Here is a 72,089-nt window from a genome sequence, read left to right on the forward strand (position 1 = left end):
CCCAGAGATATTAGAAGAAACAAATGAGATAATAAGGCACAGCTTGCAGAGTGGGAAGCCAGAATGCTTCGGCCTGTCCTTGTTCTCTGGCCCTCGGTATAAGTCATACTAATGCCATCAAGCCTCAGTTTCTCCACTGGAAGGAAACTGGAAATGATTTCTCTCCTTATGGCTACGGTGAAGCACCATGAAGGGAAAAGGTCATTCTTGGAGGTGGTTCAGGCTTGCACAAACACGTGGACAGTTGGCTGAGTAGATGAGTAGGTACCAGCCAGGAAATGGGCTCTACACCACCCAGACTTAATCCTTGCTGATAAATATGTAACCAGATCTAAGGAAATAAAAATCCGCATTCCAGATCTCCATAGGTCTGGGTGGTACTACGGTCAGTCATCAAAGCAAGCACAAAACATTCAAAACAGCTAAGAGCTGGAGTTGGAGTAGGGGAGTAAGGAAAGCTGAGAAGCGCAAAGAATACTCTGATTTACTTCCTCTTACCACCGAGACTATATTGACTACCCCAGTCCATCCTTTCCTATTTGTAGACAAAGACTCAAGCAAGCGGAAAAGCCTAGACCATTGATTTTTAATGCCTATTTCAGTCCTGGCTATAATGTCTCTTCGCGTGTCTTTTTAGAAAGTATCTCAGCATGCGTCAGGGTCCAGAAGGGGAAGCAGGTGAAGAGTTCCTAGAGAGGACAGGAGAACTCGTACGTCAGAACAAGAGGCAGGGATGATGTGGAGCACACACACACACACACACACACACACACACACACTTCACGCCCTTTCCTGCCTCACATCTGGGTTCCATGTCACTCCCGCATCCACGGCGGATGATTGCGCGGAAAGGAAGATGAACACCAGGAAAAGGCTTGCATAAGAGGACGTGGGAATTTTCATCCTTCATACACCCTTGCCGCACTGCCCCAAGTTAACCTTGAGACAAGACAGCAGGCTTAGTGGAGCATTATTTCAAAGTTTCATAATCTCTCCTTTGACAGCAGCTGGTGGCACAAAGTGGAGTCGTCTACTGGATCTGATTATGTAACAGATGGTTCTGTTTTCAAATTTTCTTCAGCTGCTCAGATGTTTCTGCACTAGGTCCACACTGCCCATCTGATGCTGCCCCCCCGGGGGCTGAGCTTTAATCTGGAATCTAGTTTGTAAGGTCACCCCCCCTCACCCTTAAGCTTCCAATAGAAGGAGAAATCTCCAAACACTACCAGGCATCCACAGGGCCGGGAACAATGACTGCACATCAATGCAGGAGGATTGCTCTCTAGGGCAGGTCTTGCCTCAATCAAATCTCCTGCCAAAGGTGGGGATTCAATATGCTCTACTTGGAGAAGCCTCAAAACTCAGCTTCAGTAACCTTGGTGTTGAACAGTGTGTTCCTTTCCTCGGGCGACCCATGTTAACACATCAAAATTCTCAGTAGCAAATTAAAACTTCTTTGGTAGAGAATAAAGACCCTAAGTAACTGTGTTACTGGACCATTATGTGTCTCTAATTGTGTCCACCTCACTCCTCAGTGGGGGTTTCTGTTCATTATGTCCGGGTCCCTTTCCCACTGCTGTGCTCGGATGGTTTCCCGATTCTCTTCCACGCCAGCTGCCTACAGCTGTCTCCCTCCCACTCCACCCTGGACTTTCTGGTGTTTCATCTTCCTGCCAGCATTATGAAATTTAATTTATAACAACAAAAAAAATGTTCTCCGGGCCTTCTTTTCTTTTCCAATTTCTGGTTTCTTTCACCGTTCAGAACGTGCCCCCCCCACCCCCACCCCCCTGGTTTCCCAAACACCTGTTCTCCAGGACTCCTTTTGTCAAAACTGCCTTTTCTTTGCCCGAGTGTGCAATCCCCGTGGACGCAAGAAAAGGGAAGAAAGGCCTGGAAAGGCTGCACTGTGTTCTGGAAGGAGGGAGCCCTCGGGGAGGGATGTGCTGTGTAGGGGATCCAGTGCTGGACCACTGCATGGTGCACCAGGCATCTTTCTCCCAGAAAATAGTGGGGCGGAGGACTTCTGAAGCTGTAAGATAGTGAAGCTGCACCCCTAAAGTTCTGCATGGCTGTGGCCTCCCCGGTAAGGAGCAGACATCCAGGAGACAATGATTTTATATCTCTAGGATCTCTTGTGTCATCTGATGAAGCCAGGTCATAGGACTGACCACAGAAATCATTTCTAGCACTGTGGAAGGGCTACTGCATGGAAGAGACCCCCTCACTGTACATCTTTCTGTATCTTACAGAAGTGTTGAGCAAGGCTAGTTATGGAGTCAGAGCAAAACGGAAACACAGGGTAGGAGCTCTCGTTCAAAGATGACAAAGAAGCGACAAGACATGGCTGCAGAATGAGAAGCCAAGCATACAGCTGATCTTATCTGGGGTCTTGGTCACTCCCCAGCGAGGCTGAGACAATACTACAGGGGTCATGGAGCTAAGAGCAGGACACTGGACAAAGTCATGTCTACTTGGCAAGATCCTATTTTCTCTTTTGAATGAATTATAGATATGTCTTCATATAGGAGACTAAATACTAAACAAACACTAAATACTTAACCTTCTTTGTTTTAGTTTTAGTCCTTAGTACTCATAGATTTTTAAGTTTACCCCCCTGATAGCAGGCCTGAAGCTTACGTCTGTCGTCACAGAATGTGGGCAGTGGTAGACATTCTGATTTTTCTAATCCCCTATATTTACTTCCATGTGAGGATGGAGAGAGCTTCATTCAGTAGAATTTTTTAGTAGAATTTTTCTTAGACATCTATTTTGTACCTGTATGAACGAAATTCTCAGTGAACTCCTGGGGAACACAGGAACTGCTAATGGGACATGTATGCAGCAGGATAATTTATGAACAGTAGAAGTTTAATTGGCTTGTGAGTTTGGAAGCTAGGAAGTTCAGGAACACAGCGCCACCAAGATCTGACAAAACTTGACAGAACTCATTCTGTTTATCAAAAACCCGCCTGCCATAACTAGCTCACTATACCGTGATGATGATCCATTCATCATAGTCTAATTGCTGCCCAGAGGCACCGCCACTCTATACAGAACTATCAATAAATTCCAAGGCAAGTCTTGGTGGGGACATTCAAACCATAGCCTTGCCTTCCCTGGAGATTGGAATTGGGAAGTCACAAACTAAGTCAAGACCCTGAGATGATGCCATCTCTTACTGGGATGGATACGGGATGCTGCCTGCCACGTTCTCTCTCAGCCTCCTTCCCCCGGACACCACCCTGTTTCAAGGTGGGCTGGGGCTGACAGCGACATCGCTGCTCTGAACGATCAACCTGGGGGGCTGTGAGGACAGCACTGTGCTATGTAACAACGGCTACTATATGCAGCATTGCTTGTGGTGGTAGTGGTGAAGCTGAAGTCCTGTGCTGTAGAAGGTAGAGGAACTTTCCTGGTGTTTCAGGGCTGGAGTTGAGAGATACAGAACAAACCCAAGTCATGCGGCCGAAACTGGGCATATGAATAAATTGAAGATGATACAAGTTTTCATTTTGTGCATTTAAGTATTCGGGCTTTCGAAACGGGGCTTTACTTGGGTTTTAGCATTTGGGCTAACATTTCACTGGGAATTGAATAATTATAGGGAATTTATCTTATGTAACACCGGGATGGTCTTCATTGTATTAGTCGGGTTCACTGGCAAGCTCTACTGGAGTGTGTGGCTGGGCATGATTAAGAGATGGGAAATAGAATAGACCGTGATGCTTAGGCTTATGAAGAAATTAACCGTGGAGGTAATCAGTGTCCTTTGCCAACCCCGAGAACTCTGGGAGTCATAGCCAAATGGCTCATTCTAGATACTAAAGAGGATCTGACTTGGTAGGAACTCTGAAAGCAGAACAGCCTACAGTCCTATGGACTGCTGGGACTAAGGGTTCCTGGGATGTGAACTTTTCAGCCCGTTAGTGCTGGGAAAAGCTCAGGCATGTCCTACACAAGTAGAGAATCAGTGTACCCAAAGAGAGCAGGCTGCCTCAACACAGAGCTCATCTTTCTCTTCCGGTTGTGGAGAGGAAGACGATACAAAGGGAAGCAATAGCCTTACTTCTTTGTGACAGGCCCTGAGTTGTTGGTAGACTCCTCCTTCCCTGAGGCCTGAGTGCCATCCTACAGAGAGGAGGACTGTAAATAACCGGGTCTGTATTTGGGCTTCTGATGCTAGGGCTGGGGTTAAGTGGGGTGGGGGCCGAAGTCACCAGTTTCACCAGAGCTTGGAATCAAGAATGCTGAGCAGTTGTTTCTGAAACATGCACTCCCGGTCAAAGCAGCCAAAAGGACAATCGGATGCTGCTGGAGATGTCAGCTTGTAATTACAAAGCCCAAGAAGTATTAAACAGCAAGATTGCAAGGGTCCAATACATGGCAAGTCTCATCTGCTAAGTCAGTTTCTGTTATTTTTCAAAATTGTAAATCATGTACATGTTTGTGTATCTGTATATGGGTATGGGCATATGAGGGCAGGTGTCCGCAGAGGGTAGAACATGTTGTGGGATCCCTGCAGCTGGAATTACAGGTGGTGGTGAGGCACCCAACATGGGTGCTGGAAACTGGACTCAGGCCGTTTGCAAGAACAGTATATGCCCTTGATGTCTGAGCCATCTTTCCTGCCCCAAGTCAGAGAGTGTCAACCTGTAAAACTTACATATTAGAAGGTGAGACAGATGTGCATAAATGTGAGTTCAGTAGAACATGAGGCATGTATGGATGTCTTTATATTTGTTTGTAGTATGCATAGACATACATGTTTACACTAAAGAATACACTGGGCAAGTATTTTGTAAGTTATATAGAAGCGATCATTTTTTTTTTCAGTTGGAGATTGGTAAAAGTTGCTAGAATTCACTGAAAGCCCAAGGGATTTGAGGAGGGAGCAGATGTTTATGTGGCAGGGAAGAAGGGCAAGGATATACCAGATACATACTGAGCATAGGGATTTCACTAATATAACTGACAGATGAATTTGAATGTGGGCACAGGATCAGAAGTCAAAAGGACAAGGAGGAAGCAGTGATTGGAGGCACGGCCTGCAATGTTGTAGAACTGGTCCAAAGGACACCAGCTGTTGAATGAAGCCGGTGTTTAATATTTTAAATATATTAATGTTTAGTAATGGCAATAGATACTTCTTTGCCTTTAGGATTTACCAGATCCTGTTTCTCATAATATAAAGCCATCGAATAGAGAAGAAGCTGACAAGGAAACTTAGTATCCTATTGCACAGCTAAGAAAACTGGGGCACAGAGGGGACAGGTCCACAGCACAGCATCATGCCGTTGTTAAAGGGTCATACATAAGCTTGGCTCCGTGCTGTCTACCCACTGAACTGCGACAGCATGTCGCTATCAATATTGCTATTAATATTGCTATCAATCACCTTAAAGACAGATTTGTGTGAGGAGAGGACTGGAGCTGTTTCTGCCACATAGACCATGGTCATCATTCAAATGAGAGCTGAAATGTCCTAGAAGAAAAAAAAATAAAAACAACAAAAGTACCACCAGCAATACTGGGGGAAGGGACCCAGATGAATATGAAAGTGAATAAAGTGTAAGGATGTGGTGACCAACCACATCCAGAAGACAAAGACAGAAAGGCTGAGGCTACTTCAAAGTTTCTGATTTGGGTGAACTTAAGCACCCAAGTTTGTCTTAAGACTTAAGTTTGTTGTGAATAGGAGTCAGGAGAGTTGGGCATGGAAGGACAGAGTTCAGTCTTGACCCTTTGAAGTATCAAAGATGTGCAGGAGACATTTGGAAGTCAAGATGAAGTCAGTAGAAAAGACGGTCTCGAGGAAGAAGGGGCTCCTAGTCCCAAACACATTAGAAGGTTATGTTAGGTAAGACTTGTGGAGCTAACACTGGATCTGTAAATGCAGAGGTCACCGTGACCTTGTCGAGAACAGAATAAGTGGAGAAGTGGCTGGAAGCCAGCCTGCCCTAGATGACAAAAGAGGAAAGTGAAGTCAGTAGGGAGTATACTTGATTTCCAAGAACTTGCTGGATGGGAGTGTGAAAGGGTAGATATTAGAAGATTTAGGGAAGGCATTTAGCTCAATTTCCCCTCTATTTTATGACACTCAGGAGTCAGAGGGAGAGCAAAGCTCAAGATGTAAGAAGGAGCAGGCAGGGCACTATTTTTTTTTAAATCTAAATGCCTGTGGAGAGCGAAGAGGTGGCCAACCACTGGTCCGTGGAAGGACTCCCATTGGAAGTTGTGAGTCCCTGGAAAACAGCTTGGAAGACAGTGTGCTCAAAACTGGAGACGTCTGTGCTGCTGGGCAGGAAATTGAGAATGTTCATGATACTTTCCAAGAAGTACTAGCAGAAGTATTTGTCCAAAGAGCAGAGGGCTACTAGCCACTTTGAAGGAGAAGTGGAAGTCAGGGTTGCACGTTGGCAAGCAGGGGCCAGAAGGAAGGTCATCTCTGGAGAATTTGATGGGTGCTAGGCACAGGGCTAGATCCCATTGTATAATAATAGTGAAAGAGATCTATAAGTAACCTATGCCTTAGGCCCTTCGGAAACTCTGTAGTAAGCTTGTGATCCAGAAACATTTCCTGGGTGACTGACACACACACACACATTTTCCTTTTTGTGTGTGGTATTGGGAATTGAACCTATGTCCCTGTGTGCTAGACAGATGTTCTACTACTGGGCCATCTCACCACCCTGACTAGGAATATGAATTAGATCTTACTATGGAGAAAACAACTTTATGTTAGGAGTAAGAAAGACTGTGTATCTCAGAAGGTGAAGATGTCCCCTGCTCTCTAGGAGGCATCAGGGTATGTTTTTAAACACCAAGGCATCTCTCCAGTCTCTTGGTAATTTAATATGATAAAACACATCATGTACATAGCAAGCATTCAGTAAGTAATTAATCATGAAGTTATTATAAAATGAAAGAATTTATGATTCCAAATAAAGTTGATTCCCTAGGCTGGGCTATTGCCAGGGCAATTTGCTTCTTAGTGTTATGTAACTTCAACTCCTTGCCTGCAAACACAAATATACCCACTTCTGAAGACATCGTCTTCTGGCTCCTATTGTAAAAGAAGTTACATCCTCCGACGGAATCCTTCTCCCTGTCCCTCTGTCTGTCCACCCTTGGCTCACAGTCACTTAGATCTGTAACTCCACAGAGATGTGTCCGGTTATCTTCATTCTTTCCCGTCGCTTCAAGGACCCAATCTAGCAGCTCGGGTGGAATCTCAGAAGACTTTGACCACCTCCCTAACGGCTCCCGGTTCTACCAGCGAGAGAATTGGTTTTGGTGGTGATGTGTGAGAAACACTCCAAATGCTCAGTCTCTGTTCTCAAAGCGTAGCTAGCACACTAGAGTGCCAGCACGTTCGTTGGAAAGGAAATTGGGACTGTGGGGGCCGAGCTCAGTAATCAGTGTTTACCAGACTCAAGTTCAAATTTCACCTCCATGGACAATGGTTGTTGTGGTCCTGTCCCTGCTCCACCTCGCTCCTAGGGACCTTGCTCACATTTAATGCCAGTGCTTGTTGCAGACAGGTAACAAATGTTTCCTGAGGTCTCTAAACTTGGTCAGGGGTGTGGACCTGTGTGTGATGAGGCAAGCGTTGGGGGCTGAAGAAGAAGGTGCCATGAGGAAGCCGAGAGTTGGAGGAACACTCAGTTTTCATGGCCTTGGTGGGCACCATCTGCAGCCTGAGAAGAGTAGGGAGCCTGGGGGACACAGGACACTCAGACTTCTGCAGCTGCCACTGGCTTTGGCCACAGCTTAGGTCAGGGAGTCACAACTTCATTTGGAACCATGAACCTTTTATATTTTAATACTTTTATAATTAATGACTTACTGAATAGTTGCTATGTACCAGCGCTACGTCTTACATATTTTCATCCTATTAATTTACCAACCAAGAGGCTGCAAAAACATCTCCGTGGTTCTTAACACCGACTACCCTGGCAGAGGACCCCTGTCGGGTCCCCAGCCCCACGTGGCAGCTCACAATCATCTGTAACTCCAGGGCCAGTGGACCTGACTCCCTTTTCTGGCCTCTAACGGCACTGACATATACATATATACACATATCCACGTAAAAATCATTAAAAAATCACCAATCAGTTCTAGTTTATATTCATTTTGTAGAAAAAGAAAATAAAAGCAAGGTTCGACAGTTTCTCAAAGTCACCCAGCCAGTAAGTGGCGTATGATTTAAAGACCTGTTTGTCTCTAGGTTTTCAAATGATTAAATCATTGTACCTAGTATAAAAATACATAGAGTTCTTGTCTTAAGTTTGTGTATCTCTCCGCCTCTCTCTTTTATACCTTCCACCCCTCAATGCCCCCACCCCTTAATGCCCCCACCCTCACACACAAGTCTTATCAGCAATTTAAACATCCACCTTAGTCAACGGCTGTTACGCAGTTTAGGAATAGATTTCCACCCTCCTGTTCATCTCATCCACAAGCCTACACTGTGAGTCATGGGAGCTCACAGATGGGCATGCATCCTCTCAATGTCCCTGCACTGTGATGTCCAGAAGAACCTGGGGGTATCCACTAGACCTTCCAAACCCCTCGAACCATAGCTCGGCAGTGTCCCTGAAAAGGTGGCTGCTGGGACGCTGGCTGCCTGGAACTTTCCAGAGCTCTCGTTTCTCTGTTGGGCTGGAACTACATTCAGGGCAAAAGACTTTTTCTCTCTGTGGTAACTGACTTTGTGCGGCTCAAAGCCCAGCTCACCCCTGGCAGGACTGGGAACGGTATAAGTGAAAAATCGTGGACTAAACCTCAGAACACGTTATGACCTTCAAGAACATTTGGTTTGGACGGCATTCTAGAAACGGTTTGAGTTTTTTGGTTGCAGTTTTTTTTTTTCCAGAATGCAATTTGACTTGCTTTAAAAACTGGCTATTCATTGCCTCCAAGAAGCCTGTGGGGCCCTGGTGGGTCTCACTCCACCCCTCTCTGTGGCTCCCAACAGCAGTGTCACTGATCTAAAAGGGTAATGTTAGGATTTCTCATTAAATGGTGCCACATACCAGTAACCAGGCCAAAGAGTCTTATAACTGTCATTACCCAGTTTCATAAGGCTGAGGGAAGAGAGATGTTATATGTACGTTTGGGGAAGGAAAGAAAATAAAGCTAGGCAATCAATGCCTCATCCTTGAATCTCAAGTAAATGGCAACATGGGATCTGATCATCAGGATGTTCAACTGCAGGGCGTGACTCCTGATCCAAGAGGTCTAACCTTGCCTTCCTTTTTCCTTCCTTCCTCTCTCCCTTTCTTCCTCCCTCCCTCCTCTCTTTCTTTCTCTCTCTCTTTCTTTCTTTCCTTTCTTCCTTTCTTCCTTTCTTTCTTCCTTCTCACCCCATCTCTCTTTCTTTTTCATTTCTGTCTCTCTCTTTTCTCTATGCATTCCCTTATTTCACCAAACAGCCTCTCCTTTCTTTTTCTGCTATCTTTAATGTCTTTTATTTTCCATTTCACCCAACTATTGCTCTCCAGGCTTTGTTCTCAGTGGTTCAACCTCACCCAAAGATTGGCATCTCCCTCCGCCTCAGCATCAATCCAAAGTTTGAATATATTATCGAAGACGGAACATGGAATCTCAGGCTGGATGACTCAAAGGACAGGCCTGAAAAAGGTTCGACTTGTCAAAGTTCCAGTGACAACCGGTGTTGAATCAGGAGCAGTTGAACACACCCAGAGCGCTCTCCAAAGCTTGTCCCCAGACGCCAGAAGCACTGAGCTCAGCAAATATGGGAAATACAACAGAACACACAGTGAGCTTCATAGTACAGAGAAGGGCAAATGCTTGAGAGACTGAGGTCTTGGATTCACCTCCCTCTTTTTGGTTACAGAAAGCCAGTTTCTAGACAATTTACTTCAGCTTTGGAGGGCTTAGTTAATTTGTAAAACACATTTTACCCTTGGTGTCTAGATGGGATTAGAGATAAGAACCCCCTCCTGCAGATACCTAAATCTGCATAGGCTTCTACTTATACCCAGCCAGTCCCCTATGGACTTTAAATCATCTCTACATTACTTAAGACACACAACACTGAACAAATGCCTTGTGAATGTCTGCCGCGCTGTGTTCTCTCTATAGAGAATAATGGCAGCAAACAAATTTTCTCTCTTCTCTCCTCTCCTCCTTGCTTCTCCTTTCTGCCCACCCCTAAGGAACTAATGTTTCTTAGTCTGACATGAATTTACTAAACTTCTTTTTCAGAAGCTCTGGCAGCAGATGGCACACACACATGCATACATGCACGTACACACACATCCCTCAGCATGCCACATCTTAAGATGGCTTCATAATGTTTTATTCCCTAGAATAGTCCTTTCTCTAGAAAACACACCCAAATCAGCTGTCAATAGGGGACAATGCCCTATTCTCCATTTCATTGTGAATGAACGAACTGATGAGCAAAGAAGCGTGGTTTAATGAAATAGCAAAGGATGAGATCCATGCATTCCATGCCAAGCTTTATGGGTAAAAAGAAGAGCTAGCCATGCTGGGGGCTTTTGTCGGAAAGGACACTTGGTGTCCAGTGGCTATCTGATGTGCTCAAAAGGACAATGAGATAAATGATCGGAAATGATTTGCTGGGTCTGTGTAGAGGGATTACTAAAAAGTCCTGCAGAGACAGAGGGAAAGATCTCACAGGTGCAAGATAATGGCAGGTGGAGACTTCGGGGGTGGTGACACTGGAACTTCAAGGCTGTCACTTTCAAGGTCACTAAAGTTACTGACAATCTCCAAGCCCAACTTTCCTCTATGGCAAATACGGGACTATCACACAGATGCCAAGAGGGCTTCGCGGCACCACACATCAAGGCCCTGTTGTTAGAGTCACTGGTGAGTACTCAGTCCCCTTCATCTTAACTCTTGCTCCCCCAAGGCTTAGCATCCACCACTTCCAGATGCTCCCCCCAATTCTTTCCACTCTGAGTCAAGTCCTCTGCTTCCCTCCGACTCCCAACATTAGCAGTCTGTCTTAGTCGACAGTGTTACATGGCTGGCTTTTATTTCCAGGGTTCTTTGAAACGATGGCTGCTTCCCATTACCTTTGTCTCCACAGCCCTGGGCAAGGTGGCACGTGCCTGCTCGGGAAGCTGCCAACAGCAGAGGGCTGAACATCCTTATGTGAGTCCTGGGCTACCTGAGGTAGCCGGATGCGCTTGCAGCTTAGAAAAGAAAGTGACAAAATAAATCATTCTGAAATATTCAAAATAAAAGTGTGTGTCTATACATATGTGTGTGGACTGTGTGACCTGATGGTATTAACAAAGACATGCTTTGTGTGTATATATATATGAAGTGTGTGTGTGTGAACTGTCTGCTCCTGTATCAGTGCTTGACTGAGCTCTAGCATTCATCAGGGATATTAATATTAATAAAGACATGAAATTTCTTAAAAGATTATTTATTGATTGTGTACTTGAGGGACTGTGTGTGAGGGTATGTATGTGTGCGTATATGTATATATGTGTGTGCATGTGTGTATGCATGTTTGTGCACACATGTATGTGTGATCGTATATTTATATGTATGCATATACATGTTTGCACATGCGTGTACATGTGCATTTGTGTGTGACTGTGAGCATATTGCTCTATAAGAGGACAACATGTGGGAGCGGGTTCCCCCCCCACACACCATGTGGTTCCAAGGGTCAGACTCTTTCCTGAAACTTGACTGTAAGAACATTTACCTGCAGAGCCATCATCCCTCTGGCTTCTAACCTGTCAATTGAATTAAAGTCCTGGTTGAAAGAACTGAACAGGAAAGAGATGGCTCTTTTGCTTGTGGAAAAGGTCTTTGAGGGACCACCACCACCGCAACAAAAATCCATGTACTTGAGAGTGTCTCTTCCAATACAAAAACAAGCCACACTCTTAAGCCACTTTTGAAAAGCAAAGTTTGGAGATTTTTTTTTTCTGACTCTTGTCCTTATTCCGTAAGCGTTTGGAAGAGGAACAGGCAGCAATTAGCAAGGAAAACAAAACCAACTTCTTACCAATCAATGACTCTAAAGACGGGAAAGACAGTGAGGCTAATGATCGTCGGGTTTCTGAATCGCGTGAAGCCTCAGGAATTACGGAATTGCCTAGAACTTAAGTTCTTCATGGCCTTTCATTTGATCTCTAGCCAAGCAACTGCTGGAGGGCGACGGGGTATTCTCTGAGTCGTCTGTCATAGAATCGCAGAGCTGGAGTTCAGTGCGCTTGAAATTCTGATGAGGTCATTAATAACACCTCCTGTCAGTGACCGAACTCTAGTTAATAACTTCCTGGTGACTTTTGTCAAATGGATTTTCCTGGGGATATTCATTTCCAGAGGTTTGTGGATGTCCTTCGATCGTTAGCCAGTGACAGAAATAGCCACTTTGCTGTGGCATGTTTTGAGGTTTTGCCCTTACTTCTAAGAAAAAAAAAAAGGCGATAATTGTGTAAACCGACTAGCCATCAGTGTTTGGCATCAAGTGTTAACCAAAAACTTGAAGTAATATTTTCTAAAAAGGATAGTTTCATGTAATTTCCATGATAACAGCATGCCAGCACCAACGATTTTAAAATGGCAGCCTGTTATTTTACAGGTTATGTAAGTCTGATAGAGTTCTTGCCTCCTCTCCCTGGGAGCAGTTTCTTAGAATTTCTCTGACTAATACAGACTCACGTCAGAACGCTCATTTCTCATCTTCTGCTGCTCACACCACACAACCAATCCAAACCCACTTTCACCCCGGAGCCAAGCCAGGCTCCACTGCCGACTGTGTTTGTGTCTTCTCTGGTGGGAGGAAAAACTGGGGACAAAGTCTGTCAGATTCTAGAATGGCTGAGTAAGGGCAGCTTTAGGAGTTGGAAGCAAGCATTGGCCGGGGTGAGGGAGCAAACAGGAGAGGGGAACAGAGAAAGAAGGAGAGGAGGTTGCGGGGGGAGAGAAATTATTTAACGCACCAAGCATCTTCATTCAGGATTTTTAACTCTCTACGACCACCTACAGCCCCCACTGTCTCCTGGGAATGGGAATTCCCCCACACCTAGTGAATGAACACATCGTAATTAGGACTGATGGGCTTTGGATAGGCTTACATACGATTGATGTGTACCTGACGTGGAAGAGGAATTCAATTTCCTTTAAGTTTAAAAAACTCCCTCCCTTCTCTCTCTCTCTGCTTCTCCTTCATCGACCTCTTTTAATTATGAGAATTACTAGAAAGAGATGTGTGGCCCTGGAATTAGGAGGCTCTTCTCCATTACTATAGAAAACGTGTGTGTGTGTGTGCATTCTGTGTGTGTGTGTGTGTGTGTGTGTGTGTGATTCTGTGGGTGTGTGTCCTTTGAGATTTGATTTCTTCTTAGAAATGGCAGAAAGCTAGAGACCCAGAGAGACGAGGAGCTGGTGGGGGGAGGGGGGTTAGAGAAAGAGGGGGGGAAATATTATTCCGCTCTCTTAGGGTTTCCTAAAGAGACTTGATTTTGCAGGTGGAGCCAAAGGATGGGTTCAGAGTTGGTCATTACAGGAGATTTACAGTCTCATGGTGAGACACGGCATGCTTTGAAACACACAGCAGGTCTGTAAATGAACACATGCAAAGTGCAGACAATATGATATACCTATATTCTGTAGCCCAAGGGGCCCCCGAAAACAAGGCACTTTTCTACCTCCTCGAGGGAGACCTGCGCCTTGAGTTCCCGTTTCACTCTCGTTATAGTTTGAATATGTAATGCCATCTACAGGGTTGAGGTTTGCATGCTTGGTTTCCAGACCATGGCACTGCTTGAGGGACATCTTGGAAACAGAAAGCTGGGCTAAGTAGCAGGAAGTAGAACCCTGGGGCTGGTCCTTAGAGTAGATTCTATATGGTAATCTCCAGTTACCTCCTTCTTCCAGCAAACAGCACAACTTTACTCTTCCTGATGGCTGAAAGAGTCCGCTGTTTATAGAGACCTCATTTGCTTTGTCCATCCCTCTGTCACTGGACATTCTACGCTGGCTGTTGTCAACTGTGCCGCCTTAAACAGTGGCATGTGAGCACCTCTGTGACGGGGACTTGGAAGTCTTTGGGTAAATCTCCGAGAGTGACATAGCTGCATGATATCGTCTATTTATTTTTAATTTTTCTGAGAGACCTTCATGATGATTTCCACGGTGCCTGGACGCGTTTGCAGTTTGACCAACAGAGAGTACGTATCAACGGTCTTGTTTGCGCGGCGCCTCACACTAGCTAGCTGCTGTCCTCATGGGGCTTGACCTCTGTCCCCTAGACTGTACAGGGACCACTTCCTTTTTCTCATGCCCACACTCTTAGCTCGGTTTCCCCCAGCCTTCTCTGGAGAGTTTCCCTTTAGAGACAGCATGTCCTTTATAGTGACTAGTCACCGACCCTGTCTTTTTATTAAATCCACTTCCTCTCTTCACTTGATACCCCTGCCAATTGTGAGACATTAAAAAAAATCTATTTGCTTGTAGGTCTGTATTTGAGTAGGGGTTCAGACAATAAACTAGGGTCCAGAATATGGTCTGTCTCACTTGCTCTCCTGTGTCTCGATGGCTCCTTGTTCTCTACCTTGCACTTTTTGTCACTATCTCTTGTGCAAACCCTCCTTCCCGTGACCCCTGAAGACTCTGCTGTTTCTTCGGGCCGGGTTTGTTTCTCTATTTCTTTTCCTGGTTCAGTTCAACTCACTCTTAGGACTTCACCCAGAACTCGTGTGTACTGGCCTTATACAGCTCTATTTTCCCTGAGTGTCATACTTCATGTGTGTTCCCACACAGCTTGGAAGTCAGTCCTCACAGGCTCTGTGCCTGGATCCCATGAACTGTAGAAAGGCCCGCTAACTCCAAGAAGACCCAAGTCAAAGAATAACAACCCCAAAATTAAAAAAAAAATTAAAAAAAAAAAAACAGTTGGGCAGTGGTGGCACACGCCTTTAATCCCAGCACTTGGGAGGCAGGGACAGGCGGATCTCTGTGCATTCGAGGCTGGCCTGATCTACAACGTGAGTTCCAGGACAGGCTCCAAAGCCACAGAGAAACCCTGTCTTAAAAAACAAAAACAAAAAAAGAAAGAATGAAAAAACTCAATGAAAACAGAGCTAGTAAAAATAATGCAAAACATAGCATTGCACCAATTTTATCACAAAGGGGTAATTATTACTTAAAAAGTTCAGTTTGCGTATAACTAGAAAACCCTTGCTTATAACTAAAAATAAAATAAGTGCTAATTTCAAAAATCAAAATTATTATTTAAAAATCTTCTAATTTTTTTTCTGCAGAAGTTATATTCAAGGTGGGATGTGGGTAGATTTTAATAGCTTTGATGTGATTTGGGAGGGGCTTCTAGAAACAAGAATACTGTGCTTTTGAAGGTCTCACAATCAGGCCAGACTCCTGAACTATCTCCGCCTGGATGTTCTACACCATCTAGAGCTGGGCATGTCCAAGACTAAACTCAGCTCCCTTTCTCTCTGGTAGTCCCTATTTTGGTTGGCAAAGCTAAGTCATTTAAGATGGATGTCATTCTCTGTTGCTTTATCTGATCCAGACCCTTGTATCCCCTCACTTGATTGATTGCTATGAGTTGCTGGTTTGTGTGCCGCTTGTATTAAATCTATTAATTCCTTTCCTATCTCTTCCATATGACAAGGAAGAAGAGGGCCAGTTTCTGGGGTTAAGGGCCTAAACAAGGAAGGGGGCAGCAGGTGATAAAGATGGAGGGCAATGAGTGGGGTAACCAAACTAATAAATTCTGAGAAAGCTTTTCGGAAACCCAGCGGTTAGTATACTAATTTCAAATTACGACTTTAAAAAAAAAGAAATTGAATGGAAGTATTCTTCATGGATATATTGTTGCTCCCATAATACACGAGTTATTAAATCAAAAGTCTCAGCGCACGGCATGGACCGCTTCCCAAAGAACAAGCTGGAAGGCGGCAGGGTAGGAGGTAGAAACTTGGAGTTTGTGCAGTTGGTGGCCATCAGCAGAAGAAACACTTCAGACACAGGAGGTGGCCCTAGGCAGGTCTAACAGGGACAAGAACAGGGAAGGAACAGTGTGAAGAACAATGGTAGTGGGCTTGCTATGAGCAGTCTGATGGTAAATGTGTCACATGACCAGGAAGAAATATGAAATGAGATGTGGAGCCATGTATCAAAAAACTTGAGCGTAGCTTCCCTCCCGTGACGTGAACACAGCTATGAGATACAGAGGGGGAGGTGTGGACAAGGACATGGCATCCATACCCATGTATGTCCGTGTGCAAGCCTGACCCGCATATTAAAAACTAGAGACAATGAAGCGTGTCTGAGTTCTTTGATTAAAAGGCTTGTGCCCTGACACTCTGCAGCACACTGTCATCACTAATTACATTAAATAAGTGAGTAAAATGGACCTATTAATTTGGCAATTGGCTCCAGATGTGATATGTTTTAAAGCTACACAGCTGTGTCAAGCATGTGACCCAAGTCCTCGCTGTGGGATCAAGCGGCCAGTGTCCTCATCTCTTTACTTCGTCCTCTCATCACGGACAGAAGGGGACTCGGGGCACGGCAGAAGCCTCCTTCGTCACAGTCTAACAACTTCGCCTGTAGGGTGTCTGTTTTTGACCTGAGACTTTGGCTTCCGTCTCCTCCTAGCTATGTGACATCTGCTTGAGGGGCTTTGAAAGCCAGGAAGTTGCCTCATCATTTGAAAATTGGATTCTCTGTGTGGACAGTCAAGCCTTAGTCAAAATAGAAATAAAAACCGTGTTTATATACACACTGACATGAGACTTCTCGGTCGTTCATCCTCCAAACACTTGTCAACTGTCCTCACTCTTGGAAGGATCCTGTTAGATGGCGCTGATAAAAAAAAATGGAGAAGCCCGGTTTTGCTCCCGAGGACTTTCCAAATCTAGGATCAGGAAGAAGCTATTCCCACGGGCATCTTGAGAGAACTAAATTTACTGGTGGCGACATTGCAAGACTCCCCAGTAGCCCTGAGAAAGGGAGCGATGCGTGTGTATCCCACAAGGACATGGGTGCTGGTTGAGGCCAGAGGAGGGTTCTGGATCTCATGATGTCAGAAATGCAGGTGGTACACGTAGTCAGTGTCTGACACAGGTGATACAGGTACTCAGTGTCAGCCTGACATTAGTGTTAAGAATCAAAACCTGGAAAGCAACAGTTATACCGTGGATACAGCAGCTCACCTGCATTCTCAGTACTTTCTTGGCATGTCCTCCTCATCAGGCCTTGCCTTGTGTACATGCTGCTGGAGTGGATTCTCACGTGTATACATGCATCAAGATTATAATCAGGATTTTAATGAGGGCTTGCACTCACGGCCTTGCTTTAATTCGGATCTGAGATCCTTGGAAGAGGGAGTCGGCGTTTCAACATAAGAATTAGGAAAGGCTATTCTGTAGTTTATAACATTTGAGTTGGAACTGCAGCCTGAGGCAAGGGGAGTTCTGAGGTCTCAGGCCCTGGCAGGGAATGTTTTGCTCGGCTTATACAGCCTTTACAGCCCAGGGAAACCACTGTAAATGGTCTCCAGTCCTATGACCGGACTAGAAGGAAGTGGGATGTGAGTGGAAGGTGGGGATCTCATGGGATTTCTGGGGCCACCAGGCCTATGTGTGAGACAAATGGGAGCCAGAAACACATTGCCCGCCTGTGCCTGCTTTCCCTGCCTTCGGTGCCTCTAGGCTGATAGCTCATGGAGAGCCAGGGACAGGTATCTCCTATTCATCTTTGATTCCAGTGCCCCCCCTGCCTGGCACCTGATTGAGACAGGTGTCGAATATATCTATGCAACGGGGAGTTCACGTTTGAAGCCCTTCTTCTGCCAGAAAGCTACTTTCCATATAAGAATCCTTCAGCCCTCTTCCGGCCTCACCTTAACGTGGTCTTTTACTTTTGTCTTAGGAGTTCATTTAATGCTTACAGATTTCAGGGCCATGCGCTGAAGGTTCACACGCAGCAGGTCCAGGGCTAAGGACTTCATGGATACCCCATTTGCTTGTGTTGACCATTCTGTCACGTGACTGAGCCGTGACTCATTTTTAGGTGCAGCGTCTCCGTCTCTGGAGAGATACTATCTGTTGCAAGGAAGCGCTTGCTCTTCCCGGTCACCCGCCTAGCTTAGCCCCAAAACAATCGCACAGAAACTGCATTAATTCAATCGCTGCCTTTAGCTGAAGGCTATGATTCTTCTAGACAGAGTTAGCCCTGTCTCTCAGGGGCTCAAGGAAGAGCTTCCCCCCCCCCCACTCAGGAAAGATGGCCCCACCCCTCACTATGGATTTGTAACTCACCAGGGCGGCACACTAGAGAGGAACCTATTGCCTGGGATGCAGGTGAATTGACTTTAAGGATGCCAGAGCAGGAGAGCTGAACCCCCTCATCTGCCATGCAGTGCAATGAATGAGAGAAAGATGCCCTCCCCCACTCACCCATGGCCACCTGTGGCAAGCAAGAGAGCTGTCCCGGCCTCATTAGAGAGAGAGCGAGAGAGCGCGTGGACTAACCCTGCCCTTGGTCAGCTGCAGCACACAGGAGAGATGGCCCTGCATCCAGCTGGGACAGCAGGCAAGAGCTGATAATATTGTATGCTGGGGGCGGGGGAGGTACAGGTGAGCCAGCCATGAGAGCCCTAGAGCAGGAGAGCTTACCCAACCCTCCCACTCCAACCCCTGCAGCAGTCCGGAGATAAGGCCCTGCACTTCACCTGGGCAAAACAGTAGAACTGGCCCTGGTGGTATGACTGGACCAGATCTGGGGGCCTGAGGACCGGAGAACTGTCCTCACTCCTTGCTGCAGGCTGCATTGGGTGAGGTGGCTGAGGTAATGCCGGAGAGGTCACCTAGGTCAGAGGCCACCTAGGTGGTGAAGAGGAGGGAGAGCCGGTGAGCCGACCCACCCAACTACACCCAGGCCCAGAACCAGGGCTGTGAGTTAGCCCACCCCATGTGAAGGGGACGAACCTGCAGACCCAAAACTGCAGGATCTCCAGCACACAGGACCACAGTAGGATGTCCACGAGGCGCTCCATCGAGAGTCCATTATCAAGGGTATACTGTAAGCAGAGAACGTGCGTTAGCTTCCCAGCCGCCCAGACCTGAATAATCCACACAGAAACTCTATTAATTACAGCACTGCTCGGCCTGTTAGCGCAAGCTTCTTACCAAATTAACTCTTCCATCTTAAATTAATGCATTTCTATTCATCTGTGTGTTACTACGAGGCTGTGGCCTACCGGTAAGTTTCCGGTGTCCTCCTTCGGCAAGCTACATCTCCTCCACTCCGTCTTCTTTCTCTCTCTCTCTCTGTTCCGATTTCAAGCCTGGCTCCATTCTGCCCTGCTATAGGCCAAAGCGGCGTCTTTGTTAACCAATGGTAATAAAACATATTCACAGCACACAGAGCGGAATCCCACAGCGGTGTGTCAGCAACCAGAGGCCTTAAGCCAGACCAATGACTCTAGCATAGCAATGAACACTGACAATAATGTGTGGGCTAAAGGGTGAGCTGTGTGACTCACCAGGGCCATGCTACAGCTTCCAGCATGACAGCCTTCTCCTTTTCTGGGGGGAGGGGTTGTTTGTTGATTGGTTTTGGCTTTTCTCTTAAATTTTGCGGGTTGGGTTGCAAGGGCAGAGGGCAGAAGCAAGGAGCAAGCAGATAAGCCAATAAGGATGGATGATGTGAAAACGTGGAACCCACAGAGACTCAATAAAAGTTAAGAAAAAAAAAAGAAATACACTATAAAAAAATCTTTCTGATTATAAATCAGAGGGCCTAAATCATCTCGACTTCACTTCCTCCACACCGTTCCTGCCACAGATTTGGCACTACCTGCAGATTAGATTTCCAGTGACATCCTGGTGTTTTAACCATTTAAATCTAACGACCCTGGAAAAAGTTAGAGACTTACTCGTGAATGAACAACAAGAGGTTACACATTGATAAGCCAAAGAGTGCGTCTACAGTCGTTGTTTAGAGCCCATTGTACTCGGGGCAGTCTTCAGCTTGCTTCAGGCCTGGTCCCCTTTCAACTGCTCTCTGCGCTGGGTGGTGTCAGAGAACCAGGAGGTGTGGGCATCTACACAGTGACATAAAAGCAGAAAATCACGACCGGAAACTGGTCTGCCTTTCGTCAGCCACGCTTATGCTGAGCTAGTTTCTTTTCTCTCTTCTCGGTTTTCCTTTGTATTTTAGCTCGTCTAACCTATGTGTTAATGTTGTCAATAGACAGTCCCGACAAGCACGTGATGGCCCTGGTATCCGAGATCTAAACAGTGGGTGTGGCTTAAGGACAGAGCTCCGCCTTCGCCTCAGACTCTGCTAGGTTTTGTGGGTTTAAGTTAATGTCATTTGAAAGGTTTTGTATGTGTGGGGTTGGATGTATACTACAACTTGTTCTTTTGTGACAACAAGGTTTATACTGGCCGTGCCTCCCATACCACTGGGAACTGGAAAGAAACCTGACCTACATTGGGAGCCCTGAAGGTTTTAAAAAGACAGTATCCATGATTCTGTCGTGATGGCTTCAGACCTCTGGCGCGCTTCCTACCAGGCTGGGCCCTACCGTGCCTCTCAAGTGAAAACAAGATTCAAATGATCTATCAAATATGGAGTACATCACAAATACATTTAATTACTTTTCTCTGCCTTGCTAATTAAGTTTTCTACAGTGACTAGGACTTTGGGGTGAGGAGGAGGAAACAAGATGGTGGAGATGTATTAAAGACGGTTTTATTTCCCAAGTTTCTGACTTTTTTTTTTTTTCACTTCAGATGACTTGTCGCTTGGAAGGCGACAGGATTCGAACAAAGTATAGAAGCAGGCATTCTAGCTGGGCTCCAGCAAGCAGCTCCTATTAAAACCAAGTCTGTGAGGTATAGTTGTTTTATGCAAAAGGTAGCAATACAAGCTTTTATAAATCCTAAGTCCTCTTAACCTTGAACACTTTGGAGCCACCAACTGTAAACTATAAGGTTTCAATCCACAGGGATTTGGTTACTTTCTGGTGCCTTTCAGGCCATTAGGCAAATATTTATATGAACCCCTCAGACGTTAAGACGTTTAAGAATTACTTTGCGTTCAATAGAAGCTTCTAAACCATACCTTTTCAGTTGATTTTTTTAAAAAACATGTAGGTCTTATGTTTTTCCATTTGTTGAATATTTTACATACTTTTGAGAGTCATTTTATTCCATTTGTTTTAGACATAATTCGACTAAGACATGTCCTAGATGGATTTTTGAAAGGAAGGGTACTAATATGAACAAATTAACGTTTCCTAATTCTTAGTCTTCTCAGCACTTTGCTTATTTTCTCAAGAAGAAATGGGAATTGATGACATTTCTTTCACTTGATAGTCTGTAGCAATTAGGGTCCTTTAGCACAAGCAATGGTAAGCAAGTCTGGAATTCAGTTTGAGCAGAAGAGGGAAGGCCATCTTAGGAAGACACAGGGGCTGGTAACAGTAAAGAGAGAGGGAAACAGCGAGATTGGGGTCGTGGGCATGGCAGATTTGGGAGCTGGACTGGTGATTCTTGAGCCATCCTAACAGAATGATACTGAGCAATGACAAAAGCCATCGTCACCAGCAGCTTCTGATTCCCAGTCTCAGCACTGCGACTGTCACTGGGGTCCAGAGTTACAGCAGTCTCAGAAGACACAGTCTGTGTCTCATGTCCCCTTAATCACCTGCTCTGTCCGCAAGGGCACCGGGTGAAGGGTATTAGTGCAAGACAGTCTGTCTACAGGCTTTTTGAAAGGAAATAGGACACAGGTGAGCAGAACTGGGCAGTGGGCAGCAAGGCAAATGCCCAGCCCTTGGTTAATACCACCCTCAAGGAAATAGGCACAAAATCCCACTTTCGTTTCTGTCTTAATACGTAAGTTCCAAAAGTTACTTTACAATGAACCTCCATATATATATATATATAAATATATATATATATATATATATATGTATATACACATATATATACATATACACACACACATATACACATACATATATAACCTCAGAGATGGTAGCCTGATCATCTTAGATTCAATTCAATCAAAGAATTGTGAATTCTTTGATTTCAAAGTAACGAGGTCTTGAGACCAATACCCTTGAACCACTTCCACGCTGTAAGCTGGGCATTCTGAGGACTAGGCTGTGCTTTGCTCCACGCTCTAACGAAAGGTAATGATGGGGAGCTGAGCGACACACTTTTATATGGCCGCTTATTATGAGCTATTTAACTTTTATAGCTTTATTAAATGTTTTATGGAAAGGTTTATTTCATGTTTTATTACAGTCTCGTAGGATAGCCACATCTGGCCAAAAAAACTTGACAGATGAACACAAGAGGTTTAGAAATATTGTTAGTAAGCAGCTGCTGGATAAATTCATATTTTATTAGGACACAAGGAGAGGAGGGCGGGAGTGATTATCTTCAGTGAACTGTGGCACTGCTGAGTGATTATGGCGGGAGGGGCGAAATCAGAGCAAGAGAAAGCCGGGCAAACACGGTACAGTAACACTTGAATGCAAAAGACAAGAAAAGATACATCTTACGGATATCCTCCTGTGAATGAAAGAAAGCATTCAAATCAGGAACTAACTGCCCTCAAAGGACGTATGGCTGATTTAAAATATGTTTTACAGAGTTAAAGATAATATCTAATAGAATTTTTTATTTTGCTTACAATAAAACTATGTGGTGGATAAAAACAAATAAATAGCACTATATATATTCTATATAATAGAATATTCTGAGCCCAACTCCAAGCAATTTGCAGTTATATCTTATATAATTATTTTATTTATTTATTTTTGAGAATTTCATATATGGATACTATACATATTTCCTCCTTCTCTTTTATCCCATCCTCCAATGTTGCCCTCTTCTCAAATTCACTTCTTATTTTTAGTTATTATGTATGTCTAGATGTGTGTGTAGACACATAAATTGATGAATACCTTCTTCTGAATTCTTTTATTGTTGTTCATGTGTGTATGTACTTAGGGCTGACCCCTTCAGATTGAATAGCCAATCAGGGCCCATTCCTAGAAGAGACCAAGTCTCCCTCTCTCAGCCCTTGCTAATGGTCTTTAACTCTTCATCTAGGTGTTGGGCCCCGGGAGATTTCTCCCGTCAACCCTGGCTTGTAAACTGGTATTGTCAGTTTTCATGTCTTGTGTAGGCAGCCATATTGTCACAATTTCACAGATGTAGCTTCCCTGTCTGGCACAGATGACGCTACCTCAAAGCAGACTATTTCTGGTTCTCAGAATCATCCTGTCCCCTCTTCTCCATGGTTCCCCAAGTCTCCGGTGGAGGAGTTTGCATTGGTGCTGAATGGATGCCTAAAATATGTTTGACAAATTGTAAGTCCCATTGAAATTTAATCTGAAGCTTCACGGCTTATACTTTGAATACCAAATCTTACTGCAGTAAAGATCATTGGACTGTATAGACTTGGGGACTAGGTGAGGTTTGGGAGTGTGAGGGTTTTACTTATTTGCAAGGGTTTTAATACAATAAAGTGGGTTTTTTTTGTTTTTGTTTTTGTTTTTTTTTTTTTTTTTTTTAGAAAGTCTGGTAGAATTTCCTATGGATTCATCTGGGCTTGGGATTTTTTTTTTTTTTTAGCTTAAAGCTTTTATTGCTGCTTCACCCTTTTCGCTTAAGCACTGCCTTAAAATATTCTGAACTTCTGTTGTAATGGTTCCCTGTCCGTCTTTGATTCTATCGATTTGGGTTCTCTGTCTTTCTTTAGCTTCCCTGGGCCAAGAGTTTGTCGATCTTGTTTGCCTTCTCAAAGAACTAGCTCTCACATTTGCTGGTTCTCTGTGTTGCTTTCTTTGTTTCTATTTTATTAGTTTCTGCTCTGATTTTCACTGCTCTTTGCCACCTACTCGGTTTGGCCTCGGCTTGTTCTCTCTTTTCCAGATTCTTGAGTTGCATCATTAAGTCGTTTATTTGCACTCTTTCTGGTTTTGCGATGAAGTTTAGAGCTGTAAATTCCCACCATCGGGCTGCTCTGGATGTGTCCCGGGGGCTTTGCTGTGCTATTTCATTTTTAGTTCCAAGAATTTTTAAAATTTATTTTTTGATTTCATCTCTGACCCATTTATTATTTAGTAATGCGTTGTTCAATTTCCACGAATTTGTGTGATCACTGGAGATTCTTCTACTGTTGATGTTAAGTTATATTGCATTGTGGTCAGGTAAGATACATGGAATTATCTTAGTTTTTTTGAGTTCGTTAAGGCTTGTTTTATGTCCTAGAATGTGGTGTAGAAGGATTTTTCTTTGGGCTTCCAGCTCACAAAAAGAAAAGAAAAGAAAAGAAAAGAAAAGAAAAGAAAAGAAAAGAAAAGAAAAGAAAAAAGGATGTAGAGACTTATTAAATATACAAGCTCAGCCTTAGCTTAGACTTGTCCCTACCATTTCTTATAACTAAAATTAGCCCCTATTTAGCCCATATCTTTTACTCTACATTCTTTTACATGGCTCAGTTACCTTTACTCTGCACTGCCCATCCTGCTTCCTTTCCATCTGCCTGGCCACCACTTCTTTCTTCTTTCCAGCATCCTCTCTGCTTGAAAATTCTGCCCAGCTATTGGCCATTTAACTTTTTATTAAACCAATCACAGTGGCCCATCTTCACACAGTGTAAAGGAATATTCCACAGCAATGTTTTAGAGAGGTTTCTGGGGCTGCTCAGAAGACTATGTAGTCCTCCATGTTTAGGTGGAATATTCTGTAAATATGCTAGGGCCGTTTGACATATGATGCATTTAATTCTGACTATTCTGGATTTGGTTTTTGTCCAGATGAATTGCCTTTTGGGGAAAGCAGTGTATTGAATAACCTACCATTATTCCTACTATTATTGAGTTGGAGTTAATCTGTGTCTTTAGGACCATTAGTATACCATGTATAAAATTGGGTGTGCCAGTGTTTGGTGCATGCATGTTTAGGATTGTAATATTTTGCTGGCTGGCTTTTCCCTTTGTTAAGACAGCACCTCCTTCATCTCTTCCAATATCTTTTAGTTTGAAGCATATGTTTCAGGTACTAAGATAGCTGTACCTGCTTGCTTCCTAGCCCAATTTGTTTGGGGTCTATTTTCATTCTTTCATTTTAAGGAGTTTGCTATCTTTGAAGTAAGATAAGTTTCTTGTAGATAACTGGTAGATGTATTTTTGTCTCTTAAACCATTTAACTAACCTGTATCTTTTGATTTGGAAACCGAGGCCTTTAATATTTATTACTGAAATGTGACCTATTGATTTACTATTTTGCTGACTACTTTTTTCTATTTGTAGTTTTGGTCCTGTTTTGCATTTCTGTAGTTCCAGCCTGACTTAGTTTCTTTGTCTAACATCTTTGCTATGTTTGTGTGTTTCTTCATTTTCAAGTATTGCCTCTAACGTCCTATGTAGAGTTGGCTTGGTGGATATAAATTTTTTTGATTTGTTTTTATCTTGGAAAGTTTTTCTTTCTCTTTCAACTGTGTTGTATAGTTTTGCTGAGTACATTCATCTTGGTTGGCATTTATGGTCTTTTAGAACTTGAAATACATGATCCCAGGCTCTTCTGGCCTTTTAAGTTTCAGCTGAGAAATTGGTAGCTATTTTGATTCTTTTTGTTATTGTTATTATTGTTTTGACTTGTGGTTTTTCTCTTGTTCCTCCCAGCATCTATCCGTCTTTGTCCTATACATTTAACGCTTCACTCAAATATTCTGTGGGGAGTTTATTAGATGTCTGTGTGCTCCTTGTATTTGCATGGATGTGTCTTTCCTTAATTTGAGGGAATCTTTCTTCCAGCCTCTTTAAATTTTCTTTTAAGATTTGTTTCTTCTACTTTATGTGTATGAGTGTTTTGCGTGCAAGTCTGTGTGTGCAGGTGTGTACCCAATGCCCGCAGAGATCAGCAGAGGGCATGAAATTTCCAAAAACTGATGTCTTGGATGGCTGGAAGTCACCATGTGGGTATCGAGAACTGGGCCTTCTGCGAGAGCAACAAGTGCTCTTGATCACTGTGGTATCTCCTCAGACCATCTTCTGTGATTTCGTTAAAGGTCTGTTCTACGCTAATGACCTGGGATTCTTTTCCTTCATCTATGTCTATAGTTTGAAGGTTTGATCTTTTCAAGCTGTTCCACAGGTACTGCGGGTTCCTTTTCTGCATTTTATTTTCTCCATGTTCTTTGCTAGAAAGTTTCAGTTCCTTCCCTCTGTCTTCAAGCACTGACCAAGCACTGACACGTGACACATCCTATTTGGAAGGAGTTCCCTGCGTTTTTCTAATTGGATCATTGAGCTTTCCAACTCCATCATAGTTTCGACTTGAATTCTCTTCGGTATTTCTAAATTTTTACTGAATTTAGTTTTCAAATCCTGAATTGTCATCATTATTTCATTCAATCATGTATTTGTGTTTCCTTCTTCATTGCTTGGGCTTTTATTGTTATCCTTTCTTCATTCATGGAGCTGTTTGTGTTTTCTTTAAACTCCTTGAATTATTTGATAAAGCTTACTATCTCTTTACGTTCTGCATCCTGGGTTTCATCTAGGTAATTCTCATTGAAGATCATCTCTACAGAATTAGTGATTCTGTCTGGTCTTTCATATCATTTGAGTTTTTGGAATTTGACCAGGGCATGTGAACTTCCTTCTTTAGTTGTATGTCTGATGCAAGCTTCTAGCCTCCTTTATGTCAGACCAATACAGGAGCTGCATGACCCAAGCCAGGCCAGGGACACCCGTAGCCTGTGCCTGAGTTTCGTAACTGAAGCAAGGCATATGACTGTGGGGATGGCATTGGAGTTAGTGGGGGTCAGAAATTCAGGAGACAATAAACACACACACACACACACACACACACACACACACACACACACACACACACACAAATGCCCACATGTACATGCACACAGCCCTGGACATTGAAGTGCTACTTTGCCTGACTGGTAAACATTTCACACCTGTCATGATTCAGTTCTGGGACATTGAGTCCTGTGTGATCCCTTATGTAAGGCGGCGATTCCTGGTAGCGCCCGCTGATTCTTCCCTGAACTTCGCTCCTTGCAGCTTTTCTCTTTGTTAATTTTGGTTTTTATTCTCTCACTTTAATGAATGCCAGGCATAATTATTGAACAAAGACATCGTCTCCTATAGGCAATATAATGGCTAGCAAGGGAATATGCTGTGAGTTTGTAGCCTCCCTAACTGGTTTTTGGGCTTTCCATATTGCCTTGTGAATGAATGTTCTTTCTACTCTTGTCTTAGTGCAGGTAACTGCCCTTCAGAAAGGAGCAGTTCTGTTAAGACTCTTGGTTCTGACACCTCGTTCTTCCTAGGAAATAAGGCCATGCTGATTTAGATGGTTAAGCTGAATTTTTCCCTGTAAAAGTAAATCCTTTTTTCAGGTTACTTGAATTCAAAGTCTCATGCCAAAGATGATTGGATTTTGAGCCATCTTTTTTAAAATCAAGAATCCAAATTTTGTGGGGGTTAGGGTGGTGCACACCTTTAATCCCAGCACTTGAGAGGCAGAAACAAATGGATTTCTGTGAGTTTGAGGTCAGCCTGGTCTACAAAATGTATCTCAGGACAGCCAGAGTTGTTGCCCAGAGAAACTCTGTCTCAAAAAATGAAAGAAAAAATCTAAAATTTGACTTATTCTTTCCAATGTTTTTGATGTTGTAATAGTAAATTCAGGTGTAGTTCTAATCCTTTGTACATGGCATCCTGCATACATGTCTTAGATGATTGTCCTTGTGTAATGTCACATGCATTAAGAGCCTTCCGCATGTTAAAGCATGGGTTGGGCACTTTGTTACATGACACCATTTTTCACTTCATCCTCACCACAACACTAAGTGTGCCATGTTATCCTCTTCTTGCACACGAGGGAGTTGAGCTCCTGAGAACAGGAAAAGCAGGCCTAGATTTTGGGCTTTCCAAGGATGAAGACAGAATTTAAGGGTGACTCTGCTCAGTTCATCGAGGGGATTTCCTAAAGGGCTGTGACGTCTGTGGGAGACGCATTTGTGTCTATATGCCTTCACATGTGATGCTGATATGGTTTTTGATTTTTTAAACAAGAAGCCTCTGATTCTACCTCCCACGATTCTGCTCAAGTTTCTCCTCCTGATCTCCTTGGGAATCTCAGCCCAGAGTGGAAAGTTCAAATGTAGTAGGCATATTCAAGACCTGAAAGTTGACATGATTCTTGATCTGTGTTGAACTTGGGCTTTCGTGTGTGAGATTTTGTGTGTGTGTGTGTCTTCTCTCTCTCTATGTGCACAAAGTTTATATGCACAAGAGATATTTATGCAATAGCATTTGTATATTTGGTGTAATCTTATATGTGTCTGAATGCAGAGGTAAACATTTTTGGATGCATATGTACTTACAGAAGGGAAGTATTCAATCTCAGCCATAGAGTTTAGTCAAGGGAGCTATAGGAATTCAAAGAGTTTAAGATATGGCCCCTAAAAGATGAAGAATTCAGATTCATTGGAGAATACTAGTGTATGATTTCCCATTTAATGAAAAAAATCGGGCTTCATGGTCAATTCTGAGCAATGCATAACTGGATATTTGGATAGTCCCTTAAGGAATCTGTACAAAGGGTGTTGCATCATTGCCAAAACCATTGAAGGAGCCCCGAAGCTGTCTAGACGAAAACTAATTGCTTTTATTTATCTTTCTTCTTCCAGAATCTATCCACCCTCTAATTATTACTGAGCCCTTTCATTACATCAAGACATCAGTTGACTTGGGAAATGAATAGACCAAAGAAGCAGGAACTGATCTGTCACTAAATGGGCACAACCTGAAAAAAAGTCACTCCGTGTCCTTAGACCTCAGGCTTCTCATCCCCTAAGAAAATATAAGAATATACATTCAGCCTGTTTTGCTGGGTGGTTGCTTGAAGCGAAAGAAAGGATGTGAGACCTTCTGAGTAGCACATAAATTATAAACCAAAACACTGTAGCTTGTTCCCGATCTGGTTGCCGTCTGGGAACTAAGCTGTGGAATGCATAAGCTACTGAGTTTCTCTGCTAACTGGTTAAACGAAATCAACACTTTAGCAAAGGAGCTGGGAGGTTTCGGTATGCTTGCTACTTTCATTACCTTTTGGCAGGGTAATCCTTGGGCATATTGTTTTTGCCTCTGTAAACTTAGGGGGTCTCTGTGTCTGTTATGGTTTGAATTTGAAATGCCCCTCTCATGGTCATGTTCAGAGTGCTTGTTCCTTGGGGGTGGGGTGGGGAATGGAGTCATTAGGAGGTAGGAACTGGCTCACAAAGTAGGTAATGGAGGAAGGGGCTTTGAAGATTATTACCAAGTTCCTGGTTCCAGTTGCTTTCAGCTCCTAGGTCAACCTCAGCAACAGCAGCCACTGCCACACACTTCTGCTGTCATGAACCATGAGGTTCACCTCCTTAAAATGTACACAATGACAAGTTTTTACACGGATACAGCGTGGAGCTACTACCAGTCACGGCAATGACATCATGACTTGCTACCTCACTGCAGAGGAGATTATGTGCGCTCTGTCGTTCATTCTCCTGAGGTGACTCACTATCATCTTTGCTTCAAGGTCCACAGCTTTGTGTCTTCTAGACCCTTCCCTGCTTCTGGCATTTCACCCCCATTGTTTCTCCTCACCATCTGCTCCGGCTGATTAATGGTTATGCTTTGGTATGTTTTTCTTCCATTTCTGGGCTTGGGTTTTTATTAAGTATCTTCTATGTGTGAATATACAGCTTTCATCCAATTTGGAATATTCTTTTCTAGTATTTCTTCAGGTTGATCTCCTCCTCTCTCTTCTTGGTCAGGACCTCAATTACCATTATAATAGGCTGTTGACATCTCACGGTCTTTCTGCTTCTAGAATTTGCTGTGTCCCTCTCTGCAGAGCTTCTCCTGCTCCCTAGTCAAGCACACTACTCTTTTCTTCCATGTCTAAATGCCTTCATCTCCTACCTGGTATTCTTCACAACAGACACTGCATTTTCATATAACGTCACTCTCAATATATGTGTGCATCCTTCATGACTCTTTTTGAATATATGGAACAAAAATGTCTGTGCTACCTCCACCACCAATCCGTCAGTTCCAATTTACTTCCTCACTGTGAATCTCATTTTGATGCTCATTTCTGTGCCCAATAACTTTTGGATTTGATGCAAAACATCATACATTTTATCTTGTTCGGTGTTTGTTATCTACACAGTCCTACACAGTCCTATGGGAATTCAAGTGAGGCTGAAACAGTGCTCACTCTGAGACAATACGATACTTTCTTCTGTAATATAATAGGCTAGCTGGTAGGCACAGGCACTGTCCCCTGCTATGGGTATACACAGAAATGTTTCCTCTAATCCCTGTGAGTCGTCCTTTCTGCAGTCTCAAACAGCAAGCTTCCTTGCCGACTGGGCACCCAGCTGAACTCTCAATCTAAATGGAAATAAGTAAGTTTATTCTTTAAAGCAATAGCCTCAAGGCACATTATCAGAGTCATATGCAGGTGCTCGTGCTGGGGGCACAGAGAAGTCTTACCCTCCAGTTCGACCTGTTTGCAAGGGACGGCCGACCCAGCTGAAGGTGGGTGCTCCAGAGGAGTCTCCTCTAAGGACAGAAAGGGAAGGAAAGAAAGTCTAGGCAGAGAGAATGCCACGGGAAGACTGTCTGGAAGGCTGGGCATACTCTGAACCTGATGCGGCAGCAAGCGTGTTATAAAGCCCAGCTGGAACGTAGGCGGGGACTTAGCTAGATGGTTCCTCCTAGAATGGGAGAACTAAGACTAGCTTCTTGAGGATCTGGATTTGAGACTAGAAAGTTAAATGGAATTCGCATCCTTTCTTGTGCCTGAGGCCCCTTGTAAAGGGGGGGTAAATGACATGATGACATTCGTGTTTTAGAAAGAGTCAGAGTCAAACCATTATCATTTATTTGCCATGTGATGCGTGTGATGTGCTGACAGCTTTAATCTAAAAGGGTCTTTAGGGTCTCGATCTTCTTAAGTTGGGATAGACTGTATGTTAGGAATTGCATCTTTGGTAGATTGTTTCTCAGTCCATTAAAGAAACACCAGATGAATAAAGGGAAAAAAAAGAAGGAAGGAGAGAAGGTAGAATGGAAGTAGGGAATGAAGAAAGGAAGAAAGAAAAGGAAAGAAGGGAAGGAGAGAGGGGGGAAGGAAGGAAGGGAGGGAGGGATAGAAGGAGGGAAGGAGGGAGGGAGGGAGGGAGAGAGAGAGAGAGAGAGAGAAAGAAAGGTATTTGGTTAAGAACTTGTTCTCATGAACTTGCTTTTCATTCTCAGTATTTGGGGGGGGGGGATACTCCTCCTTCTTGGAAGGAGATGAGTGAGACTTCCTATTCCACTGTCAAATGATCATTCATTATAAAATGCTCCGCGCAGAAAGAAGAAAAAAACCTCTGAGAATATAAGATGCACTCTGTGAAAGAGAAACCCTCTAGGTACGCAGGAACCGGTGGCAGGGGAATAAAGGAGGAAGACATTTCTAGCGCTTAGTAGATGACACTCATTATCTCCAGAAATGATGTTTCGTGGAAACTAGGATTCTTTTTAATATGATATAACGAGTAGGGGCTTTTGAAAGGGAAGAGCAGAGAGCTGGCAACTCCCCTGGGGCTAATGTGTGCTCAGCCAATACAGCTGCTCGCTGCCAAGCATGACGACATGATTCCCAGAATCCCTGTGTTGCGGAGAACTGATTCTGCTAAACTGGCCTCTGACCTCCACACTTGCACCGTGGCAAGCACACACACCCCCGACATGAAATAAATGCATAAATGTTCAAACATTTGAACTGGAATCACGAGGACGCTCAGCAGGTTCAGGTTGTGTTAAAATAGAGGGCAGGGAGCGGTATGTGGGTGGCTATTTTCTCACTGTCTGTGGAGGAACAGGGATCTGGGTGACAGAGAGGGCTGGATCAACAAGATGCACAGGGAGAGCAGACAAGACACCAGTGTCTGGAGAAACAGACCTGGAGTAAATGTTGCTATCTTGGTCCTTGACAGTTTTCCAATTCCCCATTCCCCTCTCCCTGGAGGCCTCTCTAGACTTCCTGACTTTGGTTTCTATAAATTACACTTGCATTATTTTAAAAACATCCCTTTTCTGGCACACACCACTTTGAATAGGATACCATTATTTGCAACTAAATGATCCTTGACCAGAAGAAAGAAAAAAGAAAAAAAATTTCAAAAACACTAAACACAAAACAAAACAAAAACCCAGTTGCAGCATAAACCTCTATTTTGAAAGTCAACTGGAGAATAGCTTTCACTGCAGCGTTTCTTGATTTCCCACCGAAGATACATAGAAATTAAGGGATTTAGAAATGATTCACAATAACATTGAAAATCGAGTCTGGTAGTCAACTCTATTCCGGAACCAGCTTCCAATGGCATAACCTCTAAGTGGCATTTGTGCCCGTGGGATAGTATCCCTTTCTTGAAGAATTTCCATCCTCTGGCTCCCGTGGCTACATTCTCATCACTTTCTTTCCTCTCAGCTTCGTCTTTATTGCTTCCTTTGTTTTATCTCACTCAATGGTTTCCATAGCTGTGTTCCCATCTTTCTCTCCTATTCTATTCAGTCAAGCCTGAGCTCATGGCGTCTCACATATATACCAGCTGATACTTTAACATCTGTACGCTTACTTCTCACATATATACCAGCTGATACTTTAACATCTGTACGCTTACTTCTCACATATATACCAGCTGATACTTTAACATCTATACGCTTACTTCTCACATATATACCAGCTGATTCTTTAACATCTATACGCTTACTTCTCATGTATATACCAGCTGATACTTTAACATCTATACGTTTACTTCTCACGTATATACCAGCTGATACTTTAACATCTATACGCTTACTTCTCACATATATACCAGCTGATATTTTAACATTTATACACTTACTTCTCACGTATATACCAGCTGATACTTTAACATCTATATGCTTACTTCTCACGTATATACCAGCTGATCCTTTAACATCTATACGCTTACTTCTCATGTATATACCAGCTGATACTTTAACATCTATACGCTTACTTCACACTTATATACCAGCTGATACTTTAACATCTATACGCTTACTTCACACTTATATACCAGCTGATACTTTAACATCTATACGCTTACTTCTCACATATATACCAGCTGATTCTTTAACATCTATACGCTTACTTCTCATGTATATACCAGCTGATACTTTAACATCTATACGTTTACTTCTCACGTATATACCAGCTGATACTTTAACATCTATACGCTTACTTCTCACATATATACCAGCTGATATTTTAACATTTATACACTTACTTCTCACGTATATACCAGCTGATACTTTAACATCTATATGCTTACTTCTCACGTATATACCAGCTGATCCTTTAACATCTATATGCTTACTTCTCATGTATATACCAGCTGATACTTTAACATCTATACGCTTACTTCTCATGTATATACCAGCTGATACTTTAACATCTATACACTTACTTCACACTTATATACCAGCTGATACTTTAACATCTATACGCTTACTTCTCACGTATATACCAGCTGATACTTTAACATCTCTACACTTACTTCACAGCTGAGCGTGCTCAGCCAGAAGTTTCTTGTAGAATAATATTGTTAGTTTATCGGAAACCCAAATCGTCTTTCCAACCAAATTGCCCTCACCTTCTGAAGTTCCACCTTCTCCATCTATCCAGCCGTGGAAACCAGAAACTTAGGAATTACCCAGAGATGTTCCTTCTTTCTTCTCCTTAGTAGCCAATCAGTTTTCCACATCCAGCTGTAAAGACCATAGGGAAAAGCCTAGTGTCTCCACTGGTAGTTGATGTATTGGCAGGAACATCTGGGGTCTGTCTCCCTTCCGTATCCAATGTCTCCTGAGAATCCAGGTTCCTATCCCTCCCCAGTGCGACTCCCAGAGCCTGACAAAAACATGAATCTGCTTTTGGAAGTATGTGGATGCTTACATATGTGCTAAAATATAGAGCGTTAGTGACAGTAAGTAGTGGGAAATGAGGGTGTTTGAGTGCTTAGAGATTGAATCCAAGATCTTGTACATGTTAGCTAGCAAACTCTCTACTACTTGACTACACCCCCAGCCTGGAAGCTGGGCTTTAAATGAATGCAGACAGCTAGAAGTACAAGTAAAATTAAACGAACACACATGGAAATATTTTCTTCCCAGCCTATACTCAGGAAAAAAAATAACATAAAAGCTATAGCTAAAGTTTAAGTAATAAAAATCACATTGTACTCTGGAAAGGCTCTTGGCTTTGGCAGCGGTGTGCGAAGCGCTAAGTCCAATCCCCGGCACTGAAAACACAAAGGAGAGGAGAAAGGTTGTCGAATTAAAACCAAGTCCACAGGCAATAAAGGAGAACATGCGGGCACAAGTCATGAGTTAGGACTGTCTGTGCAATGAGCCAGGGGCTGGAGAAACACAGCCCGGAAAGCTACAGTTTGAAGGAAAGAGCAGAACTGAGGATAAAGTCATGGCAACTCTGTGGTGCATGATGAAGTCACAACCAAACATATCTGCACATGGAGACGTGACAGCAGCGCCGGGCTACGCAGACCTCAGAACGAGGAAATCTCATCTTAGGCGTAGGAAATCAGACAGAAAACTACTTAAAGTTTGTATTTGACTGTATTGATTGTGCAAAATTGTGAGTTCTACTGTGTCAGTTTCGGGTGCACACATGCTCACTTTGATCAGTTCATCCCTCCTCACTCTCCTCCCTCGGCCTCCTTTCTCTTCTTTAATAATAATCCCACTTCTGTTTTCATGGTTCCCTCTGGCCCCTCTAGATTCCTGCAGAGTCTGGAGTGTTTCTGTGTGGGCAACTCTTCATGGAATCACAAGGATAAAGTAGGGAAAGTCTCCAATCAACAGGATGCGTAGAGTTGGCCAACCAAGGATGTTCTTAGAGGAATGGGGGCAAACAACCCAATAGTTTAAATGCAACAAAATGAATCCAAGGAAAGGAATCAATAAGAACAAGTTGGGACTGGAGGGGCGGCTCGGTGGGTAAAGCAATTGTTGTGGAAGTATAGGTGCTGGAGGAGGTAGGCAGTTCTCAGGGGCTCATTAGCCAGCTGGTCTAGCAAAAAATGGCAAGTGTTGGGTTTAGTGAAAGATCGTGTAAAATCGCTAAAATCAGGTAAAAGACCCCTCCAACCTTGACTTGTGGACCCCATATGCACGTTCACAGGTACACACACACAGAGAAGTTTCTTCCAAAAAGTAATAAAGTATTTCAAACATTTCCTTTTTTAAAGTGAGAACTTTTTTAAAAATGTATTTTTAAAAATATAGTGGAGATTCCTGCAATGCTGCTTGCCTTGACTGCATTCCTGGGCCACTCCTCCACAGACTCCTTTGCAACGGGTCCCGAGATGGCAGAGCTTTTTCAAGACAGGGTTTCTCTGTGTAGCTTTGGAGCCTGTCCTGGAACTCGCTCTGGTAGACCAGGCTGGCCTCGAACTCAGGGATCCACCTGCTTCTGCCTCCCAAGTGCTGGGTTCCTCCCACCTTTATTGTTTACTGTGACCCCAACATTTTCTTCAGAATAAAGAGACGCCTCATTTTTTTCTTCACTGTGACTTTTGTTGTCAAATTATCACTCTGGGTGGACCTTTTTCATAGCTGTGTATTGCCAGCACACAGTTGATCATGGCTCCTTCCCCTTGGAAAACCTAGGGAAATCAATTTCTTGAGTCCCCAGACAAAAACCAAAACAAACAAAGCAAAACTTTAATACGCAACAATTCGATTTCATCTTTCACACTGTTACTAACACTAAATTTGAGAATTCGTGTGTGGAATCACTAAGGGAAATCACACGGCAGTCTGAAGTTCTTGTCCTGTCGGCGATGGGAGAGAAAATAAATATCAATTGATTCTACATGATTTTGAGGAGAAGAAAAAGCAAACAAACACTTGAACGCTGAGTGAATATAAAGATAAGCACTGTTTGAAGAGAAACGGATTGCACAAGGTTAGGGCAGTGGGAACAAGATGAGCCAAAACCTGTACCCTCCAAACAAACGGTCCAAAGAGATGAAGCAGGGACACAGCAAGGGTAAAACAGAAATAAATATAAAATAGAGTGGAAAAAATGGCCAGTATTAGAATACATAGAAGTTGAAACCATACAATTAACAAGAATGTTCAAATACTAAAAAGAGGACTCCGAGTTCAATAAACAGGAATGATCTGGCTTTTTAACACAATAGACACAGAACAATTGCAGATTAATTCAGTCTGACCAGACAGGGAAAACCCTGAGTAATCCTCTGTGAATCATATTCAGTGGCTACAGTAGCGGAAAACAGACAATGAGTGTCAAAATATAGCATATAAAAAGGCCGTATATTCTCACATTGAAAAAAAACAAATAAAAATGAGCTAATTTAATTTGTGTACCTAATGACAATAACAACCGTTTAGAATTGAATGAAAATAAAAAAAAAGTATGATACTAGTCAATTGGTTCTTGGAAAGAGATTTATGCCCATAAGTGACTTATTAGACGATTAAAAACATTTAAACATTTAAAAACAAATTAGTCTTTCCATCCAGAAATCTAGGGGAAGAAGGAATAAAGAGAATGCTAGAATGGGATTATCAACAGAAAACCATAATTAAAATTAGAAAGCTGCACAAATATCAAATAATAGAGCTGCTAAGTGAAACCAAGAGGGCTTCTTTGAAAAATCCCGTAAAATAATTAAAACTCTGGAAAAAGCAATAACGAGAAAAAGGAAGACACAAATAAAATTTGAAGTGACAATGGAATCAGAAGTAACACAGCACCAAAAAATATCATGGGAATTTCATGAACCATTTTCCACTGAGGAATTTGACGCCGAAATAAGTAAAATATTTGACGAAAACTAGAAATGTGTCAAAAGCAGCTCAATTCCACAGTCCAGTACACACGAAGGAAATAAGAGTAGAAGCCACACATTTCTCAAAAGAAATAAACAAGGCCGGTTGTCTTTATGGGAACGTTTTAGCAAACCTTCAAGGGATAGATAACACCCAGCTTAAGCAAATGGTTCCAAACAATATAAACTGTGGAGGCCAGCCAACCTATTTTGTAAAGTTAAACAGCGATGTCAAAATCAGTCTGTGCTCACCGTGAGACTGGCCTATAGCGTTTTTCTTGCAGCCTTCATCTTGTTCATAGGTAAGAGGTAGATGTGTTGCTGATTAGAACTCTGGACTTTCTGTTGCCTGTTCTACTCGGCTATTGCTGCTTCAAATAAAATCCCAACTCTTAAAAATGATTCTAGAAACATTTGATAGGAAAGTGTCTTGCCCTTGGGGGAATTTATTTGGCTTTATGCTTGGTTTCCATAGGTGTCTCAAGCTTCTTCATGTTTATGGTAAGATATGTAGTGTAGACACATGCCTTGAATTATGAGCATTTGTTTGAGAAGGAAAAAAATCGAGTTAAGGGAAGCTGGCTCTAAATTCCCCAACCATCATCCATCAAGATTCCTTTCCATCTTGGTACACGTTACAAATACCTTCTAAATGTGCGCTGCAGAGAGCGAGACACATGTTAGATATTACAGGGTGGGCTACTCTGCCTGAGAAACAGTTCTGTCTGCAATCCCAGGGAAATGTGCACTCTTTGTAGTTCCTTCTCTCTCCTAACGCTGTCTGAGATCATTGCTGGAAAGAGAAGTAGTTTTGATCGCTCTCCTGGCTGCTTACGAGGCCGGAGGAGGCGAGGGGGCTTTGTCCAGGACACACACATTCTCGGTTCCTGATCCTTTTTCTTGCCACCTATTTCTTGCCATTGAAGACCCCGTGATGCCGCTTGTGATCAAATACTGTGGCATGTTTTATTTTGCTTTTATGTTTGTTTGCTTTGTTTGTGAGGAGCTTGTAGCACCGGTCTTGAGTTCAAAATCCAAGTCCCACGTCTTCGACTTGCGTGATCTCGAGGAGGATAATTAACTTTTCTATGCCGTGAAGCCCGGCTTTGTGAGGCAATATTAATAAAACTTTACAGTGCGGGGTTGTTAGCGAGGATAGATTATATGATGTTAATTAAGAATTTGATATGACTTCTGCTGCATAGCACTGGTTACACGTGTGTGTGTGTGTGTGTGTGAATTTCGTTTCTCTTCATTAATTTTTAGGCTTCGATGAAGATCACCTGATCGTCAGATTGTCCTGTTCAGCATTTTGCTTTTAATTAAAAAAAAATCCACTAAATTTTACAGTCATAGAGGGGAGGTATGCACAGAGTGCTGAGCACTTATGCCGCGGCTCACGTATGCGTTCTTTCAGGTGGAAACCAAGACTTTCTTTAATATCCGTTCCACAGTAGACACTCAGATTTGAGCAATGAAGGGGATCTTCTCATGCATGAACGTTATTAACCAAGTATCCAGCAAGTCTCAGCACATCTTTATTTAGAGAACATGCATTGCCACAGTTCGATCTGTGCCTGTATCGAAGTCCAGGGAAGAAGCTGAGCAAAGTGCTAGCATCCCCGTTTCCTAAGTGAGGAAACTAAGGCACAGGGACTTTCAGGGGCGGCCCGAGTGCTGCAGTTAGAGCTCGGAGCTCGCGTTTGCTGACTTTAATTTGTTTCTTTACTGTTTGGCTTTTCTTGGGTGTCTTGTGCTTTGGGCCAGTGTACGGCCTCAACAGAATGAGGCAAGGATGGTTATTTGAGAGCCATTTGTAGTCTCTAGTAATAATGGCTAACTCTATGCTCTGCTGAGCTGGCTTCTGCAGATTCCTCCCCCCAAAGGTGTTCAAGAGCAGCAAAGCAGGAACACCGGCTGCAGCACCATCAGGTGACTGAAACTTGGAAGCAGCGTAGCGTCCATCTGCAGGTGAATGAGTGAAGACCCAGTTTCCTCGTGGGATGACTTGTTGCACAGCATTGCAAACAATGCTCATAAATGTGCTATTGAATGAAAATAAATTTATAAGGGCACATGAGATTTACATGTGTTATAAATGCTGGATAGCATTCATAAAACACGTTAAAAGTTGAACACTGTATACTGTTTTAAAACACACGTATTTGTAGTAATGTTGGGCACCTTTAAGAATGCATACCAATTTCAGGGTAGTATTTGCTTCTGGGAGGAAATGGGGAACCTGACAGGGAGAGAGAGATTTCATCTTCTATCCCTTTATATCATTGTTCTTATTTTCCTCTTTGAAATGTAAAATTCATAAAGAAAGAAAGAAATGTTAACGTTTCCCTACGTTTTGTGTTGGTCACATGGATATGATTCCTTCAGTATTCCTTTTTGATGTATAATTTCAGTTTTTCAAAATTAAAAAGATAGAGCAAGTTAGAAAGACCTTAAGAGTGGGGTGTGTCAAGCAGTGCCGGGCATGGGTTCCCTCTCGTGGAGTGGGCCTTAAGCCAAATCAGAGATCAGCTGGCTTTTCCCACGAGTTCTGTGCCACCGTTGCTCTAGCCTATTTTACAGGCAGGGCATACTATAGGTCAGAGGTTTTGTGTAGCCAGCAGAGAACCTCAAAGAGACTAGAAGACAGGGATGAAAGCTCCATGTAGGCAGCAGCTCAACTTCCCTGTTTTCCACGAGTTGTGTGGGTGTTGCCCTTGGCAATGTGCCCCCACTCCCCCGTCGGTTTTCTGAGAATCAACCCTTTGTCTTAGCAACAGCCTGGGTTGTTTGAGAATTTCCAAGGGACCCCTTGGCCAACAGCTCAACTGAATGCAACCCAGTCCTGCTATTGGAAGCCTCACCTGGTGACCAGACACGAGCAGTTAAGAGTCCATATCCTCCATCGCTAGTTCTCATCAGGGTCGCCTTCATAGGAACGTTCCAATGTACTAGGATTCCACACTGCTCCCTAGATGCCCTCCAGTTCCAACTGGCCATCCCTGAGCTGCCCTCCCTCTACCCCGAGAACCAGAGATCTAGGGTAAAACCAAACACTATGGTCTTTTTTTAAAAAAGCATCAATAAAATGATTACCAATAATATTCTGCTATATTCATAAATCAGTGCCTTATTCAACCATCATCAGAAAGACTTCCTCCAGTGGCAGATGGAAACACATGCAGAGATGAGAGAGAGAGAGTCTACATGGGAGGTCTCCATCAAATCCCTCCATTCAGAGCTCAAGAAATCCTGCAGAAGAGGAGGCAGAAAGATTGTAAGAGCCAGAGCGGATGGATGACACCAGAGAAGAAAGCCCTCTGAATCAATGAAGCAAGGTGCATATGAACTCACAGAGACTGAAGCAGCAAGAACAGGGCCTGCATGGGTCTACACCAGTCCTTCTGCCTATGTATTATATTATAACTATTAGTTTAGTATTTATATGAGACTCCTGACCATGAGAACAATTGGGTCTCTGACTCTCGTGCCTGCTCTTGAGACTCTTCTCCTGTTGGGCTGCTGTGTCCAACTTTGATATGATTTTTGGCTTCATCTTATTTTATTTTATTTTATTTTGTCCTCCTTGGCTGTTGTCTCTGAGAAGCCTGTTCTTTTCTAATGAGAGACAGAAAGGGGATGGGTCTGGAGGGGAGGGGAAATGGGAAGGAATTGGGAGAAGGAAAAAGACAGAAAACTATAATTGGGACATATTGAATGAGAAGAAAATCTATTTTCAATAAAAGAAAACAGTTAAAAAAGAATGGACCATGTCAGAGTAACTAAGCAAGCAGGCTTTAAAATGAACCTGATTTGAATCCCAATTATGCCAATTCAAATGTTAAAATGAGATAGATAGATGTCTACACTGCAGGGCTTAGACAACACTGTGTTGACATCTATTGTGATTCTTTGGGAAGACTACCTAATATTTGGAATTTCTCAGACTTATTTAACCACGGGGTGAGAGTCTAAAGAGCATAGCTGGATAAAACCTGATCTTAGAGATGATACTTATTTAAGTGTTTGCATTAAATGATCCCTAGTCTTCAGTTTGTAGGAAAGGCTTCCTTCAGCTCCCTCCTAGTTACCCAGGCTGTCATGTTTTTCTTATTCTCACTGATTCTAGATTCTCTTTGTCTGCCCAGGCAGAGCCTCCATCCCTCTGGTCCACAGCAGAGAGCCACAGAGACAGACTTCCTGCCTAGCCCCCAAGGTCATAAGATTGAGCGCGCCTCTTTCAAGACTAGTGTGGCTCATAAAGTATGGGAAATCTCCACGATCTTTTTTGAAATTCTGTTTATTTTTGGCACGTTGTCGCTTCCAGCTTTAGGGAAGAAGCCCGATGCAGCATTTTCGCTTCCCCCTCAGTTACCCTGAACCTATTTTTGTTTCACTTTTTTTCGGTATTCACACATCATACCAGCATGGCGATCTACTGGTTGAAAGTCCCCCGAAGAGTTAAGCCGAAGCTATGGCTGACCCCATACAACAAATGCCACCATATGGCCTCTCCGCTCCTTAGAGACGCCTACCAAGAAACCTTGGAAGATGCCACAAGCGTCACCCCAACATCGTGGCTTTATTCCTACCACTCGAGCTCCTAAGACCCTGCGCGCCAATGAAACTGAATTTGAACTTCAACTTGGCCACGTCAGACATTCTCTGCTTCACCTTCTTTTTAAACTGTCTAGAGTTCTGCAAGATTAAAAATAAATGTATATCCTTAGGGTTATATTTATGAAATGCTGTCATGGATCTATCACTAGAGGTCAGGAGTTCCCAGAGGCCTATTTCATTTTATATTGCAACCTTTCAGAATTTGAGATGTATCTTTCCTCTTTGGCGTCCTTCAATTCTGTATCCCTTATGTGGTTTTTTTTTTATCCCCCTCATATTTTAGTACCATTGGAAAAACATAATTTTTGATAGCTTGGAAGTGTCTTGCGCTTAAAATTTTATTATCAGCCCCAGTGACCCTCCCTGAGACTAAGAGTTCCCTTTAAGGTCTTCCATTCTGCCAGCTGAGGGCCACACCAACAGCAATCCCTTTGAATTTGTGTGTACTTTGTATGGATGTGATGAATTTAGACTAAGTTTTACCCCACCCTCTGTTAGCCAGGACATTTGTGGAATTCTTTCCATTTCTTATGACCCTAGGATGCTGCCGTTGAGACAGTGACCTTACGAAGTGCTCAAATTAGGCGATGCATAGGAAAGGCTTCCCTGCGCTCTACCGTGGAAAGCAAGGGCGTTGGAGCGCTCCTCGGCATCTGCCACTCCTGTGTGGGTTTCCCCTCTCATGTCTACGTGAAGGTTTCATTCACTCTAAAACCAAGCTGCTTAAAGATAAACTTGATATTATTTCAGTGAGCTTAATTTGTTTTATTCAAGGCTGACATGTTTCAGACAGAAGATGTATTTTTGCCTCGGTTTTCTTCCTTAGCCTACGTTTGCAGCAAACTGTGAGTTAAGAATTTAATTCCAGGTCCTGGGTCTGACCTTGGTCTTCATTTGACCTTGAGTAAAGTCACATCTCCCGGAGAGCAGGCTGTCCAGACAGAGAACCGCTGCCTACAGTTTACCTTGGATTTGAAACGTTTCCCCAGTGATTTATGGCTCTGACATGGTCTCATTTTATATAACCCCAAATCAAGCCCTATTTGTTTCCCTTGGCCCCTTTGAAATCACCAGAACTGCTTACTCCATAGATTCAGGCGAATTCCCCAGGATGTATCCCCTTCTACGCACCAAGCCAGTTCTGTTGCGTTGATTAGCTTTCTGATCTTCTGGGCTCCTTTGGGGAGTTCGGTGCTTATGTTCTCATGGTAGAATGTTCCAAAGCCTGACAGACAGAAAATAGAAACTGGCTGCTGCTCTCAGTTCCTACATGTTGAGCTCTGCCCTAGCTCTATGTCTGTGGTGTTCTGAGAACACATAGCATGAACCACACAGGCAGCTCAGAACTATGGTCTTCTCCCCACACGAGCTAAGAGTCTTGTCTACTGAGGGTATTCAATCAAGCCCCAAGTCCATTTCCTTAGCTGTGAAGGCCTGAGTAAATTTGTGTCTTTTTCATCCCATTGTGCCTGGTCAGAACCTTGATCAGCCAGAACAGGTCATTTCCTATGGGGGGAGATGAAAGAGAAGAATCTGAGTCTCTGCCTTTTCGGGAATCCCAGTTTCTTTAGAGAGGTGTAGCCTCAGTAGACAAATGAGTTATCAGCTATCAGTGAACGGTCCTGGGGCTTCCTGGAAAGGAACCTGCAGAACCTCCCAGCATCTGGAGTTCGAGTCTGATGGTTCTTCGGCATGACAGAGCAAAAGCTGTGCTATTCTTTGGTGTAATACATAAACAAGCTTTGAAATAATTGTGGCTGGTAGCATTGTCTGGTCGGTGGGTGTCTGCCTATGAGGGAGGGGGAACATTAGCGGGACAGCTTGAGTTTGGGTATGGAGAAGGCAGAGCACCAGACCCCGTGAACCATCGTGATACCCTCTCTGTGTTTGTTCATGCAGTGAAATTTTAATAAAACATTGAGATGAATGAATGACCTGGGACACTGAGGCAAGAGTGATTAACGTCCTGGCTTTTGTCCTGACAGTCTTTGAGCTGAAGTCTCTCCATGGTTGGATTATCTGTTCTCTGAACATTCAAATCCATTTGTGCCCTGGCTTGTTCTCGGGAAGTGTATCTGAGATCCTTAACGTACTGTGACTGACTTCCAAGGCGACCACCTTCAAAGACCGCATCCTTGTTTGATTTTTGGATGACTTTCTTACCCTAGGCCCAAGTGACCGAGTTTATTACTGGTGTGTTGGCAGGTGTATGCGCGCATTCTTCTGGAGTAAAGGGGGATTTAAATGTGATCGTCCAGGTGGTCTGCTTTAAATTTGAGGGAACATGTTTCTACTCCATGGAGATGGGGGATCTGTACATACTCAAAACTGACAGGATGCTTTAAAGCATTTCATATCAACCTTTCTTTCTTGTTGAATTTTCTAAACCGGTCTTAAAAAAAAATCTTGGAATGCTTTGAGGGGGCTCATTCTTTCTCTCAAATGTCAAGCTTTTCCCTTTTCCTTTAAATCAGCATTTCTAGTATTTTCTCTGAGGTAAATGTAACTCAGAACTGTGTCTATGTGCCCAAGTGAGGTAGAGAATTTCAGATAATTGAAACAGAAAATGAAGTTTCTTCACAATTATCCAAATTTAACATTTAGTGGATACATTCTTAAAAAGATCTTGTGTGAAATAATTTAGATTCAAAACTCATTTTTTTCTGTATCACATCACATAAACACAGGGTGTGTATATCATTCTTAGGTTATAAGAATTTTTGAAAACCGTACTGGAGGTTTAATTGATTTTCATTCTGGGTTGTTTACTGAGCGAAGAGAATTTAGCCTCGTGTCCTTCCCTTATCTCATGCTTGTCTCAGAAGCAGCTGCTGCTGCCTTGGCTGCAAAACAGTGTTTATTTGCTGATTTGGGGACAGTAATGTCCACACTGAGCCACAGGGATCCAGGACTTCTTGGAACACAGGGCTACAAGCCATGGATCATGAGCCTGAGGCACCTGTGGGTTTAACACCCTTGCTAGTCTGTGGCTTCTACTGACTCTGAGCCCAAGGGCGGGCCTGAGGACCTGAAGCGCAGCTCAAGGGCCTAAACTAAGCCAGGGCCCACAGTTCCTAGGAAGTAAGGGGTCTCTTCTGGGCTGCTTCTAAGATTTAGAGACCCATAGCCTATACACATTTGCTGTCTGGTTGGCTCCAGGGCTTCTTTACAAGAGAGAACAAGGCATTCCTGACCAGATGGCTATTTCTGGAGTCTTTCCTTCTTGAAAGTCTTGACCCAAATTCAGTCCAGAGTCTTCCCGCTAAACATTCATTTGTTTCGAAGCAAACTTTCCCGTTGGTAGTAATTCAGTCTTCCACCATTCTGAGCCTCTTTCAAAGGGCGAGAAGACTCAGGTGAGGTGCGGTGTGAGGCTGCTCTTATGTTTTCTTTGGCTCCTGAGCCTACACAGTGGTTCTCAACCTTCCAAACGCTCCGGCCCTTTGATACAGTTCCTCATGGGGTGGTGATCCCCCAACCACAAAATCATTTTCATTGCTACTTCATAACTATAATTTTGCTACCGTTATAAATCATAAGGTAAATATCTGATAGGCAGGATGTCTGATATGTGACCCCTGAGAAAGGGTCGTTAGGCCCCCACAGGGATCATGACCTAGCTTGACAACTGCTGAGGCAGCAGTTTCCTCTCCTGTAGGCTCTCCTTGCGCTCCTGTCTTACACTGTGCACCCTCTGCCTGACGGCTTTCTTTTGTCAGTCCCAAGTCATCGGAAACCTCTGTTCTTCTCAAGCACATCCATTGCTTCTCGCGTCTCTGTTTTGAAAGGCGTAGCCCCTTCACCTGGAAAATCTGCTTGTGGTTTTCCTCTCACAGTCTCCTGACTCTGTCTTCTGCTCTGATGTTCCCCTCAGAAAGTTTTCCTGAGTCTGCTAACTTCATCCTTGTCCTTGCTGAGGCTGGTGCATACTTCATAGATTTACTACCCTCCGGGGGGCTCTGCCTCTTCACTGGACCAGGAGTTCTTGTAAGACAGATGTTCCTTGATTTAGAAATTAGAGGGCGGTGGAGACTAGTAATAAATGCTGAACAAACCAATTTAATGTACAACAACAGTACAGAATGATTTTTTTGGGGGGGTTGGGAGGTTGTATCAGTGGCGAGCAGAAAGGCAACCACATCCAAGATGGCACCCTTATAGTATCTATGAAACATTAGGGGAGCCAGGCATAGTGGTACATTCCTATAGTGCCAGGAAGAGGGAGACGGGAGGATCCTGAGCTCAAAGCCAGCCTGGCATACATAGTGAGACCCTACCTCATTTTTGATGAAAAGACAATTATGGTGATAATTATAACAGCAATAATTAAAAATCTGAAATTAAAAACTACAATTCCCAAGAGGCAAACTGATTTTCTTAAAGCTATACATAGCCACAAAAAGCAGAGCCAAGAGCTGCTAACTACGGCCAACTTAGGATGTTTAATAAACGACATCTTAGTGTTTGGAGGCAGGTATAGGAACTGGCCATGCTGGAAACCCAGGGAAATTTACCCAAAAGCAATCAGATTTTGTATTACTCTACTGGGGAAAACCCTAAAAGCAGTACAAAAAAAAAAAATACTTCATTCAGTCTGTCTCTGGCAGAGCCTGTGTGCACATGGGTTCCAAAGGCAGGAACAGCTTGTTAATTTGGCATTTAACTACCAGAAATTTCTATTAACAGTTATTGCTGGGAAGGGTAATTGATGTATAATGATGGCCCTAGGGTATTATTTGGTCATGAGTACCTTCTGAATCAGCAAAGAAAATTGAACTCACTTTCAGTCTAAGCCCTGTATTAAGTACATTTTATTGTCTTCAAAGTCTTTGGATGTTAGTAATATCTGAATAGCTTGTATCCATAACTATATTAAATATTTCATGATCCAGAAAAATCTCTCTAGATAGCAAGTTTATTATAATTTTTGAACTTGATTATTTTTACTTGGAAGATATGTATGTACCATTTCTGAAACACAAACTCAGAAAAATATCAGTTCCTAGTCCTTTTGGTCAGTCTGTATTTTCCAGTTACTCATTTTGTAGCTATTTCCCACATATCTATCGTGTGGGAAGGTGTCCTCTTGAACACTAAAGTTGTAGGTGAAACCAAGGCATGTACAGTTTCTGCCCCTTCCATGACGCAGAAATACGTGAGCGTGTTTGAGGATCAAGGAAGTCTGAACCTGAGATGTTCATGCTACCTTGAACGGGCAGAGACTCCGAGGCTGCAAATACAGTCAAATGAAAAGGCCGGAAGCTGTCTGAACTACAGGGGAGGAAGTGATTATACTTGAGGACCCGGAAAAGGGGAAGCGCAGTCGGATGGAGATGGGCAGGTAGGAAGGAGGCATGTGGGTCCTACAGCAGAAGCTCTCAGGCCGCTGAAATCTAGAAAGCTGGTCATTGTCCCAGATAACCCAGATAACGGATGAGAAACAGACATGGATCTGTGTGCTGACATCCCCACAGCATCTGGACCACTCGCGAAGCTTGATGGTGTCCCTAACTAACAGATGACAGTAATTACTGTACACGTGTGAGGACCTGAGTTCAAGTCCCGAAATACATTTAAATTCAAACTACAGCACTTGTCTGTAAGACCCGTGCTCTTATAGGGGCATGGAAGCCAGCCAGGGAAATCTCTGGAAGCTTTGGGGCGAGCTAACTCTCACAAGTGCAGAGGAGAGCAACAAAGACAGACCTTGCCTTAAACAAGGTGGGAGGCAAGGGCTGACATCAGAGGTTGCTTTTGACACGTGATGCAGTATGCATGAATCTGCATTCAAATGCATGTACATATGCGTATCGCGCATATATGCATGCACATGCAAAGTATGTGTGCATGTGTGTTCAGTTGCATGTGTGTCCAGGGCAAATGTGTCCACGTATGTGAAGGCAGAAAATAACCTCGGGGCACCCTCAGGAAGACTGTCCCCCTACTTTGAGAAAGGTCTTTTGCTGACCTGAAGCTTACTAATCCAGTTAGATTGGCTAGACAGCAAACTACAAGGATCCTTCTGCCTCAACTTCCCCAGCATGCTGGGCTTACAACTCCTTTCCACCTTTGATGAGGCAGGCGTTCATGTGGGGGAGATACTTTAGTTCCCTGAAGCACAGTACCAGGACAAGGATAGAGAGATAGAGAGAGCTCGTGCATCGTCCACCCTGATATCCTGGCGACAAGACAAGATCTGGGATTTAGGAACAGAAAGTCAGCGGCCCAAATCTCAACCAGGCGGGTCCTCAGTAGGACGCAGGCCAAAGAAAGTGTACGCGAAGAAGAGGTGTGGGCTGTGAATTCAGTTCTTAAGTCTCTAATTCCCTTTCCACTAAGAGCCTTCAAGACAAGGGTCCAAAGCTTGAATTGGCTCAGGCTGTGGATTGGCAGCCCACTTAGACCACTGCCGAGTGGGGATTTGTTTGCTTTAAACTTTTCTCCAAGACATATTTAACGGGCAGATGTAAACCTATATGTTCTCCTTCCAGCGACTCTTGGAGCCTCACGTTCCTCGGCGTTTGCACTCTGTTCCCAGGGCGTCTTAAGCAACACAATCTTGACTTCGCTGAAGGAGAAGGACCTTTGGCTCGGGCGCCTTCCCACCGCCCTGCCGGTTATTATGTCTGTTCTCTTGAAACGGCTCCCTCCGGCTTGTTTATTTGTGATGGGCCCTTGTGGTCAGCTGCAAACTTAGTCTGCAGTTTTTTTGGTAACATTTATTATTTTCCTCTGATTAAGGGAAAAACGCATGCCAGCGGTTGCAAATTTCAAGAAAGACAGTGGAGCGTGAAAACAACAATCCATGTCACTCACAGCTCTACCCCCAGCAAATAAATCATGGTGAATGTTTAAGATATTGTATTTAATGCTTTTTCTGCTTTTTTTTTATAGATTCATGTCTTCAAGCACAAAACCTTCAAGCTGGCATGATTTCAATTGATTCTGAGTTTTTAAAGCATTTTAACTAAGCTGAGCATCCAATCTTAGCCCACTTTTCTTCTTCCGTCTTTAGAAATTCTTTGGCAAGATAGAGAAAAACACATTCATCGTTGTTTGGGTGTTTTTAATAACGCACAACACAAAATATACCATTTGTAGTCTCCGCAAACAAGGTCACACTCGCATCCTTCCCATCCTGTCATGACCCCTGAATTCTGATTGCTTAACTTACTGTGGATGGAAAGCAGAATCTTTTACACTTATATTCTTACGTTACTGAAGTTTGGTGACTCTTGTAGACGGTTTAGTCTAGAAGCAATAGGACCTTCTCTGCCTTCTTTTAGATCCTATGTATTTTCTCTTCACTCAACAGTCTTAATGTCATGAAACATTTATGGAGAAGCTGCCACATTTCAGGTTTCTAAATTTAGAGGGACGGATGAGAGCTGAAGGTCCCAAGTCTCTTTGTGGAATCTCACCACAAAGGAATCACACACACAAAGTGGAAAACAAAATGACTTTTTTTTTTTTTGGTGCCATGAAATCAATCAACTGATTGCTATCTGTGTGTCACACATTGTGATAAGCAATTAGGGAACAAAAATGAACAAAGTAGGTCTAGTTTGTTGTGTTTTTACACAAGGATATGACTACTGTTGAACATTGAGAGCAGTATAATATCACTATAATACGACAGGATAGTAGGATAAGTTAACAGCAGCTTAAAATATGGCCATAGACACAGCTCTCAAGCTAGACTGTCTGGGTCAGATCTAGGTTCAACCGCTAAGTGTTGTGTCTTGTGATTATAGGCAAGTCAATTATCACGACTGCTGTTTAGTTTCCTTACTGCGAAAATAGGGGCATTACAGCGTCGTTCCATGCATCTGTGCAAACCATTTACGGCCATGGCTGTGGCCCCCACTTTTGATTAACTTTGAATAGCTGTGAAACGGAAAGCGCAATTCAGCCATTGGGATGGGTAAGAGGGGCGCTTGACTGAAACTCGAGACGTGTAGGTCGGGGGCTCAAGCAGCTGTTTCAGGAGGAGGTAACATGGTACAATGAGAATCATGGAACAGGCGTATCTCTGTGTGTGTGTGTGCGTGAGAGAGAGAGAGAGAGAGAGAGAGAGAGAGAGAGAGAGAGAGAGAGAGAGAGAGATTCATGAAGAAGGAACAATATTTGCGAAGTCCCACAGCAACAGAACGACTAGAAGAAGTTAGGTTTGTCCGTCTGCCTGAAGAGTCTTAGTCATCCATTACAATGTATCATTCTCTTTCATAATCCAGAGACTTAATGATACAAGGGCTAGGAGGACAATTTGAGCAACTGTGGTCTTGTCACAGAGACCAGAAGACAGTGGGAGAGGTCTTTAAAGCGCAGAAAGAAAGCAAAACAAGAACCAAAGCCAAAACCAAACAAAAACAAAACAACAACAACAACAACAACAAACTATCAGTGAAAATTTGGTATTCAAGAAAAGCATGTTGATAGTGTAGAAGCAAAGCAAAACCTTCTTTAGAGAAAGGAAAATTTAGAACAGCCCATCTATTTAAATACATCCTCAAGGTGTTTCTTCAGGCTACAAAAAAAAATTGAATCAGAAACTTAAAACCTGAGGAACGAAGAAAGAGGAGCAGAAACAGCAAAGAACTGGGTAAATATAACAATTTTCCTCATCATACATTAGTAAAAATTTCGTGATCATTGTCTTGTGGCGTTTCAATATATACAAATACAATTATAGTAGAGATATTGATGTTAATATAAAAGAAAGGAATGTAAATTAATCTAATTGGTTGGAAGTCTTCTGTAGTTTGCATATTAACTGTACACATGCTGTGGAAGGCCACTTATAAATATTATGGTCTCTAGATCAGGTACTATACAAATAATATAAAGATGCATTCAGAAAGCCAATATAGAAATTAATGATCAGTAAATTAGTAAAATTAGTAAATGATAAAGTAGTTAAGTCTTCTGATCACAAAATAATTATAATAGGGTTCACTAATATTCAGACATCTGGAAACCTTACAAATTTGGAAATTAGATAACACATTTCTAAACATTTGTAGGCAAGAGGAAATCTCAAGATAAAGTAAAAGTAAATAAAAATGAATGCAATATAAAAGAAACTACAACACATCCAAATTTGTGGTATGCAAATTTAATATAAGATATTATAGGAAAATTTAATATATCATAATTTATAATATTAACTAAATTGTAAAATTGGGTAATATTTAATGTTTATATTAGGAGAGAACTATAAGCAAGCTAGGTTTCTACCTTTAGAAATTATAAATAGAAGAAAAGAAAAATAAAGGAAATGATAAAGATCATTTATTTAAACGAAGAAACTTAAACTATTAGAACAATGAAATAAAATATCATTAACAAACTCTATCTAATATGATTAAAGAGGAACAGGGAAATGGAAAGAATAGACATAAGTTACCAAAATCAGGAATAAAAGGAGCCATCACTACAGTCTCTCCAGACATTAAAGTGGTAATGCTATCTCTGGGCCCAAAAATTTGACAATTACATGAAATGGGCAAAATCCTTAAACTCTACAAATGGTCAGTTATACACAAAAACTGACGATGTCTGTGTCCAATGCCGATATGCATTTTATATATGTGTAATACAAAATATTCAAGTATTTTATGCAAAATAAAAGGTAATTTCCCAATCAACAGAATGAGTTTAATATAGCAACTTTCTCTTTGTTCAAGAGCCTCAGAATTTGAAATCGGCAGCAGTGGGAGTTAAAAACAAGAAGAACTGCCCACGTTGTCTCTATATCAACCCACTGTTCTTCTTATATATGCCACTTCCCTGGGAAACCCTTGCAGAGGGCAGAGCTGAACCAACATGTGAGCCACTGCTGGGTTGGGGATGTCTGTAGCCAAACTCGTAGTAGATACGCAGTTGCACTGGCAGCAAGGAGGAGGAACCCCAGCAGCAGTGCTGGGTATTAAGGCGTCTAAAACGGACTAAAGTAGGCAAGAGTTTAAAATATTTTAAAACTCAAGCATGCAAGGACTTTCTTCCCCTCCTCCTCCTTCTGAGTAGGCAAAGGGGAATCATTACTTCGAATTATTTTAAATCTTAGGCTACATTGATTTCATCTTTGTATTTCCACCTTCAAAGCCAGAAATCAAAAGGTGACATCATATGTCAGAATCTCTCTCTCTCTCTCTCTCTCTCTCTTTTTCTCTCTCTCTCTCTCCTTTATCCAAAAGAAACATCATTTTATCAGTTACAAACCACAGCTATGCCCATTGGATAAGAGCTGTCGGGTCAGAGTTTTTGAAACCCAAGCTAGGAGATGTTGAGAGTCCCCAACCCCAGATTTGATTCTTCCCCCTGATTTTCTGGCAACCACTTATTGGAGCTCAGTTTATGAACAAACCACCTAAGGTTGCTCTAAGGTAGCGTACTGCCAGCAGAGAATTAGCAGCCCAAAGTCTAAGATCTTTATTGTTCAGACTATTTCAAAAGTTACCAGTCCCGGCCTACGCTGACTGAAGAAGGAATTGATGCTCTTTATGTAGAATTCCATATGCTGTTTTTAAGGGGGAATTCAGACATTCAATGCCCAAAGGATCTCTAGATCTTTACTTTCTCACCTGTGAAATGAAGGCAAAACAGTTTCAGCTTCGTGTTTAAAAAGCCATGATTACTCTTTTAGCTCAGGTGCGGCCGTTTGAAGCGTGACTCTAATGCCATCATCCTCGTTTTCAGTACAGGCTGATTTACGATAAAGCAATCTTGCATTTGATGAACTTTTGACTCTGCTCGCAGTAGGATTTTAGGCACGCCTTTAGTCCAATATTCCTGGCATACAGAAAGGACACAGAAATTTAAAATCACTATTTTCTCTGTTACCAGTCTCTAAGAACACTGCCTTTTACGTTAGAATTTGTCTTCAAGAATTGTCAGCACCCCAAAACAAAGCGATCGGGCCCAGAAACTTGCCAGAGGTTGATGTGACTGTAGGTTAGAGGGCATGCACAAGGGGTCGCCGTTGTTACCCAGCTCTCCTAATGAAATGTCATCTCGTTACCTCAGTGTGTTACCTGGTACCGTGGTCATCTCCCCCACACTAAGTGATACCTTTGAATACAGTGGAAAGTCTGTGGAGAGAGCCTGAGATATTTCAGAATGCCATTTGTTGGCAGAAATGGTGAAAAGTATATAGAATGTCGAGAGAGGTTACTGCAAAAGAAATATGTTTACCACCATCTCACCTCCTTGGCCATGCATGAATTTCTCTATACCCAAGAAAACAGAAAAATTGTTAAAGAACCACTACTTGATTTTAAATCCTTAGCATGTTGCAATATGACTCTTTAATCACAACGGGAAGTTGATATTTAGGGAATAAGAGGAAATATATTCATTTTTATTAACATTTAAAATAATAGGCTATAGATTCCCATTATCTGAAAGCTTAGTTTCCAACAGTTTTTTAGGGATGAACTAAATTCTGGTAAGGGAGGTAAAGAAGGCCGTCTCCACACTTCTCTTGAAGCAGTTCCTGTCCTGTTTCTGGCCGTGAATCTCTCCACAGTTAGTCTGCTTCAAGCCTTTCCCTGGTTTACTAGCTGTCCCTCAAAACCTAGAATGCTCCTCCTTAGAGGGCAGACCTCTGCTTCCCGGGTCCCAGCTGCCTCTGCCTGCTTGCTGAACAGAACCTGCACATGTATCCTACAGCACATTTTCCCTTCAGAATGGGTCTCCTTTGAGGTCACGCATGCTTCGGCGGAAGTCCCATTCTTTAGTCGAGCAAGTTCAAGTGTGCGTTCTGCATGTTCCCAACATTCTTGCTCACGGCACTTTCTTCCGTGGCTTAGGACACTGTGTGCCGTGCCTTGGCTCTTCCTGGTGTCCAGGGCTGCGCTGACGCAGGAGCACCTGTTGTCAGTTGTCATTTGGTCAGAATGCTGTTCCGCACGTGAGACTGAGTGTCGTAACAACTAAGCTTCTGCAGCTGGACCTTCCTTTGAATTCAGGCTTCCGGAGGGGTGGTGCTCACACGGTGCTCCACGCACAAGGGGTCCGCACCACTCGTTACGAAGAAAACAACGCGTGGCATTCAGATGCATGCCAGGCTCTTCCCAACCTCAGGGAATTCGTATGCTTCTGCTGCCCTCCATTGGCTCATTTTAACTGGATCTTTCCAGTGTAAGATGCTGGGTGGACACACTGGGGTTACACGTGTGCAGTATGAAAAGATTTGAATTGGATCGGAATTCCTGTAGTAAGAAACCATACGCAATGGATTCCATCAGCAATGATGTAAGTCATAGTTCCTACTGATGGATACTTTTTTTATGTCAATATGACTGGATTAAGAAACATCTACAGAACTGATAACGTATCATTTTAGGGTGTGTTTGTGAAGATCTCTCTCTCTCTCTCTCCCTTCCTTCCTTTCTTCCTTCCTTCTTTATTTTACAGTATCTCCTGTATTCCAGTCCGACCATGAACTCTCTATGTAGCTGAGAAGCGCTCTGTGTAGCTCCTGTGGGTGATTTTTCTACAGGAGAATGACATGCAATGCAAGTCTCCATGAAATAAGCGTGGGAGAACACGCCCTCAATGTAGATGGGCATTTTCAGTTGTCTGGGATGCTGGATAAAACAAAACCAGAAAGCAATATATTGGGTTTTCTCTTTCATAGACTCGGGGCGCTCTTTTGCCCTTGGACGTCAGAGCCCAGGCCTTCTGGTCACCACTGCTCAGATCTTACACCCACGGTTCACTGACTTTTGCACCTATACTGAGCCACCATGCCACCTCGCAGATGACCTGGTTGGGACTTCCAAACCTTCCTTTTCACATGAGTTGATTCCACAAGCAGACTCCTTCCCAGTTGTATATCTGTGTGTGCATTCTACTGGTTCTGCCTTTCTGGGGACCCCTAACATAGCCTTGATCACACCAATTCCATCTGGGACATCTCTTCTAGCAGCCTCTTTGAGCTTCAGCTTCTTCTTCCCTAAGGTGAGGGAGATAACACCCACCTTTCATGGTTGTTGTGAAAGTACAAAGAAGTTATCACAGTTCTATTTCCAATTATTGGATCGTACTGAGTGTCTATGCCCCTATGCCTTTTTCTGGAGTTAGCCATTGCTTCCCAATGCACGGGACTCCAGGTATATAAAGGACCCTGGTGTTTGATCTCAGAATTCCAGAAATTAGACAATGAAACATAAAGATCTATGTGGACCAAAACTTCTTCATATTTAAGGAAAGTCTAGCTTTGATTACCCAAGTTATCTTCATCCAAAAGAATCTTCCCTCCCTCTCTGTGCTGCATTGAACAACCACGTGACTAGAAACAAGTATCTCAAGCTGGACATAAATTTGTAATGTCTCTTCAACTACCCTCTCCTGAGCCATCTTGCGTCATGGGCTGATGGAAAGAAAATCAAAGTTAAAGTCAGGAAAATCTAGTTTCCCTTAGAGTTTTTGCCTTACCCATCATATTGCCCTCAACATCCTCTGAGTCATTTTCTTTAACTCCCTGATTTCTGAGAGTTGGGAAATTCTTTATGACTCCTAATTTTTAGGAGGCATCTCTTGTGATTTGCTTCAGAGACTCTTAGACAGTCTTAGGGGGCAAAATAGAAACTCAAATACTGCTGGAAGATGAATTTAAGAAAACCTAGTCTATTCTGATCCTTCTGTAAGTCCGTTTTAATTTCCCAAATTAGTAGGTTGGTTAGAGCTGAAAGATAAAGCCCGTGAAGCGTGCCAAGCTCGAGGGGTACTGTCTGCTCATCTCAGACTTGCTCAGAGGTGGTCTCACCTTCCAACCAGCAAAGGAGGCCATCAGCGGCTGTGTTCCTCTCTTCCCACATAGTGTTTTGCATCCCTCGCCCCCAGTATGGTGTTTTGCATCTTGTGCACAGAGGAGGCAGTGGTGACTTCCTAAGCAGCATGACACGGGTGAGCCTTTTTCTGGGACCTTCATGAGTAAAGATCTATCTGCCCTTGGTCCTCACACAAGAGAGTTCCTAAGAGACCAGCTCTCCTATAGAGGTCACGTTCCCTAAGTCCATTTCCTGCCCCTCTAGTGGGCAGCTCATCCTATATCCATTCTTCCTCCTTCCTCTTCAGTTTCCCCAATCTTTCTCCACTTATTGCACCCCTGGTGGTCTGGGGTGTGCAACCCAGATGTTTTCCCCAAGCAATTAGATGACTTTTCAAGTGGCTTCCCAGAGCAGATGTTCCCATTCAGTGTCCCCCCCCCCCAACCCCAACTCCCAACTGCTGAAACCTTTCTCTGCCCCAGAGAGCACATCGTGTTGCTGCTGTGTGTTTGATCAGGAGAGTACGAGCGGGAACAAGAGAATCCCACACTGATGACCATTTGGCAGGCAAGCTTCTGGGCGTGAGTGTGTTCTTCCTCCCTTTGTTCCCATTCCAGTCGTGAGCAGATGTTCTAACAGGACAACGGGCTGTTCTTTCTCTGGCTCCTTACACCAATGCGGCTCCCTGCTCCATTGCTCCAGGGTAGCCACAATTTTGCACAAGAATGATAGCTGCTTGCCTAGCTGTAGCTCTACCACCAGTTTCATTCGCTGCTTTTCCTTGCTCATCCATAGAAACCTGACAGATAATGGGTGTGTCTCCGGAGCTAGACTTCCTATTATTTGCTTCGCTTGAGTCTATTATTTCATTTAACTCTGGCTTCCATCCCCACCCTACCTTTCACCAGAGCTCTGGCCACAAGTTATTGCAGTCATATGCTCTCTTATATTTCTGAAGCCTCCCTTCTCTCCAGCCTGTCCATTTCTTCTTTCCTCTTTTCCTGCTAAATTCTAATCATTCTTGCAATTTTTTATGAAGTATGACTTACTTTCTAACCCCGTATGCCAGTCAAAAACTTCAGAGAGCTTATATTAACTCTAAGTAAGATCTTACATTTCTGATTTGTAATTATTTTTAGATTTCTTTCGCCATTTTGTTTTTGTTGAATTTTTCAATCTGAGCAAATACGTCTCTGTAGCATTAAATGGGATGGTCAAAATTATTTTAGTTTAACCATGTGAATTGAATCCATTCTATACTAAACTCTCTTAGTCCTGGAATCACCAAAATGAGGGAATACATGGTCCCTGTCCTCAACAGGATAAGGTTTATACATGAACTTTCCAAGTTGGGTGACAACACCATTGCAGTGTGAAATATTAAGACATGGGACACGGACACAGGCCATTACAGTTGCCAGCTCTGCAAGCAACACTTTTAGTATTGAGGAAAAATTGAAAATCAGTAATGTTTACAGCTGTTGATGTAATGCCTACCAGCCAAATCCAGCCTGCTACCTTCTTTGTAAATAAAACTTTATTGGAACACTGTCATACCACGCATTACATATTGTGTGTAGCATCTTTTGTGCTAAAGATTTGAGTAGTTGTTAAAAAATGTATGTTATCAAATTTTAAAATAATGATTTTCTTATGGATATATTTTAAAAATATGTGCTGACTCAATTTAGAACATAAAGAATAAAAATGGCCAAGAAATGTTTGGGAAAAAAATGAGAGAAAAGGGTGATTTCTTCAAACCAATTTTAAAAGTATAGTCACAGAATTAAAATAGTATGATTGGTTTGGCAAAAAGCTACTAACTTGCTGAAAAGATATGAGAAACACAAGAATAAACATTTCTATCATCATTAAACATATAACGAAGCTGTTACTGCGGTTTTAATTCTCTTTAGTATATAAGCTTGTTAATAAACAACCTTAGAAAATCAGTTCCATATTTAGAAGAAAACATTTTATTAGATTTTTAACACACATCTCCCATTTTCATTATGACCTAGACTCACAATAAATTTCTCTTGATATGAATATTTCACTCTCTTTTCATTTTTTTTGTGAAATGTAATTACTTAATTAACCTACTCATTTTAGATAGGTACTTGATATGTAGTCCAGGCTGCCCTAGAAGTTATGATCCCCCTAATTTGGTTTTCCCAGGACTGGAGATACAGGAATGTGTTTTGATGTTTTGAATCAGTATTTCCTGATTCCGTTCTTTCCTTCTCGGGTTGACTTCTTATGACTCTCGAAGACCCTCTAGAAAATCCTTCTGCTGAGGTAAATGAATATTAAGATAGTCTCTCCTGCATGCTAAAATATCTTTAGTTTCCTCATCTGTATTCTTGCAGGCGAGTTTAGCTAAATATTGTTCTACCCACAGATTTCTTTTCTCGTCTCTTTAAAGATGTTATATTATTGTCTTCTGATAAATCTTAGTGTTCATAAGAAGCTGCCAATGGGTGTAATTGTGGGCCTATTCATCTTTTTAAAACCTATCTTTGTAATCGAATGTATTTTCTTGGTTGATGCTCTGGGGGCAGTCACATGTCCTAAGGAGAGAACTGTATGATTATTGCGCAGGTTCTTCCGCTCCAAGGTTCACCTCGAACACACCTCCCTGGCTGGCTCCCTACTGAGCTTTTGGTGCCCATTTGAGTTTAGTGTCCTTTGTTCTAGGAAACTTAACGACACTCACGTTCCCGGCTTCAGGTGATCAACTCAGATTTGTCTCTCATCTTGTTGGCCCTGTTCCAGCCACGCCTGCTACGTCCTAACTATATTTCAACAATCCCTGTGTATAAGCATTTTAAAGATCAATTTTCACTGTTATTATTTTGTGACGATTTTTTTCTATATGGCACTGGCTGGCCTGGAATATATAAACTATACTGGAACCGGCTAGATAAACCATGCTGGCCTCCACCTGTCAGTTCTGTGAGAGAGCTGTTTGCCTCTTTCTTCTGGGTGCTAGAACTAAGGACGTGTACCACCGCACCTGGCTAGTTTTATTATTTTTAATTATGTCTGTGCAAAGGTGTGTGCATGTGAGTTCAGGTGCTGGAGGAGACCAGAGGCATCACGTCCTCCTGGATCTAGCCGTGCAGCTGGCCATGAGATGCCATATATGGGTACTGGGAACTGAACTCTGGCTTCCTGTAAGATTAGTACCTTCCCTTAACTGACGAGCCATCTCTTCAGTCCTTCAATGTGGATTTAAAAAGTTTTGTGACTATGTGCTAATTAATAAGTACTCCATGGGCTTAGAGAGAAATATTTGCAAATAATTACCAGATAAAGTACAAATTACCCCATATATATGCAATTCCTTGGAGCTAAACAATAAGAAAGCCGGAAGCCTGATTTTTAAAATGTTCAAAAGTCCTGAACTAGATAAGATGCATGGATGCTAACCAATCAAATGAGAGAGTGTTTAACATCGTTTTTCAATAAGGAAGACAAATTAAAGCGGCAAAAAGGCAAGCCTGCTCTGCAGTCCGAATACTCACACAGCCAACACCTTTTGACTAGGCTATCTTCCCAACCCATTATTAACTTTTAAATATTGCTTCTTCTTTTTTTCTTTTTTGATATTGCTCTATTCTCTTATTCAAAACTCCCCTTCAGAAGTTTGATGGAGCCTCTGTGTCTGTGGTCTCTTCCTTTTAACTGCTCATTAGAAACAACCCAAAACAAAGAAATGGTCCCCAGCTCTTTATTTTGATGATTCAGACATGTGCCTGTCAGCTTGTGTGCACTTTCCACACATGAAGGGGAATAAACATTCAAGAGAGATCTCTTTCTTTGTTTCCCCATCTTGCGGGGGGATGCATTCTCTGAGAACTTCTGTGCTTCTCTCGTTGTCTAGGACCATATCGCATGTATTGCATGCTTGACATAGCTGCAAGGGAAGCAGATGTCATTTGTCTTCTTTTTCTAGATTCAGCAGTGGGGAAGGAAAGGTAAAGGGACTTTGGGGAAGGGTATTAAATAGATCATTTCACCCCTGGATATCATTAGATTCATTTGAGTGGGTTTGAGATACAAAAATGGGGGAGACTTGTTTCCCTCTGTCAGCCAAAGTAGGGCACAAGCTGGAAACACAGCTTCAGGCTGACACCTGCAGCAGCTGAAGAATTCCGTTCAGAGATTATTGACGTTACCCCAGAGAGGAATTTCGTGCAAAGCTGGTAGGAAGCAGAGCTGGAATGTATTAAGAGGGAAATTTAACTTTGATGTCTACATGGGACTTAATAGAAGGGAGATTGAGGGAGAGACCATGCACACCCAAGCACGGGCATGGTGTCTCAAAGTCGAGTCATGCTTATGTGTCTAAGCAGTAGCCATATGTACAATTTTTATGGCTCTCAGGCTATGTCTCCATAATCAAGATTATCGGTTGACTCTGAATCCATCTTGAATATTACAGTAATCTGATACCATAAAACCATGGGTCACAAGGATTGCACAAGGAGTTTTAAGACGCATCTTTTACTGTAAATGAGATTTCTTGTAAGATTCCTAGAACATTGAAAGTTTACAGCTGGACAATGTTTGTCTTTATTGCAGCGCAGCTGTGCCCTTCTGGTTTGGTTTGAACAGCATGTCTACATTTATTGACACAGAACAATATGCCAGCGTAGGGGCCACACAAGCCTCCATGACTTTGATTCAGTTTTATGCCCCATAATCCTTTTCTATCGTTCTCTGTTTTTGAAATAATTCTTCACAATATACTTACAAAGCCTTTAAAACAGAAACCATGGTGTTTTATATTTCCCAAGAGGCTTCGTAGGTGCTCAGTTTTGAACCATATGCATCCTCCCTAGACGCATGCAGGCACTGGTCAATTCAGTTTGGATTGATAAAAATATAGAGCCTGGGAGCCTTTTCAATGCATCACAAGTAGGAAATTGTGTGAGGTAATTCAAGGGTCCGGCCATGAGTGTTGGCTCTGCTGAGGTTGAAATGAGCTTGTAGGCTATCTCTGTTATCACCTAGCCTAGGGCTTTAATGGAGCAGCTCGGAATCAGACAGTCCTGAGTTAAAAATCAAGTTATGTTATGATGAGCTGCTGTGAACTTGAACATTCTGTTTACCACTGATCCCTTATCTTAAAAAAAAATTGGGTCTAATTATAGCACCAGCATCCCTGAGTTGTGACAGAAGCAAATGGAGTGTGGTGAGGAAAGCTCACACCGCACCTGGCTTGCACTGAACCATGTTGCATGCTAACTGCTCTACATACTAATTCTTTGCCAAGCACAAAAGTAAATATTCTTTCTAATTTCTGTTCCAAACACTATGGTTAAGTGCAACCTTGAATTTAGAAAATGGCTCACCTAGGTTAAGTTATAAGCTGGTTTTTTTTTGGTTTTTTTTTTTTTTACTGTTGCTTTGTGCACTGAAATTTAAATTTCATGCGACATCTATGTTACAAAATATAATCTTTCACATCATTTTCCAATCATTTAAAATTATGGCAGATAATTTTAGTTATATATCTTTAGGAACACAAGAAATAGGGTGACTTAGCCATCAGAAAACCAAATGTCAGTCCTTCTTATAAAGGTTGGGAGTTTCTTTTGCCCCCATTCCAGACCAAAAGTGCATATTCCAAGACTCTATTTTATCCCAAGACCTTAAAATGTATTCATTGATTTTGTGTACGTATGTCTGTGTGTGTAAGCACGTGTGTGTGTGTGTGTGTGTGTGTGTGTGTGTGTGTGTATGCCTGTGCATAGGGGCCAGAAGAGGGTCCCGATGTTCTCTTCCATCATTCTTCATCTGTGCCTTTGAGGTCGGGGGCATCCCTGAACTTGGTGCTCACATTTTCTTTGCTGGCAAACCCCAGCAATCCTTTTGACTCTGGCCTCCTCGGAGATAGATTGCAACTGTACACTGGGCATTGGTTTGTCACTTGGTGCTGAGACCTGCACTCCAGTCCTTGTGATGGCACAGTCTGTGTCCTAACCATGGAATCTCTCCAGTCCGCTTACCAGTTTTGAAGCTACATTTAAACGGTGGCTCCTGTCTCTCCAGTTCCTTCCAGCTCTCTCCTTATTAGTGGATTCCTGGAAGATTACGGTGCTACAACCTGTCTCCAAAAAAAGCTCCTTCGTCCCTTGTGAAGATCAGTTTTGTGTACCAATTCTATTAGGCTATGATATTATTTCAATGTGTCCTCCCAATTCCTATGCTTAAAACTCAATCCCCACTGAGTGGAAGGAACAGACTACTGCTGGCATCTTAGGAGTAGGCTCATTATTGGAGGAAAATCCTTCACAGACCTGGAAGTGGGGTCTCCTTTTACTTTCCTTGGATCCCTTCTTCCTTTCCTCCTTCTCGTTTTTTCTTCTACCTTCCCTCCCCTGGCCCCATCATTTGCTTTCCCCTAATGGGTAATACAGGAAGAAGGTCCTCACCAAATGCCTATTCTTTTACTCTTGGGTCATCCAGCTGCTGGGATCAAATAATAAACACCTATGTATTGCAACTTACTTGGCCTCAATTATTTTATTATAACAGCTGCAGAAACAAACAAGCAAACATACAAGCCGAGACAGCCCTGGATATCTATACATAGTTACTTTTATGTGGAAAAAATTTAACTTGCCTTTGAATAAGTATCTGTGTTATAGTTAGCATTTTGTAGTCATAGCAGGCTTTAATTTTTCTTATTGTGGAGCTGTCTTTGTAAAATCTAATAAGTATTTGGTACTTAGTAGACAGGCAAGCAATTATTTGTCACAACCAGCAAAGCCATTTTTATACTCCACTGTCAAGTAACGATTTGGTAACTAACAATGTGAGCTTCCATGTCCATACATAGGCTATTAGCAAGTAGGTTGGGGCAAAGTGACCAGGTCCACACTTAAGTTATATACCCATGTTCCACCACACTCTCTGGGTTGTAAAAAAAGAAAACTATAAATCTGGCATGGACTCTTCATAAACTGCAGGATGATCAGGCAGACTTCTAAATCAGTGTGGGCAGTTCGTCTTCGTGGAGGACACAGGGCAAGCAGAGGGGAATAGAAATTGGCTCCAGCGGGTCCAAATAGCCCTTCCTAGCAACGCTGCTTTAACAGAGTCATGGAATGAACTGGAAAAGGCCTTTGGAGACCGTAAAACCCAACCCCTTCCTCTTACAAAGGAGGAGAGTGAGGCCTGAGAAGGATCAGTGAAATTGCTGAGTGTTTCACAGCTCATCAGTGATAAGAGGGAGGCAGGGGCCCATGCTCTGTCTTCTTCACCCAACAGAGTTGGAGTAACTCATAGACTTTAGGCAATTTCTCAATTTCGGATGCATTGGACGTCAACCCCTGACTTCTAGTGCCCCTACTCGTTGGAGTCAGACACAAAACTCAGATCTTGACACCACGAATTAAGTGATATAATCTATTATACAAAGATCGCTAGTTGCACCCTTTGACTGAGACTGCAGAGAACACTTTAAAAACTTTCTTTGTTCGTTAGCTTCTAGTTCTCAGCTGAGACTGAAGTACATGAGAATACACAGAGGTGCGGTTTCTTCCAGCCAAAATTCTGTTTTCAGGTTGCTTCTCTTTACCCCAGGTCTGAAGAGAGCGCCCCCTCAGGTTGTGACCCTCCTTCATCTGTGGTTAGGGACCCAGGGGACCAGTCAGCATCTCCAAGAACCTTACAAAGGAAAGCTATGTGACAATCCTAGCAGATGGAGAGGAAGTTAGCCACATTTATGGCTTCTTTGGGAATTGTATAGAAGTTTTATGAGACCATAGGTCATGTTTAAAGCTGGTGCAAGGCCTTTTAAGGTTTACAAGGCACACAACAAGGTACTGGTTGGGGTTTCTGACAGCAAAGCCAGGAACATGGATTTTACAGCTTCATAGGGACTGACGGCTGAAAAATCCATGACAACATAGATTTGCATTTGCAGTCCTGTAAATACATCAGGCCTGTGTTTAGAAAGGTTTAAGCAGGCTCAGACAATTGGCTGTTAAAAAATAAATCAAAGAACCTTGATGAAAACAAAGCCCAATTGCCAAGATTTATTTTGAAAAAATAAAGTTTTTTAGCCATTGACAAGGGGAAAAATGTGTTCCCTGTATCCTCAAACATTACAGTGAGCTGATGTCATAGGAACCAGGGACCTTAGAGGTTGCTTGAGAACAGTATTTTAGTGCTTAATGCCCTAAAAACATTGCTACCAAAAAATCTAGTTTATTTTGTAATTAGTAAATTTAAAAAGACCTCTTCCTAGAAGCTCCGCGTCTTTTCTATTTGGTTATTTGCTCTTGGGCCTTGATTGTTTGCAAAACACTGCAGCAGGATCTTGAAAGAAGAGAGATGGAGTCCCTGGCTTGGGGAGACAGGCTTTATAACTGCGAAGATGAGTAGATACAAATGAAAAAAAAATGATTCAGCTTCTGAGTGACAGAAGACAGAAAGGTAACGAAGCAGAGAAGCCCATGTGGATGCGTGTGGGGCAGGTGCAAGGTGAGGCTTTAGCTAAGATGCCTGAGGACACCCCAGAAGTTGGTGCAGAGCTTAACAGATCTCAGGAAGGGGACACAGCATCATCTTTGTCCAGATCTGATGTAGCATGGCCCAAGCACAGTTAGAACAAGGGTCTGGAGATGAGACGTGGCAATGCATTCTTTAACATTGCCTTGCCGCTGTTGGAACTGTTTCAACAGTAAATATTTTTGAAGACCTACATATTGAGTTTGTTATGAATGTGATATTTAAAAAAGAACACATATATAAGCGTAAGAAAAAGCCAGAGTAGCTGGAGTATGGGAGTAGAAACTGGGGGGTGTGCGACCAGAGAACTGGAGGTGTTGCCAACAACTTGGTCATGCATGGTCTTGATGGCTAAAACTCGTCAGTTTTCCCAGGAAGCCCTTAGAAAGCACTGTGAAAAGGAGACACATCCTGCATTGGTTTGCAGAGGCATCATGGCTTTGGTGTGGGTGAGGCGAGGTAGCACAGGTCCATCTGAGAAACCAAGACAGTCTTCAGGGATAAAGAGATAAGGCTTCCCCCTGCACAGCTGCTGCTAGCACTGCCTTCTGCTCTCCACAATCAGATGGAAGCAGCCCCTTCTTAATGTTCCCCTACAAGGCCTCTCCCTGAGCATACACAAAGATGTACCACTTGCTCCATCTATCTAGACTAGGTCAGGCCTAGTTGGGCCTCCAGCTCTAAAGCCTGAGTTTAGCTAGAGTCCAGCATGGTGCATAAGCAGTTACCAAGCTACAGAACTGCCTGACAGGTTCTCTGTAGGCGTAAGTCACAAAACAATCCCACACCAGTTCAGAATTATGATTAATCAAAGGGTTATTTATTTAAGGGGAAAACTTACAGGTCATGCAGAGGGCTGTTGTCTAGGACAATGATCTGTAGAACAGAGTCTAGCAGCTGGGAGTGGGAACTAGAAAGCAAGAGAGTGAGCACAGGGCTACTTTTTAAAGCAGCAGAGACCACACCCAAGTGGGTTGGTATCTTAAAGGCTATTGGCTGAAGGAGCAAAATGTGCGCCCACAGCACTTCTCCCCGTCAGAGAATGCTTAATGACTCCCTCAGTATCTACCTGACTTTGGGTTCCCAAGGATGAGAAAATCTGCCATCTCCAACACTTGCCTTTGTCATGGAGTGAGATTGGGGATGGGAGCTCTACCTGAAATTTCTATTTAACATTGCCCTGCATTGGAGCTATGAAGCTGAGGGAAGAAGAGCAAAGAGCAATAAATGGTAGGGTTTGCACAGTGACTCGGGCTAAGAGTGCCTTGATTGACGCCAGGATGAGTATTGTAGACTAGGCAGCCACAGCTTAGCAGTAATGTACTTAGGGCAGGATGAGGCTACCTACTATATGGTTGGAAGACATTTTCTTGTTACCGTTTACAAAAGCCTTTGTGTGCTCAAATTCTTTTTAACATAATTAAATGCTATTTAGGTGAATTAAATAAACAAGAGACCCTGGCTGTGAATGCACATTCAGAAGTTCACAACTGGCTACTCAGATCTCTTTGAAGAAAGAAGGCTTGCATGGATTCCAACTCTGGGGTGACTCAGCGCACGAAGAAAGTTGAGTTTGACTGCCCTGGGCTTAAGTCTAAGTTCTGAATTCAGCCACTTACCAGAGTTGTGACTCCAAAACAGTCACTTGATTGAGGCCATCTTTTGTGTCCTATGTGTAAAAAGAGAGTATAACACCTACCTGTCATCCAAAGACAAGGGAGAATATAGCTTCTCAATGATCTTGTCTTGGTACCTTTGCTTGACTAATTGAAGCCAATGAGCACCTACTGGACAGGCTTCATGGTCCCCCGAGCATCAGACGTGGCTTAACCTTAGCTTATAGTAGGCCTGCAGTAGCTACTTCATCATGAGCAATCTTTGGTTTTTTTAGCTATGCGCTTACCAGGCTTATTTGGTTAGGACCTGATTCTCACAAGTAGGTCATATTATAATCCAATCTTTGTGTCACTTAGACTTGTATCTGACCTATTTTCTTTCCTAATTCCCCCACCACCACAGATGAATTCTGTCAACTGGACCCTCCTCTGAGCTTCCCACTTTCACCTCTCCTCTACAGCAAAAATTTTAAAAGTGTGCTCTTCCAACCAGAATATCTTGGTGTGTCTATTTCTGCTTTCATTGGGATTTGGGGCCACATTCTTTTGCCATAGCCAGTGATGTCCTTAAGTCTATCTGCTGAAGTCCTTCCTGATGAAGTCAGGGAAATGTTGAGTATTCGGTGGGCTTCCTCCTGTAATGGAGAAAGGCTGACTTACTAGAGAATGCAACAATCTCTTCTGAAGACTTTGAAAGGAAATAGTGAAAAGGTCACTCATTTAGCATTCATTAGAAGGTCAGTCTGCCCTTGGCCAGGAGACCCTGTAGAGAACCACTGAGATTGTTTAGGTAAACTGACATGCTATCAAACAGCATTCTAAGTGCCCATAGAATAATGCTGTGCTCAATTTTCCTCTGGGAAGCTTCTTGTTGCCATTGGCAACAGTTAATGCCATGACTCAGAATTGGTTAACGTGCCAAGAATGAGGTGGGCATGTCTACAGGGCATTTTCCTGATTGCTCATGATGTAAAAGAACCCACCTCATTGTAGCCTGGGCTTTGTAAGAAAAATAGTTGAACAGGAGCAAAATCTTCCCAGAAATGGAAAGAAAAGACCAAGAAACTTCTGAATATCACAACCCTGGCCAACGGGTTATATAGTCCAAATTGAAGAAAGCGACAGGAGGGTTTAGACATTAAAAAAGGTGATATGACTCAGTTGGGAAGTCTGACTCTCTTTCCTATGTAAGTTAGAGACCTGTGACTTCTTTTCTAATCGTTTTATGTTTTTCCTTCTCAGAAAGGTTACTGTTGATGGCCATACATTTACTTCCGCTAATTATTAATGAATTTTTGTTCCTTTCTCTGCAAGTTTCAAGATATCTTGCATTGAGGCACATTTTAATATGTTCATTAGTACATCGCAAGATCTGAATCAGAACATAAAGTAGGCGCTCAAGAAATAACTGATGAGTAGGAGAAAGGATAATTCTGACTACTTAGATTTGAAGGTATGAGCAGAAAGCAAATAAAAACAAGTGTCAGTGGCAAATTTGCCCACGACTGAGTTTTAAAGGGTGACAGTAGGAAGTGCTAGGGAAGGGTTTGCCAATAGAAAACACCGCAGAAACCAGGACATTGTATGTGACTTCGCTTATGTCACAACAGAAGAGCCCAGCCAGATGTGGTGTGAAAACAGAAGAAATGCAAAGTCCAGATCTGGGAGCAAAAAAGAGAATCATATGTTATGAACATGCAAACAGACCAATGTAGAAAGAGGAAAGATGATGTAATAAAGTGGTTGATGTAATGGAGGTTGAAGTGATAACAAGGGACCCATATATCTGGCTCCAAGGTCAGTTGTCACTCTATACATTAAGGAAAAGCAGAGGGGTTCCAAGTGCAGTCCTCACACGCCTATTGTGTTCTTTCCGTGTTCACAATCGGTGCCGCAGAAGGAATATATCTAGGAACACGGAAACCACTCATTCGTTCTGTCATGATCTAAGTGAGAGAGGATGTTGTCTTGAGCTAAAGGATAGATGGAAGGGGGAAATGCCCAGATAGGTTTTGGATGCAGAAATAACTGGGTGGATTTGATGTGCAGTACAGAAATAAAAGACAGATCCGTAAGTGACTCTCAGAGTTTAGCTGGAGTATCTGAGAGAGTGATTATGTCAATTATGAAAACAGGGGGTGGAGAGCCAGAGGAATGGGGAGGATTTGGGGATTGGTATTTATAGCAGAGATAATGGTACGTGTGGAGTTTGGGATTGCTGTTAAGGATCAACACAGATGTCAGGCAGACAGGTGTACCTGCCCGGCTTAAAGGGAAATAGCGCTCGGGCTTTGATTGGGCACTGTTACATGAGGGCTGGCTTGTTGGGGTTTCTGTCCCTCCCAGTACCCCAACAGCCGGCAAGCAACAAAGAAAATCACACACAAGACTCCATAAGGTTATAAACTGATTGGCCCATTAGGTCAGGCTACTTATTAGCTCTTATAACTTATGTTAACCCATTATTCTCATCTATGTTAGCCATAATGGCTCCGTACCTTTTTCAGCTGGGCAGGTTACATGCTGTCTCTTCGGTGGTCTGCACAGGAATGGCAGAGGAACCTCTCTGCTTCCCAGAATTCTCCCAGTCTCTTTGCTCCACCCCTACTTCCTGTCTGGCTTTCCCGCCTACACTGCCTGCCTGGCCAATCAGCGTTTTATTAAAATATGATTGACAGAATACAGATAATTCTCCCGCACCATTTCCCTCTTTTTTTTTTTTAAACAAAGGAAAATACCCATAATCCATTTGTTGGGAACGTGGGCGTAGTATTTCAGGCTACTTCCTGCTGGTTGGGGGCGCTGATGATCTTATGGGGACCTAAAGAAAATTTAGAGTTATAATCAAGTCCTGACTGAAGTATCCTGGGAGTCTTGATCATCTCAGGCTGCAGTCTTGAATCAGTTCTGGATGTAGAACTCTGTCATCTGGGCCATCTGTTCCTGTCGATTTCTCAGGTGGCCTCCCTTGGTCAAAGATGATTTTTCTTAACTCTGAATAAATCCATAGCCTCTCATTTTCTGTGGAAACAAAAGCAGAATCTCTTCTCCAAAGTAACATACCTTTTGACTTCAGTTTTGAAGCCAAGGTATTTTCAAAATGTCTATCTTGGGTTAGTTCAGCAGCATTTATAAACAAATGTCTTTTGGTGACTGTTGCTCCATCCTCAGCATTCAAACAATTAAAAGAGAGCATAATAACACACAATATCAAGATTCTCTGTATATTTTCCATCTTTATGCGGCTTTATTTTAACCTCTATTTCTTTTATTTTTACTTTTACTTTTTGAGACAGGATCTTTGTATATCTTTGTCCTGGAATAACACTGTAGACCAGGCTGTCTTTGAACTCACAGAGATCCTCCTGTCTCTGCCTCCCCAGTGCTGGGATTAAAGGTGTATGCTACCACACCTTGAACTCACAGAGATCTGTCTCTGCCTCCCAGGCATTGGGATTAAAGGCGTGTACTACCACACCTTGAGGTCACAGAGGTCAATCTACCTCTACCCCTTGAAGTCACAGAGGTCAATATGCCTCTGCCTCCCAGGCATTGGGATTAAAGGTGTGTACCACCACACCCAACTACTCTCTTTCTTTCCTTTTAACTTTAAGAACTTTAACTTTTAGCCTGCATATACACACTGTAAACCATTTAGAGGTTTTCTTCCTCTTTGAATCTCTCTTTACTGTATATTTTTCTTTTTCTGACCACATGAGCCATTAATTTACTAAGCAATATGGAGAGCCGTGGCTTTGACGGCTAGATCCAGCTCATTCCTTAGCTTTTCAGCCTCAAGACTGAGGTACCAGCCAGAGCTGTGTTCACTGCCACAACTCTATGGCGTTTCAAGGTCCTTGCCAGCAAGCAAGCTGCAGCATTCTGCTTACAGACCACACTCAGTCGGACTGCCTGCCTGAAAGAGTCAGAGTTTGCTCTGGCAGGACAGCCCAGATAGCCGGCATTTTAAAACAGCACAGCTTTTTTCCAGCTACGGCTGAAAACCGAAAAGCATGCATTCAGCTTTTCATCAACACCGTTTAAGTGCTTCGTGGCAGGACCTCTTAAAAGAGCTGCAAGGTTTTGCAGCTAAAGCTGAGTCAGGAAGCCTCTCTTAGATGAGAGCATTTGCTTGCCTCTAGCAAGCAGAGCAGACCCGAGAAATTGCTGCTACCAAGAAACCATGCATAATGCTGTTATTTTGTTCTGGAATTACTTCCCAAGCTGTCTCAGGCTTTATGTGGATACAGTTGTCCACACGTTGGCGCCATAAGTTACATGAGGGCTGGCTTGTTGGGGTTTCTGTCCCTCCCAGTACCCCAACAGCCGGCAAGCAACAAAGAAAATCACACACAAGACTCCATAAGGTTATAAACTGATTGGCCCATTAGGTCAGGCTACTTATTAGCTCTTATAACTTATGTTAACCCATTATTCTCATCTATGTTAGCCATAATGGCTCCGTACCTTTTTCAGCTGGGCAGGTTACATGCTGTCTCTTCGGTGGTCTGCACAGGAATGGCAGAGGAACCTCTCTGCTTCCCAGAATTCTCCCAGTCTCTTTGCTCCACCCCTACTTCCTGTCTGGCTTTCCCGCCTACACTGCCTGCCTGGCCAATCAGCGTTTTATTAAAATATGATTGACAGAATACAGATAATTCTCCCGCACCAGGGCACTTAAAAGTAAACCATACAAGTGATCTTAAATCCAGAGGACAAAGCATCAGAATGAATCCCCCAGGTGCTTCAAAGGGGTAAAAAGAAAAGAAACCCAGGAAGGATGCTGAGAACAGGCAGCTAGTTAGACAAGCCATGGGTGTGGGGCTAGCAGAATCCAGGTGGAGAAGGCAAGCTGTGAGACAGGAGAGATGGCTGGTTCTTCTCTACCAGTTCTTCACAGTTTTCATCACGAAGGAATGTTGGATTTTCCCAAAAGTCTTTTCTGCATCTGTTGCGTTGATTGCGTGACTTCTGCCCTTGGGTCCATTGCTCTAATCATCATCCTTAGCAATTCGCATTTGTTGGCCCGTCCCGGCATTTTATTGACAATTGATTAACCCCATTGCCCTGGCTTCATCTGTGGATATGGATGTTTCATGTATCCACACATGCTATTGGTCACCAAAATTCTAGATGTTTCTTGAAAGATTCAGGTTTAGAAGAGTAATGGCGACCATAGCAGTTACAAGACTCCAGACGAACACGCAGTGTTAGCGAAGTGCTTACATGTTAGGGCCATTCTGAGGGCTTTCCAGGGATTCGCTAAGTTAATACCCCAAACCTATTGGGAAACTGTGACCTACTGGATGTTTCATATCAGAAAAATGGCAGAACCCTGGCCAGAATTTGCACCCAGGTATTTTGACATAGATTCTTCCTTTCAGACACCATGATCTCAACTCTTGGCTTACACGCTTCACCAAACAAAATCTCTCTCTGAGTCCATAGAGCAGCTTATCCTTACATTTCTATGATCACGCTAATCTGGATTAACAGTGAAATGAGTCCTTAAATGTCATCTAGCGATGAGGACCAGGACTTTTACCTAGAGCCCTGTCTCCTCCCTCATCAACTAATAAATAAGTAGCTAGACCTGGAGGGTTGTGGCCCATCCGTTCTGTCCGCCTTGCTTGGTCCCTTCTTACATCTTATCTGGGATGACCTGTCTCTTCATCATGTGTGTGTGGCTTTCCACAAAAATTCACAGGATGAAGTCCAGTCCAAAACGGTTTTGGAGACCTCCCAGCCAGCATGGTTGTTCAAATGCATTCAGGGGTTTCTGCCAATAGACACACTGTCCTCACAATTCCTATTCAGCTGTTGGCCAACCATGCCTTCCAGATTCTTCCCTTGACCCAGTCCCAGATGGTTCTGACCAGTCCTTTTCATCTCATCTGTATATTTGTATAAAGCAATGAAGCATATCCTTGCTGGCCCAGCATGGCAAACTGGTGTCGTGCCTTCTGAGAGTACCGAGATTGTCACGGGCATGATAGCAATTCCCTGTTCTAAATAAAAGTCCCTCCTACACTCCCCCAAGAGCTCCCAAGGGTCCATGTTCCTCATTCTTTTTGGACACACAGCAGCCACTCAGAGTGTCCTGACATGCCCCATTAGTGAAAGCCCATTCCTTTCCCATACCAGGGTGGGGAAGGGGACCAGGTCAGTTTTATTTCCTTTGTGATCTGGTGAAATCTCTCTGATTGAAAGTCATCTTTTTCATAACACTGAGAAGATGTAACATTAGCTTAATCATTCCCAAATGAATCCCGAAAAATATTTGGAAACTGTACCCTTATACAAAATCATTTCAGCATCCCCAGAAAGTCTCAGGCACTTGCTATAAACTTGGGCTTTTAAGTGGCAGCCATGTGGTCTGGCTTCGGAACATCCAGTTCTTTCATATTCTAATAGAATTAAAACCCCTGACACTTGTTTTAAGACCCAAGAAAACCTTTAGTGCTTTGCAAAATGTAGAACCTGGCATGGCCATAAAGAAGATATATTTGACTCTACTCCTTGAAGCCATATTAAAAAGAGAGAAAGAAAAGGCACACAATTGTCT

The 72,089-nt window shown here is 42.9% G+C and overlaps 1 long non-coding RNA gene across 1 annotated transcript; it reads right to left on the reverse strand.

Annotated features, from left to right (window-relative positions):
• Positions 1-8,370: 8,370 nt before the first annotated feature.
• Positions 8,371-19,074, reverse strand: LOC146889746 (uncharacterized). Its single transcript, XR_014999722.2, has 5 exons — positions 18,981-19,074; positions 18,725-18,875; positions 12,026-12,429; positions 11,073-11,192; positions 8,371-9,745 (listed from the first exon to the last, which is right to left on the reverse strand). It is a non-coding gene; the product is annotated as an uncharacterized LOC146889746 (long non-coding RNA).
• Positions 19,075-72,089: the final 53,015 nt, after the last annotated feature.

This window comes from Myodes glareolus, chromosome 26 (genome assembly GCF_982192425.1).
Source record: "Myodes glareolus chromosome 26, mMyoGla1.1, whole genome shotgun sequence".
Lineage (NCBI taxonomy): Eukaryota > Metazoa > Chordata > Mammalia > Rodentia > Cricetidae > Myodes > Myodes glareolus.